General features: G+C 36.8%; 2 protein-coding genes across 2 annotated transcripts; both read left to right on the forward strand.

Moving 5' to 3' along the window:
* Nucleotides 1-14,476: 14,476 nt before the first annotated feature.
* On the forward strand, nucleotides 14,477-30,014 carry LOC121370246. The gene is made up of 4 exons (XM_041495369.1): nucleotides 14,477-14,600; nucleotides 19,893-19,996; nucleotides 21,182-21,383; nucleotides 29,785-30,014. Exons 2-4 carry the CDS (start codon nucleotides 19,926-19,928, stop codon nucleotides 29,899-29,901), a joined length of 390 nt encoding a protein of 129 aa, XP_041351303.1. The 5' UTR covers nucleotides 14,477-14,600; nucleotides 19,893-19,925; the 3' UTR covers nucleotides 29,902-30,014.
* LOC121369767 (putative nuclease HARBI1) lies at nucleotides 16,927-17,457 on the forward strand. Its single transcript, XM_041494826.1, has one exon. The coding sequence runs from the start codon at nucleotides 16,927-16,929 to the stop codon at nucleotides 17,455-17,457; it is 531 nt and encodes a 176-aa protein (XP_041350760.1).
* Nucleotides 30,015-72,089: the final 42,075 nt, after the last annotated feature.

Here is a 72,089-nt window from a genome sequence, read left to right on the forward strand (position 1 = left end):
GGTCCTAGATATTATACCTTTGTCAACATTTTTCAAACTTTATCAGCCCACCGTCCGCGTTCAGCGACAGAGTGCAACGGTAACGTTCGCTAGCCAGTATAGTGAGCATCTGTCTGTCTGTTTGGCCGAACTGTTCTCTGGTATTATCACCGTTTTGACCGTAAGGGACCAGTTTATGTCAAAATAGTCACAGAGCTCTGTCTTGGATAGGGATGGTACATAGTCCAATTTTAAAGCACTCACCTGATGTTCGGTCGGTTTAAGATAGATCCCCACGAATGGGCCCATTGGGCTACTTTTCATTCCAGCCAGTGCTCAATAAGCGGTATAGCAAAGGCCGTGGTATGTACTATTCTGTCTGTGGGATGATGCATATAAAGGATCCACTGCTGCTAGTCGGAAAAAGTATTCCGTTGCGTGACGACTTCGGGTTTCCTTTCTCATTATCTGTGTGTCTTTAACTATATGTCTGAAGCCATATAACCATTGTTAAATGTGTTGAATGCGTCGTTAAATAAACCAATTATTTCTATCTTTTTTCTGTCTCGTAGGCCATGGAAGTTGCTGTTCACCTCAACTTCCTGAGATTTGTTTATGTTCTCGTTATACGATGCCAAGATTGGTTTATAGTTGTACTATAGCAAATAAAATCCCATAGGCGACCATGTTAAAGTTTGTGCTTAAAACACTATACACAATATATCAACCTAACTATGACCCATAAATATCAGTACTACAACCCCTACCTCAAAGTATTAACTGAAGATATGGTACCTTTCATGGCACATTTTCGGTATAACCAGATGTTTTTACACCACCCCTAGTTTCGCACAAAATTTGAGTACTTTTTTTTACAGGTACTCCATACATGTTCCAAGCACAAGGCTACTTGACACAGTAGTACTAGATAAAATAAAATTGCATACATCTTTTTAGCCCAGATGAAACTAATTGTTTTTACAACCAACACACTCACATTTATAACCGACCACAGGACTTGTGGTGTTAACTTTTCTATCAAAAGTTCGGTGCACCTCGAACTTCGACCCAACCAGAAGTTATTTGGTTTAGTGCTACCTTATCAACGCCTAAGGTATTTATGTGATATCCCGTGTGTGCTGCTAACTTTTGAAATGAGCATACGTGGCGGCAGTCATTTTCTTCCAGTGTCGCAAAAAACATCTGTTGGGCACCGTTAATAACAGCCGTGGTTTAAAATAGTGATGTTCCAGTGATTGATTATAATCGAAAATTGATCGGTTTGGATCTACCGATGTGTTTATCGATTATAAAAGTTAAAAATCGATTATGTGGCAAAATGTTAACTGTTGATCTTGTTTAGATGATAGAACGGATGAACATATGCTGGTGTTTGTGCTTATTGTTATATATAAACAAATATTATTAAAGGGACAATACCCTAGTTTTTAAACACTAAGGCATATTTTTGATTATTATAACCGTTTTTGATAACTGAAATCATACTTTACTTAGATTTTATGGTTTAAATTATCAATTTCCGTACATTCGAAGTATTTTTGGTCATTCTGGTGTTTTTAATATCACAAAATGCATTTCTCATATTTTTAAAAACGCACGTGCGTCTAAGAAGTAACAGTTATGGTGTCGAGTTTTAGAGGGTTTTTTACCATTTCAAAGTCACAGACACTTGTTTCACTCAATTATAACTTTATCCAAATGTGTTACAGGTTTGTAGATTAAAGGGACATTCCTGAGTTTGCTGCATTGTAAGATGTTTCCGACTATTAAACTATTTCTACGATTAAACTTACATATTAAATATATTTTCTTGTTTAGAATATCAGTGTCTGTATATTCAATGTGTTTCTGGTTGTCTTGATATTTGTAAGAAGCCCAAACTGGATTTTGTCTTCAAATAATTTCGTACGTACGAAAAAATATTTTTACGGAAATAAAATGAAAATTAACCTAGTACAAATATTAAAACGATCAGAAAGACGTTTAATACACAGTCACTAATATTCTAAACAAGAAAATATATTTAATATGTAAGTTTAATCGTAGAAATATTTTATTAGTCGATAACATTTTAAAACATTGCACCAAACTCAGGAATGTCCCTTTAACTAAACTTAGTGTTAATTTTCACGGGTTGAAACTAGGGTCTGTCCCTTTAATCCCCATAACAGATTATTAAATTTTCTTCTGGCAACAGGCAGTTCTGTAGAGATTGTCAATGTGCCACATCTGGTATAAGGTCGTGGTATGTGATGTCCAGTCTATTTGTCAAATTGCATATGAAATTAAACATTAAACTTTGGAGTAGCCAATGTAGCGAAAACAGACCCCCCACCTTTCCAGGTAAACCGTTAGCACTTGTCTGAGCGATCTTAGCTGATTCACAATCACCGCAACAATCATCATAATCGTCATCACCATCACCACCAACTACACAACATACACCATCGTCATCACTAACATCATGGGGCGGGATTTAGCTCAGTCGGTTGAGTGCTCGCTCGAGGTGTTTGCGTCGCAGGATCGAATCACCTCGGTAGATCCATTCAGCTGATAGGGTTTTTTCTCGTTCCAACCAGTGCACCACAACTGGACAAAGGCCGTGGTATGTGTTTTCCTGTCTGTGGGAAAGTGCATATAAAATATCGCATGCTGCATTAGAAAAAAATGTAGCGGGTTTCCTCTAATGACTACGAGTCAGAATTAACAAATGTTTGACATCCAATAGTCGATGATTAATTAATCGATGTGCTCCAGTGGTGTCGTTAAATAAAAAAAACCCCACCCCTCCCAAAATAAACACCACTAACATCATTAACGGTAATTAAAGGATAATTTAAAATAAATGAACGCAGGCACGGCATAAGACTACTTCATCCTTCTTGCACCGCCTATAGGAGGACAGCCACTCTCAGGACTGCCTTGACAGAATGAAGCTTGTTCGTGACCGCAACGTCCCTACCATCTTACCAAGTCAAAAAGATATATTGGTTAATATGATATTTAAAATCACTAATATGTAAGTCACAAACAATATATTGATAAATGTCAACTTAAACTGCTGTAAATAACGTGATTTTTACGGGCACCAACCGCAATTGCCGTCGGTGCCGTAGTAAAATTCGAGCCCTACACCGGGCAAGAGCACAACCTGCAGCAATGAAGTCCATGGTTGAAAGATGAAAAGGCATGTACATGGTCAAAATAGGGTATTGCACCAGACAGCATTTTAGTCAGTGATGCGCAATATAGAAATGACCTTTGGGAATGAATGAATGAATGAATGTTTAACGACACCCCAGCACGAAAAATACATCGGCTATTGGGTGTCAAACTATGGTAATGCAAATAAATAAAGTGATGATCAACATCAATATAAAAATTCAAGACTTAAAACAAAAACAGTGTAAAGAACTGTGCAAAAACACAAATATCACAGAATTTTACAGATACTGAATTTTACTCAAAACTTCAATTTTGTGCTGTATTGGCCATTCTAAAAGAGAATGTTACACCCCTGCACCACGGTGAGGTTACAGCACACGCAGGGGTGACCTTTGGGTGTCTACCATAAAACATTTTACACTGCCTGGTAAACAGTATACAATAACGATCCGTTGATAAAATAATCATTTTTTATTCATTTCCTTTCGAAATTTAAGTTATTTGTTCATGGACAGGGGCGGGACGTAGCCCAGTTGGTAAAACGCTCGCTTGATGCCCGGTCGGTCCAGGATCGATCCCCGTCGGTGGGCCTATTTTATCGCTCTAGCCAGTGCACCACGACTGGTATATCAAAGGTCGTGGTATGTGATATTCTGTCTGTGGGATGGTGCATATAAAAGATCTCTTGCTTCTAATGGAAAAATGTAGCGGGTTTCATCTCTATGACTGTGTCAAAATGACCACATGTATGACACCCAATTATTAATAAATCATTGTGCTCTAGTTGTGTCGTTAAACAAAACAAACTGTTTGTTCATGGACATAGCAGAACCAAAAGCAGTTCCCGAAAACCGAACTCGACTAAGCTCGCTGATTCCCTGCAGTGATTGATGGATATAATTTTAAAGATTCAGTATTACCCAAATGGACCCCTGCGGGTGCTGTAACCTCACTGTATTGCAGGGTGTAACATTCTCTTTGAGAATGGCCAATACAGCACAAATTGAAATTTTGAGTAAAAGTCAGTATCTATCTGTGATATTTGTATTTTTGCACAGTTCTTTACACTGTTTTTATTTAAATCTTGAATTTTTATATTATTATTTCTTTGCATTACCATAGTTTGACACCCAATAGCCGATGTATTGTTTTGTGCTGGGGTGTCGTTAAACATTCATTCATTCATTCATTCATTACCCAATGGACGTGACGCTATTGTACTGATGAAGCTAGTTAGTAAGTTTATTAATAACGTTCGATAAATATCAAGGATGGGCTATTTATATATAGGAATTTGATTCGATGGCGTACGTTATTTTGAATGGATTTGTAAATGTATTATGTAGTTATATAAAATTGGACTTAGATCACAAACTGTGTGATACGTTGTCATACACAGATCGTAGGGGACATTACATCAAGTTTATTGGTGTGGGTTTTTTTGTATATATTTACACTGACCATGAAGAGATCAGAGGAATTTTCACTGAAAACGGTTCCATTGTACTTTTGTCTTCTCACCTTGGTGTCGAGCTTGACATTCCAAGATATTCCAGGACGTACAGGTGGTCTATCGGGATCGGAGCTGAGTACGGACATAGTGAAGAATTTTCTTCAGTGTAAGAATTTATGTGCTCAGCAATCGCGGTGTAAATCCGTGAACTATAATGTTAAAACTCGGGAATGCACATCCAACTACCAGGATCTCCTTACAGCAAACCCATCCTCCTTTGACACCCAGTCCGGGATAGTATTTGCGGAAAAAACAACCATGAGTCAGGTATTATTATTATTATTACTGTAACTTTAATACATAGATACCAAGGTATATACATATATCCATTCTTCCATCCATCCACCCACCGGTCCATCCATCCATTCATACATACAAAGACAGACAGTCAGGCAGATATACACACACAAGCAGATCGTAATGTCTTGGATATGTTACTATTGTCGTCTTTGGGGTTTGATTTGGTAGTATAGACCCTTAAAGGGACATTCCCGAGTTTGCTGCATTGTAAGATGTTTCCGACAAATAAAATAATTCTACGATTAAACTTATATACTAAATATATTTTCTTGTTTAGAATATCAGTGTCTGTATATTCAATGTGTTTCTGGTCGTCTTAATATTTGTAAGAAGCCCAAACTGGATTTTGTCTTCAAATAATTTCGTACGTACGAAAAAACAATATTTTATGAAATAAGATGAAGTTTAACCTAGTACAAATATTAGAACGATCAGAAACACGTTGACTATACAGCCACTAATATTTTATGCAGAAAAATATACCTGATATGTAATTACAATCGTTAAAAAGTCTCTGTTAGTCGATAACATCTTAAAAAGTGTAGCAAACTCAGGAAGGTCCCTTTAAGCGGAATTAACAACCGGAATTGTGGGTCGCGGGATCGATTGCATTTTTCCTCGTCCAAACTAGTGCCCCACACGAAGGGTACATCAAAGACGGTGGTATGTACTGTCCTGTCTGTGCTGCTTTATCAGTAGGCGCAGCCAATTTGGTGGCAGCGGATTTCATGATCCATCTATTGACCAAAATGTCGAAGTATCCAAATGTTAGGCAGCAAATAGACGTACTTCAATATGTGCTGAGGTGTCATTAAACATTCGTTTCCTTTACATATCTGGTGCGGATGTAAAACAGAAAAAAAACTATAATATGTTATGAGGAAATGCTAAGACTGTATAATTCGTTCATTAAAATAAGTTTGTTTTGTTTAACGACACCGTTAGAGCACATTGATTTAATTAACTCAGCTTCATAGTCTAGTGAGCAAACAAACGTAAGACACTGTTTAGATGCAGACATATATGAACAAACATGAACAAAAATATGGGACCATCTTTAAACTTAAAATGGCTAAGCTAAACCCGAGTTACATAAATAAAAGGTAATTTGCTGAATATCTAACTCTTGAAATTGAGATTTGGCATCAAACATCTACTTTCTATCATTTTCAGAAAATACTGTGATATCAGCAAAAACACGACAGACACATTGAATTTCAAAATGGCCACCCTAAACCTGAATTTAAAATAAAATAATCTTGCAACAACCTATTTCGTGATAAATGTTCTATTTTGAAGGCATTGTTGTCAAGATTTTACAAAAAAAGTTTCATTTCTTTCTTTCGTTCTATTATTGTTATCATTAGTATTAGTATTGGGGTTTTTTTAACATTTGCCAGCATACCAGTTGTTAAAGCATTATTAAATTATTTTCAGGATAATGGTTTTTGTAAGAACAATCAGTGTGATGAAAGTCAAGTTTGCACCAGGGTGGGATCTACAAAAACGTGTCTTACTAAAGGTAATGTGGATAGTATATTGTTGTATCCTGCAATCACTATATATCTTGGCAAGATACGATGACTAAACACATTTCTATATTTTCAGTCACTGACAAAAATGTAGCATTTTAAAACGGAACTAATTTTACCCTTTCATCAGCAAAGTAATATTGATCTTTGTTTCTACAAAGTACGAAAACGATAATAATAACCTCAAAACATTTGACATTTCTGGTCTGGGTCCCGTTCCACAAAGCGATCTTAGCGTTGTTGAGGCCCATTTTGTAATAAACGACCAATTTTGTAATATGTACCCATTTTGTAATAAAAAACGACCCATTTTGTAATAAGTACCCATTTTGTAATAAAAAACGACCCATTCTGTAATAAATGTAGGTACCCATTTTGTAATAAAATCGGACCCATTTTGTAATAAAAATAGGTACCCATTGTAATAAAAAAAATGCCCATTCTGTAATAAAGGCTTAAAACGTCAGAATACGACATAGATGTTAAATATATACAAATTGAAATAATTTTAAACTTTGTGTTTAGATTTTATTCAGTAGTTGGGAGTTCGTCAGGGGTACGAATATGTCTTAAGGTTGATTCTGTAAGTGAACCTATTCAGTTTTTCCGTTCATCCATTACTCCAGACCGCTCGCTTGAGGTGCTTGTGTCGCAGGATCGAACTTCTGTGGACACACAAATTGGGGTTTTTGTCTGTTCCAACCAGTATCCTAAAACTGGTATACTAAAAGCCCTGGTATGTACTATCCTGACTATGGAAAAGTGCATATAAAATATCCTTGCTCTTTTTCGTAACCCATCGTGTGGTATTATCTATCATGATCGGAGCGGGATCTAGCTTAATTGGTTGAACGTTCGCCTGGGGGACTTGTGTAACAGGATAGAACCTCCTCGGTGAAGACATCAATTGGGCTTTTTGCCGTTCCAACCAGTTCCTTCCCCCCCCCCCCCCCCCATTACGCCACGACTGTTACATTATAATCTGAGTGTAGATATGTGTAAGAGAAAGTAACCTACATGAATGTGTTGTAAAAGCCGTAGCAGCTGATTAAAAATAGTGGGTTTAATCAACAACTACTTAAGCTGAAATACACTCAAACTAGTATCCGTCAAAAGTGATTTCCCACTGACACTCCCTCCGCACACCCCCCAGCCGCCCTACCCCATCCCCCACGAGAAAGTGAACAATACACATAAAACACATGTGATCATTCAGCCGATGGTTGTGGAAGTTAATTCATATATGCATATATATATATATATATATATATATATATATATATATATATATATATATAACTACCCACACTTGCCTTTCTTATTCTTATTCTTCTTTTGTTATGGTTACCGGCAATATTAGGTATATATATATATATTTCTTTCTAAACTGCTATATACATTTGCTAATAATCCCATAAATATGAACATTTTAAATATATACACTGTAATAATATTACAGAATTTTCAATAAGATTTGATGTATTTGAATAAATTGCTGCACAACTAATTGAACGATCCCATAGATTAAAAATATACCACGTGAGACACTAGAAGTGTCAGGAAATGTTAAATCGTAGTAACTGAACATGAACTATCCCTTATGCATGACAATAGGAACTATTTAAGTTAATTCATAAATGTGCTAATAATATTTCGATAAGGAACATTGTGTATCAAAACCGGTTTATTTTTTACATAAATTATAAGCATGTACAAGTACTTCCTCCTGAAGTCAATACAAAATATTATTATAAATGTACGAATTCACTGAAAAATAAACGTATGTTTTGAAAGGAACTGGAAAAAACCCTTGTTTTCAAAACTATATATTCACAGAGACACACACAGATAAATACAAAGATGGACACACAGACACACAGAGAGAGAGAGAGAGAGAGAGAGAGAGAGAGAGAGAGAGAGAGAGAGAGAGAGAGAGAGAGAGAGAGAGAGAGAGAGAGAGAGAGACACACAGACAGACAGAAAGACAGAAAGACAGACAGACAGACAGACAAGCAGAGAGAAAAGCAGACAGATAAGCAGAGAGAAACAGAGACAGAGATACAGATATAATGAGACATACAGAGAAACAGTGAGGGAGAGAGAGAAACAGACAGACAGACCTGTATTGCAAAAAGAACTGAAAGTTGTTGGCCAAACTGTCATCGTTTCTAACAAAGGAAAGTTCTCCTTGAATAATGAAAATTTTCATGAAAAAAAAACCGTTATCAAAACTATATATTCACAGAGACACACACAGATAAATACAAAGATGGACACACAGACACACACACACACAGAGACAGACAGAGAGAGAGAGAGAGAGAGAGAGAGAGAGAGAGAGAGAGAGAGAGAGAGAGAGAGAGAGAGAGAGAGAGAGAGAGAGACTGACTGACTGACTGACTGACTGACTGACAGACAGACAGACAGACACAGGCAGGCAGGCAGACATATGCAGAGAAAGCAATATAGACAGAGATACATAAAGAATGAGACATACAGAGAACCAGTGAGGGAGAGAGAGAAACAGACAGACCTGTGTTGCGAAAAGAAAACCAAACTGTCATCGTTTCTAACAAAGAAAAGTTCTCCTTGAATAATGGAGAGAGAGAGACAGAGACAGAGACAGAGAGAGCGTCCGTTTGGTTGCGTAACATTTATAACTTTCTTTTCCCAATACAACTTATTCTAACATTATTATTATGCAGAAGCAGGATGTCGTTAGAGGACTGCCGAAATAGAATAATGATTAGTGATCGTAACCACCATATGATGAATAATATGAATTTAAAAATGTAAGAAATTCGATCATTTCCAAAATATATCGTTTATGATAAATTTCCCAAATATAACGCGGAAACAACCAACCAGGCACTGTACCATCTGCGGTTTTGTGAGAATAACTGTCGTATTCTCAGGCCAAGCCCACTGTTTTTACCCGCAATTCTAATTAATTTCTGAACACTTATAACTTTTTCAAGTGCGCCACATAAACGCAGTCGTTCAGCTAAGAAATCGTCAATATGTATTTCTGGTAAGAAAGATTCTGTCAGTTTTCTAAGTCCTGTTGATACCCTATTAAACGTTCCGAGCATGACAGTCATCATACATACACCATATAATGATTTCCTTAAAAATCTCGTTTGGTAAAGCCTGTCCGTCACCGCACTCCCCTTTGTTAGATGCATTAATTATACCGGTGTTGCTAATTAGACATTCCGTATCACCGTCAGTTACTGGTGTCGAATGTGTTGCAAGAGAAGGATACTCGTGATCATCATCTAATATAGAATCATCGTCAGACTGTAAACGATGCATAGTGTCATGAACTATTTCGGCTGAATTACTTAAACTGACGTAATGTTCCCCGTGACCTTCAGCAATATGACCAAGAACGAGTGTTGGCAATGCTGGATGAGTTGAGGGAGATAGTAAGGTTGTTGCATGAGGTCCGAGACTAGAAAATATTAAAATGTTCACAAAGAACAATTGCGCAGCTCGCTGCAGGGTGATATGATCACCGAAAGTACCACTATTCTCCATATTAGTAAGCTTATCAGCACAGCATATATACACAGTATGTATAAACGCACAAGAGAATTCAATTATTATATTCATCAATTACACGCTTTTGGTTTTCATGTTAGGTAATAATACAATGAAATATATAAAATAAAAAATTCCCTACATGTATAAAAGTATTACATTCACAAAACAGTATAAAAGAAAAGTGACAACTAGTATGCTTTTAGACAAGAGAGTGCCTTAACTTATAATTTGTATGCCAAACTAATACACTTATTAATATTAATTAAATCTTTAATGTATCACAAAGTATTTTAATCAGCTGTTGCTGCTCCGATAATTATAATACAGACTACCCACACAAGCTACTATTTTTGATACACAGCTGTAGAACATACTTGGTTCTTCATACCCCAACCGAATAGCACTGGTTGGAACAAGAAAACAATGTATATTTATAGGGTTAGCGTTAGAAATTTCGTATCCCAGGCGAACCATCGACCATCGAAATAAATCTAAACACAAAGTTTAATATTATTTCACTTTGTATATATTAAACAAAGGCCTACACCTATGTTGTAATCTGACGTTTTAAGCCTTTATTACAGAATGGGCCTTTTTTTAATTATAAAATGGGCACCTATTTATTATTACAAAATGGGTCCGATTTTATTACAAAATGGGTACCTACGTTTATTACAGAATGGGTCGTTTTTTATTACAAAATGGGTACATATTACAAAATGGGTCGTTTTTTATTACAAAATGGGTACATATTACAAAATGGGTCGTTTATTACAAAATGGGCCTCAACAAGCGTCTCGATTACCTTATGTGATTATGGTGATCTTAGCGCTAAGGTCGCTTCGTGGAACGGGGCCCAGACCGTTCAACGAAAACATTGTAGCTAAGGTTAATTGTAGTGACTTAAGGTGAGTTTTACAACTGGCACCATACACGTTACAGCCATTCCACAAAGCAACCGTACGGTAGTCATAAGTGCCCCTTTACTGATTAAAATCTATTTGCGAAGAAGTGCGAATTAGTTATATAATAAATTGGTTACTGACTTTTCGGAACATCTTGTGTGTATTCATTGGTATCATACTATCGGACATCCATAAAGTTACTTTGTCAGTTTGTTTGCTAAGCGATAATAGCCGAATGCATAAGACATAAGACATGAGAGTTATCTCCCGTATTTTCGTGTGAAGGTCGTATGGCCTAGACAGTTTTTCATCGAATGCAGAGTTCCATAAAAGGTATTTGGCATTTATCCTATAACTTACCCATGATATCCATATTAAAAAATACTCGTGACGAATCCTCTATATATTAGATCCATTTTAACACAAACGGTTAGTATCCTTCTTTAAAAATAAGCAAATTATCATCTAATTGCAATTTGACATCTACGTTAGTAGCTGACGATCGTAGAAAAAAAGTTACGGTCGCGATGGTAGGTATTTACGACGATAGTATTGCCAAGATCGCTTCGCTGAACGGGGCCCTGGTCCGTAAAGTTATAACGTTCATAAGTTCTGCAATTTTGTCTCGCTTCTCCAAGTAAAAAGGCCAGATATACCGTAGGTAATACTTTTGCGATGGGCGGCGAAGGCGGAGGGAACGACGTCAACTTTAGCATTTAAGTTTCGCGTCTGGTTCAGTTTCTCCCAAACTATAATTCCTAGCTCAGTAAAACGTGATTTATAGTTACATCTATGGATTTTATTAACAATGCACCGAAAATGTTTATGGTAGGCGAAAAATATAATTGTGCGGTTTTCTTGTTTAATGAAAACATTATCAAAATAGACCTAAAGGTTAAGTCATGGTTTTATAATGTGTAGTGTGATGTATTCTACCCCTCTATGTAACGGGATCCGTGATTTATCAAGAAAGAGTTAAGCTAGATTATTGTCGACTCTTGCTGACGAATAGCTGACTCGCCCAGTCCTGCTTCTGTGCAAACCTAATTATAATTTTCAGTGAATTCAGTGTAGTTTTAACACACAGTTCATATTACATTTTGGTGCGCGTTCTTTCAACGCTTTTTCTTTTACGTTTATCGTAGAAATATTTTATTAGTCGGAAACATCTTACACTGCAGCAAACTCAGGAATGTCCCTTTAATTAAAAAAGAGAAGACATTCAAGTATTTCACTACAGGGTACATTTACGATGACAACGTGATTTAAATCGATGAAACCATTTTTACTTCAGTAAATCGAAGCACAATAACACGGAAGTGACGAGTGTCGAATGCAACCAAAACATTTAAAACACCCTATGCTAACTTTTCTTGTCAGGACTGATAAATTAAAATGTCTTGTTTGTTTCTTTTTTCTTCTTATTTTTCATCTTAATTTTTGTTATTATTGTTGTTCAACTTTTATAATGGAATCCCGATATGCCGAGGAGCATGAGAATAGAAGGCGGCGACGACCCGGCCTTGACTTGTTTAAACCCGTAGCGTCTTTATATTTGCGTTAAATTATTTGTTTAAAAAAAAGGGGGGGGGGGGGGGGGGGGGGGGGGGGGGGGGGGGACGTGAGCAGTAACATTAAAATACAAGGCGTGGGGGAATGCTATCAATGTACCATAATTTTATGCACTAAAGGTTACAAAACTATAGCAAGATACAGTCGCCTGTGCAAAAATTATGCAGGCAGTGGTTTAGTTTGTGGATTGCGAAGTTTATGGGGGCAGAGAGTAGAGCCATTTTACCCTGGAATACATATTGGAAAAAAGTTTTCCATAATGTGTTATAGATTCTGAAGTCATACATACACATTGTACATTATAATCATGTTAATCATTGGAAAATATGTCAGCTTTGAGGGTGTAATTTTAATATGTTGAGATTATATTTTAAAATGTTATATGGTGATTATATGGTGCCACAAATTGGGAGATATATCTTGCTGCCAAAAAATCAATAAAAAAAAATATTAAAAAAATCCCATAATTGTTGACGTTTATAATAACACAAGGAATATGCACACTTTAAAAGCAATTCGCTGCATTAAAAAAAAAACAAGTAAGAAAAACTAGGTATTTTGAAGAAAAAGTAGGAAAAATAGGACAAAGACCAAAAAGTACGAAAAAGTAGGATCGCTGGACAGCCTGTAAAATATTTGCCAATTAAACCAGTACAATACAATGTTTAAATAAATTATAAACTCTGGTGTTGTGGCAACAACTGTGGGGAATCAAACTTGAAGCTTCTGGCCCCCACAACCCAATCTCACCCCCATTAGTTATCCTACTGTCAGCACAAAATGTACTCACAAAGATTTATCTGTTCTAGATGCATAGGCAGATAACAAATAGTGCTATTATAAGACAACCCATGCCTACAGAACAATAATAATTATACATAATAAAAATTTAATAAAAACAAAAAATGTATGTAAAAACAAAAAGGCAAAATTATATATTACACTAGTTTAACATGAAACTAAACCACAGATTGCAGTTCGCATAATTTGTTTAATATTTATTATAAAAATATTTCCTAACATTTTCTTTTTTCTCAAAGAGAGGGTCTTTCATCCCCTGCCCCAGTTTTACTTTCGCATATCAGTTAAAACTGTTCTATTATTTCTATCATTCTGTTCTCAATATCAAGATGCAATGTAATTTGTTTAATAGTTTGTCTTCAGAATCTCATTTTCGACATCTAATCAATGACTCCAAATCCATTGGTTCATTTGCTGAAATATATAAAAACAAACATGTTAAGTATTTCACATCCATTTGAAGACGTATATTCGTCTGTAACTTAATTACATATTGTTTTATTAATTTAAAGTTTAATTTAATTTCAGGAAAACATTTTTTTTTAACAGGAAACAAATTATAAAATTAAAAGTATACCAGTACATTAAGAAAAGTAGTAAACAATGTATTAATTAAATACCAGTATGTCTGTTTCAGTCGACTGCGGAGTTCTTGACGTAAAGAATGGTTCTCTCGTGTCAAACTCGACCACGGTCGGCAACCGAGGAACAGTCGAGTGTGACGAGCTCTTTCAGTTCTTTGGTAACGACGATTCAGCGGTCTGTCAATCATCTGGGATGTGGGCAGGACCCGATGGACAATGTCTACAGGTGGAGTGGAGAAATTGGGTGATCTTATTTTATTATTATTATTAAAAAGTAATTACGTGTATATGGATATGTTCCTACTGAAACTAGTTCTAAAACGTTTTTCACAGACCACTTTACGAAATACGTTTTAGTTAATATCCACTGTTTGTTTGTTGTTCTAGTCTATAATTATATTCGTGTTTATATCCAGTTACGGTTCATGCACGCTATCCTGCGCACCCACTACATATCAGCCTTAATTTCGATGGATAAACGACTACATGAACGACTGTTCTGTTTATATTGCTTTTTAAACCGAACAGTCACGAACATTTGCACATTTATTTTCAGTTGTTTTAGATACAGTGGCGGACGTGACAGCTGTGGTAGTGGAACTCATAAAGTGTGCCACTGGTGGTGCAGGATATACTCACTTTTCGCGAACACCTGATATTATGACTGTTTTGGCAGGGATCCGTAAGTCACAACTGAGTCATAACTTCTGTGCCAAACTGCATACAATGAGCATGCCCTAAGGTATATTAAAAGTTGTGATATGCAGACACTAAACGCTGGAGCGAAGGTATATTGCTTGCCATTAAGGGAAAACTGACTATTGGAAAGTTGAAGTTGTCCCCTTTGGCATGAACACCAGTGTCACTTTGAATCTCTATGTACAGATCGAGGTAGGAAACTGAATACCCTTAGACGTTTCTTTTATTTTTAACTTCTGTGGGTAAATCAATAGACGGTAATCAGTAATCCAACTATTATTCAATGATATAAGGTCATCAATACAGAGGAGTGTACAGTTAAACGTTTTATTTAGATTCCTATATTTTCGTGGTGTTTTTTGCGAATTGGGTATTAAAAACCCAAACCCAAACTAACCCAAGAACTAACCTACAAGTAGTTGCAACTCAGGACGTCGAATTTGGTTTTAGGGGGTAGGTATGGTGATGATTGTTGTGAGGTCAGCATTGACACGAAATATCACATTTAATTACATAACCCTCCTGTGTAATTATGCATTTATCTTTTTTTTCAAAATGGCATCCATTAAGTTTGAATACATATATATATATATATATATATATATATATATATATATATATATATATATATATATATATATATATGTATATTTATATGTGATATAATAGGTAGCTTAACCATCCAATGTAATCAAAGTATGTGATATTTGTCCGATCACATACTTTCATAATTTGACAACTTATATACATATATATATATACATACATACATATATATATATACATACACACACACACACACATACATATATATATATATATTATATATATATATATATATATATATAGATATAGATATATATAATTAAATTTTCCTTGCGTCTATACATTTTACGGCAATCTGATTGACCAGAGGTGCTTACTTTTTTGGTTCTTATCTTGATGAACCGAAAAACATGCCACGCCTACTACCCCCCCCCCCCCCCCCCTCCGTCACTGACTCGCACTACTTTTGTGCAACAAGCCGGATTATTCAGGCAATCATATTTAGATAGTTTGAAGAAAACAAACGTGAAAGCTACAAAAGCAATAAAAAAAGTATAAGATAAATTCATGGAAAATGCTATAGCAGAGTAGACATGTAGATCTATACGCATTGATATATTAAAAAAAAGAAAAAGAAAAAAAACCCCTCTTCGCCAGTCATGACATGAGACTCGGCCAGTGGCCAAAGAAATCATGTACGAAACTTCATGCCTGTAACTTGTTCTCCAGGTGTTGGCGAAAATTAAACGGTTCCACCGACAGCATAAATGTTAGACACGTTCCCTTCATTCACATTCACAAAATATAAAACTAAACACGAATAGGACAATTTCTTCCAATATAACTAAATGTTCCGTAAAAATGCACAGCAGCTAGAGGAAATGGCGTCGCTTATCAAAATTCAAATGACGTCATTTACAAAAAATCATGGGATTCAAATAATAGTGAATGAAAGTTTGCATTCTTACGCGACATAGGTATCAATGAAGTTTACACAAACAATACTACAGGCGTGTTTAAAGCTAAACAAAATAAATTCAGTTATGTATGCATATAAACTTTTGAAAGACGCGCTAAGTGGAGTCATACAGTGTGCACATCGTTTTTTCGGTCCATACTTGCATGAACCAAACAAATAATACATTATTTTTATTCCTAATATATGATATTGACGATACCGAAACACACGAGGGTAATAATCTCTTTATCATATAATCTCAAGCTGAATACAGTGCGTTTGTGTAAACTGTATATGCAACTTCCAGTCAGCCATTACCAGATATTCAAATGACTAAAGATTAGAATATGTGACGCGATGTCTTTTTCAATGGGAATGACGTCAAATTCAAACCCTACAGTCCATGGGCCAGAGACCTAAACCCTCCCCGCTCTAGGGATTTTTGGAGACAAGTATTTTAGATACCTCATTATATATCACTTTAATATCTGCTTATCTGCAGCAAAAATGTTGGTGGAATAAAAAGAAAAAAAGATCGCCATTTGATCACTGTGTTCAAGATTTTTGCGTTTGTCACGGGTCAAATTTTACTGAACCAATGTTTAGAAGTCATGTATATATGACCAAAACTAGCTACAATAATATAACACAAACAAAGAATTATCAGAAAGTTTACTAGCAAAGAAGATCTTGCTGGGTGCGGCCTTGGCTGCATGCCGAAAGACGACTTCTATATGGCCATTATGACCGACTGCTGGCTGAGACGAGGACGGAAGATCAACAGTCATTCTTCAATTTCCTGAGAATGCGTCCTGAGATGTTTGATGAACTGCTGAATAGAGTTGGTCCTAGAATTACCAAAGAAGACACCAACTACAGGAAAGCATTGGAACCAGGCTTGAAACTCGCTGCAACTATACGCCACTTAGCATCTGGTGACACGTATTCAACCCTCCAGTATGACTTCAGAGTTGCCCGCAACCCATGTTCCGTGTTCATACCAGAAGTCTGCCAGGCCATTGTTGATATATTGAAAGGTGAAGTAATCTCCTGTCCAGTAACACCAGATGGATGGCGTCCACTTGCTGATGAATTCCTGAAGAGATGGAATGTCCCACATGCCAGTGCCGCCACTGATGGAAAACATGTTGCTGTCAGAAAGCCACCCGGCTCTGGCTCCTTGTATTTTAATTACAAGGGTTTCTTCTCTGTGGTGCTAATGGCTTTGGTCGATGCAGACTACAAGTTTGTGTGTATTGAAGTTGGTGGACACGGATCGATGTCTGATGCACATATTTACAATGCGTCAGAATTAATGGTAGTGTTTGTAAGATGAAACTATTGGCTTCCCAGATCCAGATCCTATGCCCAATGACGATCGAGACATGCCGTACGTCCTGTTGGACGATGATGCCTTTGGGCTGAGAACCTACCTAATGAAGCCATTCTCCCACAGAGGTCTGACTGAAGAGGAGTTAATAGCCAACTACAGAATATCCAGAGGGAGGCGAGTGGTCGATAATGGATTTGGCATACTTGCTCAGCGGTGGCAGCTACTACTCACCACAATGATGCAAGGTCCAAATACAGTCAGACTCATCTTTGAGACTTGTGTGTGTCTTCACAATCTTATGAGAAGAAGATACGCTGCATCGCAGAATGCCCAACTTGACATGAAAGATGACGAACATAATCTCATCGCAGGCATGTGGAGAGAAACTATCAATATGCAGGACCTTGATATAGTGAGAGGACCAAACAGGGACACCATACCAGCAAAAAAGCAGAGGGAGTACTTGAAGCTGGATCTGTGTCATGGTAAAACAGAATAATCAGACTCCCACAGTAATGGCAACAAACCAGAGTTCTTTTCAGAACTCACCAAAGGTGTCAACCTGCAGGACCATTTATAGTGACGTGGCGGACGTCCGGAGAGATACAGTATAGACGTAGCTACGAGTCTCAATCTGCGCGAACGTAGCGGTAAACCTTCAAACGCCGCACGCACCATGTCCTGCGCGCACGTAGAACTCAGTGGAAACTCTGCCAACGCAACAGGAACTTAGCAAAGGACGTGGCGCGGACGTAGCATGAACGGGACACTTTCACATTTTCCTTCATGTTCTCGAAGACCACGACGTTGTCGCGGAGTCCCAGCACTTTTTTAGAACTTCAAAAAAAATTGTTCCTGTCCAAAACAAGTCCTTGTTGGCGTTAAAATACCTCATGCAGGATGAATTACCGAGACAGTGCCATTTTAGCGTATCTTAAAATTATACATAGGAAATGTTTTGTAGGTTTGTTTTGTGGACCCCCCCCCCCCCCCCCCCCCCCCCCCCACACTGCTTCTGAAGAGTGACATTGTTTCTGTTATATCATCAGTTTACATATCTGCGTCAAGGGACGGTTCATCTGACACTTGAAATGTATGATTATCATCACTGTCATTTACACTCTGAGATGCGAATAACAACGTCTTCCAAAATCGCTTTTCTCCTTTCTTTTGTGATGATCTCTGCTGTGCTGGTGTTGGAAATGCCTTGTTGGATGCAGGATTTACATCCATAGGTTTTGATATGGAAGATGCTTTCTTAAATGGATTGAGGAAACATTTATTTGTGCAATTTGTAAAGTCTGAGGTACGACGATTACACAGCCTTTTGCCAGAACTGGATCTTCTAAGTGTCAAGACGGGAAACAACTTTCCTCTTTCGTAATTGGTAAAGGCCTAATTTAACTGGCCTCTTTTTGTATCTCCCCATTACTGAAAAAACAAAACAAACACACCTTAAGTTGAAAAATATAATCACGATATTTTAGGGGTACAATTTCAAATATAATTTTTTGAAGTAAACGAAATCTTGGCTTAAACCCGGGGGAGCAGACGAAGATGTGCCTAAACTATAAGAAATGTCTTGAATGAGCAATTATAAAATGACTTTCCAAAAAACATATTTGAATAATTTAGCTCCCAGGGTGTACAAGCTTTCATCATGACAGTTTTAAAGTATATAAATATAACTTATTTCATTAAAATAACACCAAATATTTTGATCATGTTTATTTTGACCGTCAAAACAACGAGGTTTTTCTTCAATAGCTTTTTTTTAGTTGAACAAAATCGAGAATTACGTAAACAGATGGATAGAGTATTCATTCTAGAGCCGTACCGCAATATTATTTTAATCAGAAAGGTATTCAGCATGCAGCTGGAAGACAAAATGTACTCACCGTCGTGTATGGAAGCGAGCTTTATCCGCCATTTTGGTAGTGGTATACGAAGTTCAAGCACGTGTCAACGGTTTAGGTTGGACCCCTTCATAACGGAGACCTGGATTGTAATAAACATTAAAACCTGAATTGTGGCTGAAACTTTCATGATTTCTAATAAATCATTATATCTAATTTAATATGTAATCAAAATTGTTCTGTATTATACCTAGTGTCAATTAACATTTTCGAAATTACTGCACTGATCTGAGTTCCGTTTAGAAACAGTGTACTCAATATACCTGTCTTAAATTGTAATAAAGAAATTCTTTCCAGAATTCTCTTAACATAAGATAACGTTATTCGACACACACACACACACACACACAAACACACACACACACACACACACACACACACACACACACACACACACACACACACTTTAATGAACAAACGATTAAATCAGAACAGTCAGTGAATTAATTAATGAACAGACGAATGATAATAAAAATAATAATATTTGAAACAAAGTAAAACAGATGTAATGTTTTCATTCAGACTGTTCCAGGCCTGGCCAAGGATTTGGTGGCAATGCTTCCTGAGCCAATAAATGATGGTTGGGAAATGGTTTTGAATGGCATACCAGAACCAGTCAAGAAACTGTAAGGAATTTTTAACTACTATTATCAGTTTCATTTACTTATAGCACAGAACCCTTTTCATGTTTAGAGTATCAATGGCTGTATCGTCAGTGTTGTCCACATGTTTGTAGTAGCCAAAACTTGATTTCTCCTAATAATTCTGTATGTACTAATATGAATAATTTCGTATGTACTAATGTGTGTGTGTGTGTGTGTGAAATAAAACTGGTTACTGTCGTAAGATATCGGCTTTATCCTGCGAAGGTTAGAATGGCGAATGCAGCGAGGCTCTGCTTGATTTATATAATATATTATACTTCGCCCCACAGCTCCTGACACTGTGGTTTTATCCGACGCCATATAACCGTAAATAAAATGTGTTGAGTGCGTTGTTAAATACAACATTTCCTGTGATTTTACGAAGAAATTGCAAAAAATGTTCAGGATGTAATCGAAATGTTTCCACTCTTAAGTATAAAAGACAGCTGTGAAATGTATTGTTATCATTCATGAGCTATTATGACGACTGTGCTAACAAAGGGAGTATGGTTAAAGTTAGTTTTGTTTAACGACACCACAGGAGCACATTGATTAATTAATCATCGGCTATAGGGTGTCAAACATTTTGTAATTCTGACTCGTAGTCATTCGAGGAAATGCGCTACATTTGTTTCTAATGCAGAAAGGGATATTTTATATGCACTTTCCTGTGGACATGAGATCACATACCACGGCTTTTGTCCAGTTATGATGCACTGGTTAGAACGAGAAAAACAATTCAGCTGAATGGATCCACTGAGGTTGTTGGATACCTGTGATGCAAGCACCTCAAGCTAGCACTCAACGGACTGAGCTAAATTCCTCCGCCAAGGGAGTATGGCGTCATATTAATGCGAGTTGATGATGTGAGGTCATCAGACAAACGTTTCAGACTGATATGTTGTGGTTAAAACGTCCATCATCATTTTCTCTTGTTAATTTGTAGTGTTAAAGTATATTTAACACACGAAACAAACAGGGCAAATATGATGGTGATGGTGCATATTCTTGAAAATATCAAAGTTAAATTGGTTAGTATGAATGCAGTATATGAACAAAACAAATACCACAGAACCCATATCTAAGCAAGGCCAGAAACAAAAAATGTGTCACTATTAAAATGTAATTTATGCGTTTCTTGTAAATGATAAGTTAATTATTTTTCAGAGTTCGTGTTAATATTGGAACGTCAAAGGACCTGTATGTGGTATTTAGTGCGCGGTTAGATGCCAAACATCTGGTTTTCAACAGCCTTGTATCTGGCGTCTGGGAAAGAAAACACGGCATTTACGTCAACACTGACATTTTCCCATTTACAGTTAATAGTCCCTTCGAGCTTAGGATAGCCTACCAAAACAGCACGTTTACGGTAATGCTACTTTGTGATAATTGTCTAAATAATAAGTGATAAATATCTCAGGGTGAATCTAGGATTAAATCAGTGGAGGTGGGTGCTATGAATGTATTCTTATGAAGATTTTGTCCTAAACCTTAAAAACAAAATGTATCCAGGTCTTGGCTCGTGTGTCGTCTAGCGTTAATGTCACATAACAGAATAACGCTAGAGGACACGCCAGCTACGTCCGTGTATGAACCAACCGCATGCTTGTGCACCCACCTGCTTTTCCTGGAAACCGGCCTCGGTGGCGCAGTGGTTAAGCCATCTGACTACAGGCTGGTAGGTACAGGGTTCGCAGCCCGGTACCGGCTCCAACCCAGAGCGAGTTCTTAAGTGCTCAATGGCCACTACACCATTTTCTCTCTCACTAGCCACTAACAACTAACCCACAGTCCTGGACAGATAGCCCAGATAGCTGAGGTGTCAGCCCAGGATAGCGTGCGTGAACCTTAATTGGATACAAGCACACAAAATAAGATGAAATGAAATGTCCTGAAAAGCTTAGCTGTGAGAACCCGTGCACAAAACATGCTACAGTTGTCAAGAGTAGAACATACTGTTTTCCAGTCTTTGAAAAGGCAAGGAATATTTAAAACAAAAATAATAACCTGCAGCACTGCTATGTAGTGGCTAAAATATAGTTACTGCCACACTTGGTTTTGGGTCAGCAAGAAAACTCATACGAGTTCTTGTTACGAATAGTGCCCACAACCTTGACGCAAAAATGTCGTAAATAGTCCTGAAATTATTTTACCTCATATATAAATATATTGTCTACTTTCAAACTGTAAAAGCAATCCACCACTGGTTCTATGAATTTACATATACCTGTTATCTTGGACTAAGAGAGTACGAGCATTATTTATTTCGTTCTTTTTCGCAGTGATTTCTCGAAAATGACTGATGATGTAATTTAAAATGTACAGGGTTTTATATATATATATATATATATATATATATATATATATATATACTAAAACGCAAAAGAAACGCAGGTCCTGAAAATGCGAAAGAATTGCACTTTGTAAAGCAGTATCTTTGGTGGAATTGAACCTCAACTGTGTTAAAGGACATGGCACACACCCACACCGCAGTCCCACCTGCGTGTCAATTTCATTACCTGTGTGACGTCACGAATTCTCAAAACACGTTGTTTGCACGTGCTGGATCATCCGTATCATGAATCCAGTGCAAACACACTCATTGAAATGCTTATAAAGCCTACACACCTGGATTTAATCGCATAAATTCAATTTGAGTAGTGACAGACAACAGAATCACATTTTAAAAATGCCGCGACTGACGCAACTCCAGCGAGGGATGGCCATCGGGATGTTGCAAGCCGGACAGACCCGTACTGCTGTAGCCAGACAATTGGGATGTCATGTTTCGACAATCGCACGCCTTTCTCAACGTCACCAAATCACTGGATCTGTGAACGATCGACCACGCACCGGCCGCCCGAGGGTGACAACCGCAGCCCTAGACCGGTACATCCGGGTGATCCACCTTAGGAATCAGATGCTGCCAGCAGCTAACACCGCTCACCAGGTGCGTGGTCCACGTGGTCCAGTGTCCGCCGATACCGTCCGACGCCGTCTGAGGGCAGCAGGACTCCGTAACCGCCGTCCTTATGTGGGACCAATATTGACCCCTCGGCACCGCCAACAACGTCAACAGTGGGCGCAACAACATCAAAGATGGCGACGTGGCCAGTGGCAACAAGTTCTGTTTACTGATGAGAGCCGTTACAATCTTTCCAACGCTGATGGCCGAATCCGAGTATGGCGACGTCGACATGAACGTTACTCCGACTGCTGCGTTCTGCAGGCCGACCGATGGGGCGGGGGTAGTGTGATGGTGTGGGGTGGGTTCTCATTCAACCACAGAACACAACTTCATGTGTTCAGACAACGCGTTAATGCCGCCGTGTACCAAAATGACGTCATCAACAATCACGTCGTTCCCTTCTTTGCCGCTCACCCACGTGTGCGCTTGCTGCAGCAAGACAATGCCAGGCCGCACACTGCCAGGGCAACACAGGCGTTGCTGGCTCAGCACAACATCCCAACGTTGCCGTGGCCAGCCTTATCACCGGACATGGCGCCTATCGAACACGTCTGGGATGAAATCGGACGTCGCCTTCAGGCTCGCGGACAACCTCAGAATATGCAGGCGCTGGAGGCAGCATTGGTCCATGAATGGAACTCACTCCCTCAGGCATTCTTTCAACGGCTTGTCAACTCAATGAGGAGACGTTGCACTGCCTGTTTGAATGCCCAGGGTGGTCACACGCGATACTGACTTTGACAATGCTACAGGTCGTCTCTTTCACATTTTTAACATGGACCCCCACCCTACTTTATGACATGAAACAATAGCCAAAAAGGAATTCAATCAAACATTTCCAACACCAATGTGTGCCGAATTGGTGTAGCTCCAAAATAAATGTTGAAATCTTCATTTCGTTTTGTTTTTTTAATATTTTATATCCAATTTAATGAGAACCTGCGTTTCTTTTGCGTTTTAGTATATATGCTTTCTCCTCATAACCCCAATCATTCAACTCTGCGCATGCCTCAAAATGAGTTATAAAATCAATCCAAGGAGCTGATCCATCATATGTTGAGGGATGTACTAATATTTTCCTGTTCGAGCCGGTATTCTTGGTATATTGGGTCTTAGAACTGAGCCAAATCCCCGTTGTGGTGCTCGGAACTCATCTCCATAATCAGTATGTGTACTCGCCCCCCAAGGAAAGCGGTAATTATCGCTAGACGCTTGCAAACGATCCATATGTCTTTGAAGTGAAGCCACTTCATCCCTGGCTTCACTTACGTTGTGTGATATATAGTTTCCTTCTTCGCCATTCTGGGGCTCATTTAACACCCTATCAAATGAACGTTCATTGTGTCCCACAGAAAGCATCTAAGTCCCCGCAGACAAGTGTGGTACTGCCCTGGCCGGTATTTCGCGTTTACGTCTTAGCTCGGCCTTCCCATCTGGCCGTTCTATTTCAGTGTCTGTGTCACGGGGATCCTATAATACCCGTAACTGAATAAAACACGATTATCCTAACTGTATATCTATTAGATCTATTCTAATCACTTCACCGTGATACACACACACGTGTGATAATTGAGAAACGCTGCCAGGGGAACTTAATTAATAAAGGAATTACAACTCTATTCCTAACTGGTTAATTTTTAATTAACCTTTAACTACTCATTCAGTAACCTTGTAATACAGAATTAATACTGGTACCTATCACAATAAAGACAATAACCTACAGTTTACCTAGGTCCTCTAGGATTACCGGCTAAATTTATATTACCAAATACTCGTATAAAATATCAGACAGTGAAGCCTACAATTTACTTCGTCAGATTACCGGAAACACTGTCTAAATAATATTGGTATAATACAGTATTAACATATTTAAAGTCACATCAATCACATCAAGGTTATACAACAGAGCAGAAAAATATATTTACCATGTCCGGACTGAACTTATATAGATCGTTCAGTGGACGACGTCCGTTTCCCCTGGATACTTCCAATGTTTCTCCTCGATATATCTAAAATCCTAGCTATTTATTCAAACATCTGAGAGACAGCGAATATCGCCTGGGGGCACAACGCGGTACCTCACCTATCATGTGATATTCCCACAACTCCCAGAGACGGTATTTTTTTCTTAGATGGTCAAACTTACTGTCGCCAGTTCGCTAGAAATACCAGGTCGTAAACCGCACTATCGGAGGTATTACGTAACTACTGGCCACATGGCCTCCACACCTGGTCTAAATGTGTATTAGGGGGTACGGTCGCGCGGAGGTATTACGTAACCAAGTTGCACACGGCCCTCTAAAACAATTAACATCGCCACAGGCGAAAAGATAAGAGCATGTTCCGTCACAGTCTGACGAAGCTCTGGCCTCTCCATCGTTCTCACCGATAGTAATAGATTCCACCGTAGGCCAGTCTGTTCGGTCCTGACTTCTAGTGGTCATTCTAAATCTAGGTGCTTTAACACCTTCGTCGCCTGACATGTCTGAACACGTAAAGTTCAAAAACAAGTTCTGTATTCTTGTGATCCCATTTTTTCTAATTTTCCTGTAGGTTCAATCTTCAGAAATCCAAATTCAAGCAATCCCACCGCTGCCACCAATTTTTGTAGCGGGGTTCACTCCAATTGCACGATGCCAATTAGTGGTAGCGTGAGGCGCCGCACAATTGCCTTTCGCCCCGTCACCAAACAGTAGTAGTAAAACGTGTCCGAGCTGGAAACGTTCCCTCCAGGGTCTTAGAAAGGTTAAGGTTCGCTTATTTTATTCCCCAGAACCTTCTAGCTATTAAAGCTATCCCGTAAAACTGTAACACAAGTACAATACAACAAACCAGTTAAATGTAAAGAAAACAACTCTTTTATGTCAAAAAACTGAATATTGTGTAGTTCACAGTAATCAACGATCGAACGCGAATCGCGATGATGTCTCTTTAACAATCTGACACAACGGTCTTGTTACTCTGCGTTCCAACAATGTGCACGAGAATATGCACCACACACTAAAACTCGAACCGGAAAATTACACTGGTAGCGTCTAAACAACACCGTAACTTGGATCTTGAACACCCACTGGTCGCGTGTGTATTCATCTGTACAATTGGGTCGGGGCTGTCAGTCGGTAGGGCGGATCCAGAGGTACTGTCGGTCCACACGAGGCCTGTGTAGTAGATAATCACTGCAGAGCTGAAGAGAGAGTAGGCAACGCCTAGTAGGCGCCCTGTGGTCAAGCCGTTGTCCCTCGGGTCCGCTAAAGTGGATATCCAATCCGTTGGTCCCTTACGGAAGTACCGCACCTCTAAATTTCATCTGTCTAGGGGCAGTCAGCAATGAACAGAATGGAGACGGCCTTCCAATCCTCAATCCGAATCAAGTGTACGTCAAGGGGTCGTCAGTGGCTTCCCAGATAACCCTGCGACTTACTGGTGCGACGCCGCGCCTTACCCCTGCGCCTATCTTGGGCCACTCCCTAGCACCTCTTAATCCGTGTCGGTCGATACAGTTAACGTATGGAAGGCAGATCCTCGGGGATTAAACCACCTTCAGGAAGTTAGTGTTATAACAGCACAGCATCAATTCTATATATCATGTGCAACCCTGATCCCAAAATAAGATGAGTGGAAGTCAGTGGCGTTTCAAAGAACCCTGCGACTTACTGGTGCGACGCCGCGCTTTACCCCTGCGCCTATCTTTGGCCACTCCCTAGCTCCACTTCGTCTATATACTAGTATTCCAAAACTCAGTATTTATAACTTCCACAATTCTCTCCTAATGCAGTGCGCACTAATTGTACGTAATCTTGTTCTACCGCGTTTCCTAACGCAATGCGTTCTGTCCCGCGTTTCAAATGCAGTGCGTTCTCTGCTAACACAGTGTTCGCTATCTGGACGAAATCTAGGATGGCTGCGTTTTCTAACGCAGTGCGTTCTTTCCTTACTCAATGTAGATCACTGCGTCTCTTAGCCCGAGTACTCTGACTGTAAGAGAGCTAGACGGACATTTGGACATAAACACGCTCTCATTACAGTCAGAGACCAACCTATGTCTTTTTTTGGCAATTCCTGACTACCAAACGGTAGGCAACGAGTCCCGCTCTAATACCACAACAATCCTATGTTTGACGTCAAATACCTTTACATCAATCATTTTCGAGTTAAGTGATACAAAAAAATCCACATATTAATCACTAATACACTTACTACAGAAAGAAACCCGACAGCACCCACATTCAGCTACGCTTCGTGACACTCCGTCGCTACAATTGCAAAGCTCGGCAATCTATTTCGAGACTGGGCGATTCCGCCTTGTACAGCAGTTACAGGGGTCATCTCATAAGAGGAGGCAGTACGTAGCACATACTTTTGCCGTATCCTGTCGATAACACCCCAAATGTATCCTTCAAATTCAAAATGGAATCAATAATGTGTAATTGTTTTGGTTTAATGACGTAATGAAATCCAAATTCATCCAAAACGGCATTAGCCAACTCTTCCATGTTGTAACTTCGCTTGATATGAGACGGCCCCTGTAACTGCTGCACAAGGCGGAATCGCCCAGTGCGCGATCACGTGGTCTACGTCTCGAAATAGATCGCCGAGCTTTGCAATTGTTGCGACAGACTGTCACGAAGCGTAGCTGAATGTGGGTGCTGTCGGGTTTCTTTCTGTAGTAAGTGTATTAGTGATTAATATGTGGATTTTTTTGTATCACTTAACTCGAAAATGATTGATGTAAAGGTATTTGACGTCAAACATAGGATTGTTGTGGTATTAGAGTGGGACTCGTTGCCTACCTTTTGGTAGTCAGGAATTGCCAAAAAAAGACATAGGTTGGTCTCTGACTGTAATGGGAGCGTGTTTATGTCCAAATGTCCGTCTAGCTCTCTTACAGTCAGAGTACTCGGGCTATGCGTCTCTTAACGCAATGCGTTCCCAATAAACGCACGGTACTGCGTTCTCTACATGCTTTGGGCGCAATGTAGGTCACTGCGTTTCCTAGCGCAATGCGTTCCCAATAAACGCACGGTACTGCGTTCTCTACATGCTTTGGGCGCAATGTAGGTCACTGCGTTTCCTAGCGCAATGCGTTCCCAATAAACGCACGGTACTGCGTTCTCTACATGCACTGGGCGCAATGTAGGTCACTGCGTTTCCTAACGCAAAGTGCACTCAGTAAAACGCACGGCACTGCGTTCTCTACATGCACTGGACGCAATGTAGGTTACTGCGTTTCCTAACGCAAAGTGCACTCTTCGACCTATGCTTCCCACGAATAAATCCTGGTTTCCAATCTGTTGTTGCTGTCTTCAGTCTTCGGGGTCTGCTGGAAGCGCAAACCCCCGATTAATTTGGTGTCCCGCCTTTTATACCCTAAGAGCCGGGTGGATTACGTCATATAACATGACGTCAACGAACATTACGTCATTTCTTTCCGAGTTTCTCCGAAGACACGTCGGCAGGCGACGTCAAAATACCAAACACGGTTTAAATTCACAATTAAAATCTAATTAATTCTAGAATAACTTCTGATTAATAATAAATATTTCTTAATTTAAATCCTACATTTTAACGTGGAGATACTGTTCTCTTTGAATTTATACATACAAAAATATTTAATTCTTCGCATCACTAATGTAAACAAAAATGTATAGTCTACGACAAATAAATTAGCCTATTTTGTTTATAATCTTTAAACTGTTTCTAAACATATGAAGAACATCAAAAATGACTTAATAATACTAATAAAATATTAAGATAAATAACAATTATGATTATTTGTGTATAAAACATTATCAATCACTTATTATTATTTTATTAAAGAGAACAGTACTCACTTTTAGAAAATTCCATCGTGCCCCGAATTCAATTCAAACCACCATTATAGTCCATCATCAGAACACAGCAGCTTTTAACCATAATAAACAACTCACACACACTCCATTAAGTATAAAAACCCCCACCAAAAACACTATTTTGAGACCTTGGGCCGCAACAATATATATATATATATATATATATATATATATATACATACATACATAAATACATACACACATATACATATACATATATATATATATATATATATATATATATATATATATATATATATATATATATATATATATATATATATATATATATATAATGGATAACCACGAGGTCACGCATACATTCTCTGTCAAAGTTAAACTGGTTACAGTATGTGAAAGCCTTTATGGGTTTCCCCCCTGCTGTAACCTCACCGTGGTGCAGGGGTGTAATATTCTCTTTGATAATGGCCAATACAGCACAAAATTGAAATGTTGAGTAAAAGTCAGTATCTATCTGTGATATTTGTGTTTTTGCACAGTTCTTTACACACTGTTTTTATTTAAATCTTGAATTTTGGTATTGATGTTGATCATCACTTTATTTGCTTGCATTACCATAGTTTGACACCCAATAGCCGATGTATTTTTCGTGCTGGGGTGTCGTTAAACATTCATTCATTCATTCATTCATTATGGGTTTCCTTGATTTTCACTTAAACATTTTTATTCAGAAACACCAGTCGGTCAAGTGGAATAAGTTATTGCTTAATATAAACCTCGTGTTGGTGCAACATATATAGGCGCCGTCGACCAGTCACATTGTAGCATTAGAAATCATTATGAATTGTAGTAACGAATGCATTTCATAAATGAGTTTTCATATGAATATGCCTCTGATAATTCCTTATTATTATTATCATCATCATCATTATAAACATTATCATTATTATTATTGTTGTTGTTTCAACTGTTATTTTTTCTTCTGATTACAGTTTTCTGTCAATGGAGGATTCATTTACAACTACACAATAACACACCCAGTGGTGATTGTGGACCGAGTGCTTATTTGGAAGAAGCTTTTTGTTGAGATACTGAAATTTATCTATTAAACAGTTCACACTTTCTATTGCTAAAGACTTATATATGCTGATAACTGTGAGTAGCATCTACGAAAAAGAAAGTTCCAATTTCAGTAACAGTAAAAGAGGATACAAACATGTATTTTTACCTAGAAAAATTAAAGCTGGTCAAAATTGTCCCAGTGTTATATTTGATTTGTTGTAAAGGTTTTTGCAACGGAAGTATTGTGTCTTGACAAAACAGACTCAAGATTAATATAACGTGTTTTTGTAATTTGTGTAAGCAAGTATAATTCCATTCAATATTCTATTGACGTATGGGTGGTATATTACGTTATGTCTTTCTGAAGGGGAACTAAATTTGCATGACCTCATAATAAATTCCCTTAAATAAAACAACGCAATCTAATGCAAGTCGTTTTTGTTTTTAGAACGCTGGGCAACTTTCAAAGTAAAGTCGTTTGGAGACCTTTATTGGTTAAAAGGATACTCCATTGTAAGATATGAAGACAAAATCCAGTTTGGGCTTCTTACAAATATTAAGACGACCAGAAACACATTGAATATACAGACACTGATATTCTAAACAAGAAAATATATTTAATATGTAAGTTTAATCGTAGAACTATTTTATTATTTGGAAACATCTTACAATGCAGCAAATTCAGGAATGCCTCTTTAAGGCAGATATGAAATGTATGTGTAGAATGCAGGAACTTGCATTTCAGGAAATCTACTTTTCAAGATTTTACCGGGGAGCATACCCCCAAACACCCTATAAAATTTGCTTTGCATCCTTGATCTCAGTCAGCCCCTCCCTCCCCCAATATCTACTTGCTTCCTGTTAACATCATTTATGTATCGTTATTTCGTTACTTTTGTCGGCATCATAGTAATAAATAAAATATTTTGAATACCCTGCAGATGATATGCTAAATGATAAGAATGGTTGCTTATATTATCCCGAACATCACAATAACAAAATACAGAACAGAAGAAACTAAAGCGCCCGCAGGCTGTCGCACTTAGGTGTGTTGCAATATTACATTTCAACTCCCGACACCACTAGAGAACATTGATCAATCCATCATCGGCTGTTGGATGTCAGGCATTGGATAATTCTGGCACGTAGTCTTCAGAAGATCACTGCATTTTTTCCATTAATGGCAAATGATCTTTTTTATGTACTTTCCCAAAGACAGGACAGGTCATGTATATACCAGTCGTGGCGCACTGGTTGGCGCGGGCAAACATTCAGTATGTCCGCCGACGAAGTTCGATTCTGCGCCCCATGCACTTCAGGCGATCGCTCCATCTATAGAGGTAAATCTTACCAAAAAATATTAGCAACAGCAAAACATCATCTTATATATTGTTACTGGCATTAGAATGGTATGATTCATCATTTAATGTTTACATCTACCATAGTTTCATACCCAATAGTCAATGTAGTTTTCGTGCTGGGGTGTCGTTAAATATCTACTCTATTCAAGAAGGGTATGAATCCTGGGTTTATTGAATCTATGCACTGTTACTGTGTATTTTGAAAAATAACCCCGTCTACTAACTGTAGCTGCCATAATATGACGCCTGTCTTTTGTGGTCAGTTGCCAGTTATGTAGGTACATTTATGCTATGATATATAGCAAATAAGCATTTCTGCCGGTAGGGCGCTTGCATCGTAGGATCTAACGATCTCAGTGGACCCATTCCCTGACTGGATTTTTAACCCGTCCCAACAAGTGCCTACAACTAGCATATCAAAGGCCTTGATATGTGCTGTCCTGGCAAAGTGGATATAAAAGATCCCTTGCTGTTAACGGAAAAATGTAGCGGGTTTTTTTCCTAAGACTATGTCAAAATTATCAAATGTTTGACATGCCGTATCCGATGATTCAGATATCAATGTGCTTTAGTGGTGTCGTTAAATAAAACAAACAATAAATTTTCTTACGATTTTATGTTATTTATTTAAAAAAAAATTGTTACTTTGTTTTGGGGTGAAGTTTTTCAACTGTCTGTGTAAATAAAATGTAAGTCCCCATTTGTAACTCTAAGCAGCCCACCAACTATATTATTTATATCAGATGCAGAATGGGTTTTGTTTAGTTTTTTCAAGGTAAAAACACTTCTTCGCCGTTTATGGTTAAATATTGACGGAATTGTCTCCCATGCACCGAAGGGCTGAATTTAGTTCTGTGTAGTGCATGAAACGTTTTTGGACATAGGCAGGGTAATAAAGTTAAAAGAAAATTCTGTGTCATCAGAGTGCTCGTCTGATGTGCGATGGCTCGTAGGATCGGTCGCTCTCGATGGACTCGTTTCGCCTCTTCCCCGACCCCACTCCATCCCAGCCAGTGTCCAACGACTATCTTTACATTGTATGATAGTTCACAATAGTATTGCATAGACCTGGACATTGGTTTTCCTCGTATACTGGGGCGGGACGTAGCCCAGTTGTAAAGCGCTCACCTCATGTCTAGGATCGACGCTGTTCATTGAACCATTGCGATATTTCTTGTTCCAGCAAAGATTAACACGACTGGGATAGCAAAGGCCGTGGCATGTGCTGTCCTGTCTCTGGGAAAATGCAATAAAATATCCCGTATTACTAAAGACAAAATGTAGCGAGATTCCTCGGAAGACCACGAGTCAAATTACTAAATGTTTGACATGCAATAATCGATGATTAATAAATCAATGTGCTCCAGCGGTGTTAAACAAAACAAACAAACAGACCTCTTATGCTAAAATTTGTATCATTAGATCTTACTTAGTTGGTGATGCTGTCTTCGGTTGTCAACATAATTTCTGTATCGTTATATTAATAGTGTCCTTTGACACGTTTCTCGGATACATGTACACGAAAAACATTCAGCGTATGTTTGTTTGAAAGTCAATATGAACATTGACAGAATGTGCGAAACATGAACCGATATTTATAACTGCTTACAGAGATACTGATATTCGGTTTCAATACTTGTAAACATTCATTCATTCATTCTATTCATTCTATACTTGTAAACATGTTAATAACTGTGAAGAACCCTCATCTAAATGCTTAAATATAAAAAGAAAACACGTTAGTTTTAACTAGAAGAAATTTCCGTATACATGTATATCTACAAATCGATGCTAGTGTCTGTATGAAACAAAAATATAACATACCGGTAATAAAAATTACAATGAACGCAAGGACTCAGTCGATGAGTTTTTATCACAATGGATGCTGCTACAACTGTATGGTCGTACAGTGCAATGCGTACACACCTTTGCAAATCAGTTGATATTTTACCCACTCTTGAAACATTAAAGACGAGCACACGAATACTGGAAATGGTTATGAACCAATAAACCAGGAAGAACATTAAAAACAATTGTCTTCTCTTTCCACATCAGCATAAACTGTAATGTAAAGAATTGTTTTTGTTTGGGGGTGGGGGTGTTTGTTTGTTGTTTTTGTTTGGGGGGGGGGGGGGGTTCTTTTTTGTGTGTGTGTGTGTGTGTTGGGGGGGGGGGTTGTTGTTTTTTGTTTAAACCGTTCTGATCTTTTCACACTAGCATCAGATGGACATTTGTGAAATAATACGATAACTATTTTAACATAGATGTATATGGATAAAACACGTACTGAATGAAAGGTACCATGAGTACCACACAAAACACGTAATTCCTGCTACCACTATAAAAGCACAGTCTGTTAAATGTGCAAAAATTGTACATACTCTAACGTAATGCTACTAATGCTAGATTCACCCTGGTATAATTCGTACATACTTACATATATACATACATACATACATACATACATACATACACACAATATATAGATATTCATACATCAATACATACTAGCCAGTGCCAGGTATGTTTCGTGCACGTAAGCGGGATCGACCGCGTAGATTGTTGGCCCCATGCATGTGGTTGAGTTAAAGAACATCCTTTTTATGGATGATTCGATAGCTCAGAGCGCATCGTGGTTAGTCCACCAATCTGCGGGCGATTCGGTGCCACAGGTTCGAGTCCCAGCAACGGCACGGGACAATTTGTGAGGCCAGAAAGGATTTAATTATCCCCTGCGCCAGTGCGTTAATATCTATGTATGTAACAGTCAACCTCGACATACATACAATATATAGATATTCATACATACATACATACGTACATACGTACATACATACATACGTATATACATACATACATGCACGTAAGCGGGATCGACCGCGTAGATTGTAGGCCCCATGCATATGGTTGAGTTAAAGAAACTTCCTTTTTATGGATGATTCGATAGCTCAGAGCGCATCGTGGTTAGTCCACCAATCTGCGGGCGATTCGGTGCCACAGGTTCGAGTCCCAGCAACGGCACGGGTCAATTTGTGAGGCCATAAAGGATTTAATTATGTCCTGCGCCAGTGCGTTAATATCTATGTATGTAACAGTCAACCTCGACATACATACAATATATAGATATTCATACATACATACATACGTACATACGTATATACATACATACATGCACGTAAGCGGGATCGACCGCGTAGATTGTAGGCCCCATGCATATGGTTGAGTTAAAGAAACTTCCTTTTATAGAAGCTTCGATAGCTCAGAGCGTATCGTGGTTAGTCTTGCAATTTACGGGCGAATCTGTGCCACAGGTTCGAGTCCCAGCAACGTCATGGGACAATTTTTGAGGCCAGAAAGGATTTAATTATCCCCTGCGCCAGTGCGTTAATATCTATGTATGTAATAGTCAACCTCGACATACATACAATATATAGATATTCATACATCAATACATACTAGCCAGTGCCAGGTCTGCCCACTGTTTCATGCACGTAAGCGGGATCGACCGCGTAGATTGTAGGCCCCATGCATATGGTTGAGTTAAAGAAACTTCCTTTTATGGAAGCTTCGATGGCTCAGAGCGTATCGTGGTTAGTCTTGCAATTTGCGGGCGAATCGGTGCCACAGGTTCGAGTCCCAGCAACGGCATGGGACAATTTTTGAGGCCGGAAAGGATTTAATTATCCCCTGCGCCAGTGCGTTAATATCTATGTATGTAATAGTCAACCTCGACATACATACAATATATAGATATTCATACATCAATACATACATACATACGTATATACATGTATGTACCCGACTACACGCCGCCTAAGCCTGCGTCTAAGCCTCTAAGCCGGTCCATTTTTCAGTGGTTGGTTTGTTGTTATCCCTTTCCTAACAAATTAAAAAAAAAACCCAAATACATCGTATCCGGCTGTAAACAAAACATAGTACTAGCCAAATAAATTTAAAACAAGACTGACCGAAAAACAGTTATATTTGGTATATCACAACGGTCAATTTAAAATCAATTTCGAATCCCTGGGGCAAAATTAGAAAATAACAATTTTTTAGTTTTTAAAAAAATTCCTGAGCCAGTGCGTTCATTCATTCTTAAATACATACATACATAGATACATAGGTATATACATACGTACGTACATACATCCTCTATCTCATTCGTTCATTTTCTCGGACGTTGTTGAATTTGTATTCCCAAAATAACACATTGTTTTTATAGATTTAGCTAATCGAAGTAAAATAGTCCTAAACTATTTAAATATTTTATTTTTAAAATTTATTCGAAATTGTGATAAGCAATTTAATAACTCATAATTATAAAAATGGCGGAATTAAAATATTAAACGTAAATAATTATACATCTCTAAAAATACAAATTCATTGAATATTTATGAATAAGCCAATCCTCCAGTGTGTTTTAATCGATTTAATTATACATGGCGACTATTTGATTACTTCAAAACCTGGACAAGTATTTAAATGTGTTTAGAGATACGTTATACAGCTGGCTCCAAGTATAACAAAATCGAACAGCCACAAAAAATAGATGGAATTCCATGCATTAATATCGGGTACAATAGTAAAATATGTATAGGTATTGGTGATCTTTCGAATAAACAAAGAAACTTTCGAAGATATGAACAATTGATATCTATTTTTTGCATTATGCTTCATTAATAAATACTACTAAGTAATTTATACATGACCTAATCAACTTAATGGATTTACGTTATTAAAAAAACCCACACAAATATAATATGCAGATTATGGATTTTTGTTATAATATTAACATTGATGGGAAACATTTTAGCTTTCTATAACTTAAAGAATTTCGCATAAAATCGTGGTGACTAACTATTTAGTTTTTTGTAAATAGTCCATTATGTTGCTTCTAATGTTTGTACCTTTTACAATAATTTATCAGAAACTCTACATTTGTTTAAGTGTTACCAAGTTTGTAATCAAGAGAAATAAGTAGCATTGTGGATATTATGTGTAAAACATGAACTGAAATGAACGTCAGCCAAGATACACAGAGGGAACTGTTTAAAACTGAGGTTGGCACGCCGGACAGCCCGGAACCACCTCAACCCACGGTTCAACCCCTCGACAACCGGCCCTTTTAAGGGTCAATATGATGTCTGAGGGGACCGAACCGGAGACCGCCACCAGAGCTGCAACAACCCGAATAGCCGCAACTTGAGACAAGGCGACAGAATCAGTGCAGCTCGGGATCAGCCAGATAGAACCAAGCAAAATGAAGCTCGTTGTTATATACAGCCCAACGCTACAACAGCTCCCAACAAAACCATACAGGGTAGGTTACGACATCCAGCGGGCCAGCTTCCACAACAATACCGTCGATCGGATGTTTACAAGTATAGAAACCGAATACGATGATTTTCCCTCTCTGTGTGTGTCTCTCTGTCTCTGTGCGTGGTCACCTGTTCAGTATCTCTGTAAGCAGTTATAAATATCGGTTCATGTTTCGCACATTCTGTCAATGTTCATATTGACTTTCAAACAAACATTCGCTGAATGTTTTTCGTGTACATGTATCCGAGAAACGTGTCAAAGGACACTATTAATATAACGATACAGAAATTATGTTGACAACCGAAGACAGCATCACCAACTAAGTAAGATCTAATGATACAAATTTTAGCATAAGAGGTCTGTTTGTTTGTTTTGTTTAACACCGCTGGAGCACATTGATTTATTAATCATCGATTATTGCATGTCAAACATTTGGTAATTTGACTCGTGGTCTTCCGAGGAATCTCGCTACATTTTGTCTTTAGTAATACGGGATATTTTATTGCATTTTCCCAGAGACAGGACAGCACATGCCACGGCCTTTGCTATCCCAGTCGTGTTAATCTTTGCTGGAACAAGAAATATCGCAATGGTTCAATGAACAGCGTCGATCCTAGACATGAAGTGAGCGCTTTACAACTGGGCTACGTCCCGCCCCAGTATAAGAGGAAAACCAATGTCCAGGTCTATGCAATACTATTGTGAACTATCATACAATGTAAAGATAGTCGTTGGACACTGGCTGGGATGGAGTGGGGTCGGGGAAGAGGCGAAACGAGTCCATCGAGAGCGACCGATCCTACGAGCCATCGCACATCAGACGAGCACTCTGATGACACAGAATTTTCTTTTAACTTTATTACCCTGCCTATGTCCAAAAACGTTTCATGCACTACACAGAACTAAATTCAGCCCTTCGGTGCATGGGAGACAATTCCGTCAATATTTAACCATAAACGGCGAAGAAGAGTTTTTACCTTGAAAAAAACAAAACAAAACCCATTCTGCATCTGATATAAATATTATAGTTGGTGGGCTGCTTAGAGTTACAAATGGGGACTTACATTTTATTTACACAGACAGTTGAAAAAACTCACCTCAAAACTAAGTAACAATTTTTTTTAAAATAAATAAAATAAAATCATAAGAAAATTAATTGTTTGTTTTATTTAACGACACCACTATAGATAGTACTATACCAAATAACTTCCGGCTGGGTCAAAGTTCGAGGTGCACAGAACTTTTGATAGAGAAGTGAACACCACAAGTCCTGTGATTGGTTATAAATGTGAGTGTGTTGGTTGTAAAAAATAATAGTTTCATCTGGGTAAAATAAATGTGCAATTTTATTTCATCTAGTACCAATGTGTCAAGTAGCCTTGTGCTTGAAACATGTATGGGGTACCTGTGAAAAAAAGTACTCGAATTTTGTGCGAAACTAGGGTAGTCATAGACGCTACCCGTTATCTCAGAAACGAGCAGCTTGACCCCCATTTTTTTCTGATTCACTTTAAGTGTAAGGGGTGGTAGTATTTATATCCGTGGCGTTTATGTCGGTTGATACGTTGCAGGTAGGAGTTTTAGCCGCATATGTTACTATTGTCGTCTATGGGATTTGATTTGGTAGTATACACCCTATAGCACATATTCAGTGCATAATAAAAAATATTATGATTTTGTCATTTTATTTAATTAAACTATACTGGTTGATTAATTAGCCATCACTCGATCATGCAAGTTCACAATGACCTTGACCTTGACAATAATCTCTGTACATGGCTCTTAATGGAGTTTGAATCAAAGTTAGCACTGAAGAAAAGTTGGTTTTGGCCTATAATTCATACTGTAAAGATTTCAATAATTTCTTTTTACATGGTATTTGACTTGCCATATACAACTGCTCTTAAATATGGTATTATATATAGGCAACCTGAACTAAGATTTTAATAGCAATTTATTTTTATATTAAAAATAGCATGTGCCAATAGTGGGTTAATGTCTTTAGTTTCCATTAACATTGTTAATTCTTTATGTATGAAATTTTGAAAACTCAAATTTGTAAAGAGGTTGATTTTTATTGTCATTTTGACATATTTATAGGGTGCTAAGTTATATTTTAGACAAATTTGTAGTTTTATGCAAAATTTAAAGTAAATTTGAAGAAAAACTTGACCAAAAACATAATTAAATTTGTTGTCACTATTGTGCCTTCTGTTCTTATTTGTACATAACAATAAGGTTGTTTAACATATACTTAGATCTCCAGATAATTTTTGTTTCTTAATAATCACTTAGTTAGCTCTCATGAAAAGCATTTTGAGTTGATACTAGATTCAGAACCAATTTTTTTCAGATTTGATTATCTGCCTTGGATTAAGTTGATAAATTTATTTTATTGTTAAAGCTGTATTACCTAATGTTACTAGCTAAATAAAATGCTTGATTACAGATTGTAGGAATACATCTAAGGTACATATTGTATTCATTCGGATTAGAAAATAATGCAAGAAAATAGATGTTCGGGTAATTTTGTCATTTAAAAATAGTTATTTTCAGTAATTAATCAAAAATAAATGTGTTAAAGCTGCATGATTATTCCAGATATCACACCTATTAAAACCTCCAACTACAGTAGGCTATAAATAAAATATAGTCAGGAATAGTGGTGGCTGCCAATAGTTTTGATGGTTCATTATGAAAATCAGCATGGCCGATGGATTTGAAATTCCCACACCTGGTAACTTGAAGACACCCACACCCAGCATACAGGATTTCCTCCCAACTATAATGTTCAGGACATTAAGTCATTACTTCATACAGGTACAGTCATGTTTGTGTTTCCTTCCTCAGACAGTGTATGTTTTTAATACTGATATTTCTTTGATGTGCCTGTTAAGGTCTTCATAATCTAGGGGTCAATCAAGTGCATGTGTTTTAATGGAATTCTTTAAAGGGGTAGAGGTACTCTGACTATCTTTGTTGTCTTTACATATATACCCGAGTACACACACCCAACTGAAAGTAAATATCTTCAGGAGTTTTATTTTAAAACATTTTGTTGTTTAATATGACATATTGCATTTGTACAAAACTATATGCAATATATATGCTTTTTGAGGTGTACATTTTATTAGGTTGCACTGTAGAAACAACAGTTTCAGTGAGGTTGTCAGTTTATGTCAGAATACACCAGATCCTGGTTGTCATAAAGACACATAGCTGGACACTTTTTGAAAAATGTATGTTATCAGTATAGGTAGTACTATACCAAATAACTTCCGGCTGGGTCAAAGTTCGAGGTGCACCGAACTTTTGATAGAGAAGTGAACACCACAAGTCCTGTGATTGGTTATAAATGTGAGTGTGTTGGTTGTAAAAAATAATAGTTTCATCTGGGTAAAATAAATGTGCAATTTTATTTCATCTAGTACCAATGTGTCAAGTAGCCTTGTGCTTGAAACATGTATGGGGTACCTGTGAAAAAAAGTACTCGAATTTTGTGCGAAACTAGGGTAGTCATAGACGCTACCCGTTATCTCAGAAACGAGCAGCTTGACCCCCATTTTTTTCTGATTCACTTTAAGTGTAAGGGGTGGTAGTATTTATATCCGTGGCGTTTATGTCGGTTGATACGTTGCAGGTAGGAGTTTTAGCCGCATATGTTACTATTGTCGTCTATGGGATTTGATTTGGTAGTATACACCCTAAAGCGCATTGATATCTGAATCATCGGATACGGCATGTCAAACATTTGATAATTTTGACATAGTCTTAGAAAAAAAACCCCGCTACATTTGTCCATTAACAGCAAGGGATATTTTATATCCACTTTGCCAGGACAGCACATATCAAGGCCTTTGATATGCTAGTTGTAGGCACTTGTTGGGACGGGTTAAAAATCCAGTCAGGGAATGGGTCCACTGAGATCGTTAGATCCTACGATGCAAGCGCCCTACCGGCAGAAATGCTTATTTGCTATATATCATAGCATAAATGTACCTACATAACTGGCAACTGACCACAAAAGACAGGCGTCATATTATGGCAGCTACAGTTAGTAGACGGTGTTATTTTTCAAAATACACAGTAACAGTGCATAGATTCAATAAACCCAGGATTCATACCCTTCTTGAATTGAATAGATATTTGACGACACCCCAGCACGAAAAATACATGGACTATTGGGTGTGAAACTATGGTAGATGTAAACATTAAATGATGAATCATACCCTTCTAATGCCAGTAACAATATATAATATGATGCATCATACCCTTCTAATGCCAGTAACAATATATAATATGATGAATCATACCCTTCTAATGCCAGTAACAATATATAAGATGATGTTTTGCTGTTGCTAATATTTGTTTGGTAAGATTTACCTCTATAGATGGAGCGGTCGCCTGATGTGCATGGGGCGCAGAATCGAATCTCGTCGGCGGACATACTGAATGTTTGCCCGCGCCAACCAGTGGTATATACATTACCTGTCCTGTCTTTGGGAAAGTACATAAAAAAAGTTCATTTTCCATTAATGGAAAACTGCAGTGATCTTCTGAAGACTACGTGCCAGAATTATCCAATGTCTGACATCCAACAGCCGATGATGGATTGATCAATGTTCTCTAGTGGTGTCGGGAGTTGAAATGTAATATTGCAAGACACCTAAGTGCGACAGCGTGCGGACGCTTTAGTTTCTTCTGTACCTTTGTGAGATATAGTTTATATTGCTTCTTTGTTTGTAATTTGTATGTGCGTATTGTGATGCAGTCTTGAACCCCGTCAAACTTGACAACATGTATTTTGTTATTGTGATGTTCGGGATAATATAAGCAACCATTCTTATCATTTAGAATATCATCTGCAGGGTATTATAAATTATTTTATTTATTACTATGATGCCGACTAAAGTAACGAAATAACGATACATAAATGATGTATCATAGCGGAAGCAAGTAGATATTGGTGGGGGGGGGGGGGGGCAGGGGCTGACTGAGATCAAGGATGCAAAGCAAAGTTTTTAGGGTGTTTGGGGGTATGCTCCCCGGTAAAATCTTGAAAAGTAGATTTCCTGAATGCAAGTTCCTGCATTCTACACATACATTTCATATCTGCCTTAAAGAGACATTCCTGAATTTGCTGCATTGTAAGATGTTTCCTACTAATAAAATATTTCTTCGATTAAAGGGACATTCCTGAGTTTGCTGCATTGTAAGATGTTTCCGACTATTAAACTATTTCTACGATTAAACTTAGATATTAAATATATTTTCTTGTTTAGAATATCAGTGTCTGTATATTCAATGTGTTTCTGGTTGTCTTAATATTTGTAAGAAGCCCAAACTGGATTTTGTCTTGGAAAGGTTTTCATGCTACCTATTTTTACGACTGATGATGAAGTTATTTTACAATTTGGATGAACGTACGCTATTTTCCAAAGAATGTGGACACCGATATCGGGGTGAATGTCACAGAAGCGGGAAAGTTCAGGCGTTCTATGAAGTTTAGTTTGGTGACTCATGTTCTCAAATTCCATTAGTTTTCTGTTTATTATTGCACGCAATTGAGTTTATCTATGAATTCACCGTATTTCACATATCTGTATATCACATCAGTAAGATTATATTTCTTAATCACATTAAATATATCACTTTTAACGTCGGCATGTGTTCTTATGCCAATAAGATACTGTCCAAGTTTCCAAAGAAAGAGTTTCTTCGATATATGTTTAGTTTCCTGTCGGCACAAACGTCCAAGTAGCAGTAACTTGCACTTGTCAATATAGGTCTGCATTGACCATAGCCCCAGAGTGGCCGTGGTTGTAATACTAGGCGATCGCTGATCTAGACCTTGGGCTCTTCTAGCAAACTGTCTTTGAACCCGTTCCATCTTATTAATATTAGTATCAGAGATATCAAAATATAGTCCACAGGCATAAAATGATGATGGCAATATAACTCGTTTCCAGATTTTAGTGCTTGCAATAGGATTCAAACGGTTTATTTGTAATCCAGTCATGTACAGTGAGTTAACTGTTTTAGTAGCTTTTTCACATGCACGTTCGATTCTTTTCTGACAGGAATTATTACTGGTAAATAAAACACCTGCATATTTCGTTTCTTCAACATGGTTAATTTTACTTTGCCCCAGAAGAAATGTATTTCCAGTTTTACAATTGCGTTTGTTATTAAATAATATGGAACAACTTTTGTTGGGATTATATTTTAAACGCCATTTGGTAGATTACGAGTAAACCGTGTTAATCAGTGTTTGCATACCTTTAGTTGTTGCACTTAAAATAATGGTATCATCCGCAAGCAATAGTCCTGGTATTTTTATATGTGCCATACTTATACCATAGCCAGTCATTCTCAGTTCGGTCATCAAGTCATTGATAAAAACCAAAAATAACCAAGCAGACATAACTCTGCCTTGTCCAACACCACGGGTAATACAGAATTGTTCGGAAGCACATCCCTGAAAAGCAACAAAGGCACAAGCTGTCGTATAAGAGTGTCTAATAAGACGCCAGCTCTTAGATTTTATTCCTAATTTATAAAGTTTGTGAAGCAGGCCATCTTGCCACACGCGGTCAAAGGCCTTTTCATTATCAAGAAATGTAGCATGGAGACCAGTTTGGGATTGGGAATAATGACTTATACATTCTTGTAATGTCGAGGCAGAAAATTGGGCACCACTGTTTTTACAAAATCCAAATTGCAGTGGATCAGGAAAGTTTACATTTGATTAGATGGTTAGTTAATAGGCTGCTTTTCAGCTTTATTTTCAGCAGATGTAAAAGCATATGTACTGGAAGTAGAAAAAGAGTTTACCATTTGCACACCTTTTGCTTTCTGTTTAGGCTGCGAACACTGTAATGAGGAACACGTTTTTCAACGATATAGACGAGGTACTTCTTGGCAGACAATGGCCACTACAGAATCCACTCCTGGTTGGTCATCGCACATCCTATTGAAAATAAAGTATTAATATATGTGGAATTTGTTACTTTGTCTTTAATACCAACTAATTAATGAAAATGTATATGTATATTTTATTTATGTGCAAATTAGTACATTTTAAACCATGTCTATTTTGTGTTGAACAATGTAATTCAACACTGGAGATGAAGAAGTAGATGAAATTCGTTTATCGTTTTATTAAGTATCAAACATAATTCAACGCCAAATTGCAAAATAACATTACTGACAAATGTGGGTAAGCAAGACTATATCAGACACACGGTCAAGTGGGGTGTTGACATTGGCAGGCGAAACCGAACAAAGGGAGTAGTCCGAACCTTTGTGATTAAAGGGACATTCCTGAGTTTGCTGCAATGTTTAAGATGTTATCGACTGACAAAGACTTTTTAACGATTGTAATTACATATCAAATATATTTTTTCTACATAAAATATTAGTGGCTGTATATTAAACGTGTTTCTGATAGTTCTAATATTGTACTAAGTTAAATTTCATTTTATTTCCTAAAATATATTGTTTTCGTACGTATGAAATTATTTGAAGACAGAATCCAGTTTGGGCTTCTTCCAAATATTAAGACGACCAGAAACACATTGAATATACAGCCACTGATATTTTAAACAAGAAAATATATTTAATATGTAAGTTTAATCGTAGAAATATTTTATTAGTCGGAAACATCTTACAATGGAGCAAACTCAGGAATGTCCCTTTAAATAAAGTTTCACGGTGCTCAACACATCCACATCACTGCACAATGAAGTATCAACTGTTCCTTCTGATGCATTGTGTAATGCAGTATATACTCGATCTGACCAACTTTCATATACGTGTAATGATTTTTCAGTGGAACAAATGACTGTATTATTGCCAAAGCAATGCAAATTTCGGAACTAATGTAAACCCTTTCAATATTATGTTCAGCATTAAACAATGATAATAAGCAAGGTATGCATTGTAATTGCAATCATTGAATTGATATTAAAAAATAAAGACATTCAGTATACTACTGTTTCGTTTAATTTTTTAATATGGATTTCTGAAGAAAAACAATCAGTCCAGTCAGAGCATCGTGTCCCCCACATTTCATTGATGTTTTAGGAAAGTGTTAATGTTTTAGGTTTTTTTTCATCCTCTTTTGTCGACCCAGATTAATGTGACAGTGCCAATGATGGGTAGGTTTGAATCGATGACTTACACAGTATTTGTAAATCTGAACGAGAAAAGCGTATTCCAGTATCTCAATCGTATCTTTGCCGAATGCAGAGTCAAAAGGGAGCTAGGCATTGCCGTGATGGCTTCCATGATCCAATCCACGACCAGAAGCTCGTCCTTAGGAGGACCGTAACAGAATGTTTCATACATATACATACATTCATATACACATATTTTAACAGATATACACATATATGTTTAGTGCTTTAAATGTACCAAATTATTTTGTTACTCGTGCCTGAGTAAATTTCTATTTGAGGAGAAAAGAAAAATGAAAAAAGGACGAGAAGGAAGAAAGATAATGATGAAGGAAAATTAATGACTAGAATTTGGTGGGAGTGTTTTTGATAAGAGTAGAAACATTAGCAGACATAGAATTTGTGTACCTTTTTGCATTTTGTTTCAAATATAAAAGTCACATCACTAGCCTTAGGAGTAATTAAATTTGACATACTCGCAATTTTTTAAATAAGTTTTTCTCTCTTTGAAGTTTCCTTTTTTAAAGTAAACTGTTAATGTTGAATTTCATAGTAAGATATGAATTGGTTTCAGCAGCGATTCATACTCGAGCGTTAACACTTTTTCATAATTAGTAAAACTGAAAATTCACATTCCTGATAATTACTAATTCTTTATTTATATTGACATTGGTGCAATTTACCCTGTCCCAAATTATATATCAAAGGCCGTGGTATGTACTGTCCTGTTTGTGTGGGAAAATGTATATAAACGATACCTTGGTACTAATGGAAAAATGTATCGGGTTTACTCTAAGACTATATATGTCAGAACTACCAAATGTTTAACATTCAACATCCGATGGTTAATAAACACAACACACTTTAAAAAAAAAAAAAAAAAACAGTTTGGTACACTTTACATACATATAATTCTTACATAGACTTATTCACTTACAATAAAAATAATATACATTTTATCATGCTTTCACATATGTAATCGTTTAAGACATTCCCGAGTTTGCTGTATTGTAAGATGTTTCCGACTAATAAAATAGTTCTACGATTAAAGTTACATATTAAATCTATTTTCTTGTTTAGAATATCAGTGTCTGTATATTCAATGTGTTTCTGGTCGTCTTAATATTTGTACGAAGCCCAAACTGGATTTTGGATTCAAATAATTTCGTAGGTACGAAAAAATCTTGTTTTGGAAATAAAATGAAATTTAATCTAGTACAGATATTTGAACGATCCGAAACACGTTTAATATACAACCACTAATATTTTATGCAGAAAAAAATATTTTTGATATGTAATTGCAGTCGTTAAATGGTCTCTGTTAGTCGATAACATCTTAAACATTGCTGAAAACTCAGAAATGTCCCTTTGAGTGCTGTAGTAAACTAAGTCTTCTTTGCAAGATAGATGAAATCAACAGTAAAGGATTTACTCGAAGGTTGCCCACCCCCTATAGACGAGGTCCTAAATATATAACATATTCTGTCGTTGTTGGCGTCAATTCAGTTTTAATGTTTCTTTTTTCAACGGGTACCATACCATAAAACGATGGCGCCAAACTGACTTTATTGTAAACTTCATTCTTAGTCGCTCTTAAATGGACATTCTTGAGTTTGCTGCAATTGTTAAGATGTTATTCCCCTGCGCGTGCTGTAACCTCACCGTGGTTCATGGGTGTAACATTCTCTTTGAGAATGGCCAATACAGCACAAATTGAAGTTTAGAGTAAAAGTCAGTATCTATCTGTGATATTTGTATTTGTATTTTTGCACAGTTCTTTACACTGTTTTTATTTATATCTTGAATTTTTTCTGTTGATGTTGATCATCACCTTGTTTGTTTCCATTACCATAGTTTGACACCCAATGGCCGATGTATTTTTCGTGCTGGGGTGTCGTTAAACATTCATTCATTCATTCATTCATTTTGACCAGCAGACTTTTTATCGATTGTAATTGCATATCAAATACATTTTCCTGCATAAAATATTAGTGTCTTTATATTAAACGTGTTTCTGATCATTCTAATATTTGTACTAGGTTAAATTTCATTTTATTTCCTAAAATAGTGTTTTTGTCGTACGTACGAAATTATTTGAAGACAAAATCCAGTTTGGGCTTGTTAGAAATATTAAAGCGATCAGAAATACACTGAAATACAGACACTGATATTCTAAAGAAGAAAATATATTTAATATATAAGTTTAATCGTAGAAATATCTTACAATGGAGCAAACTCTGGAATGTCCCTTTAACCAATAAAGGTCTCAAAACGACTTTACTTTGAAAGTTGCCCAACGTTCTAAAAACAAAAACGACTTGCATTAGATTGCGTTGTTTTATTTAAGGGTATTTATTATGAGGTCATGCAAATTTAGTTCCCATTCAGAAAGACATAACGTCATATATCATCCATACGTCAATATAATATTGAATGGAATTATACTTGCTTAAACAAATTACAAAAACACGTTATATTAATCTTGAGTCTGTTTTGTCAAGACACAATATTTCCGTTGCAAAAACCTTTATAACAAATCAAATATAACACTGGGACAATTTTGACCAGCTTGTTTGTATCCTCTTTTACTGTTACTGAAATTGGAACTTTCTTTTTCGTGGATGCTACTCACAGTTATCAGCATATATAAGTCTTTAGCAATAGAAAGTGTGAACTGTTTAATAGATAAATTTCAGTATCTCAACAAAAAGCTTCTTCCTAATAAGCACTCGGTCCACAATCACCACTGGGTGTGTTATTGTGTAGTTGTAAATGAATCCTCCATTGACAGAAAACTGTAATCAGAAGAAAAAATAACAGTTGAACCAACAATAATAATAATTATGATAATGTTTATAATGATGATGATGATGATGATGATGATGATGATGGCAATAATAATAAGGAATTATCAGAGGCATATTCATATGAAAACTCATTTATGAAATGCATTCGTTACTACAATTCATAATGATTTCTAATGCTACAATTTGACTGGTCGACGGCGCCTATATATGTTGCACCAACACGAATATGTGTCCTCTAGCGTTATTCTGTTATGTGACATTAGAATAACGCTAGACGACACACGGGCCAAGACGTGGATATATTTTTGTTTTTAAGGTTTAGGACAAAATCTTCATAAGAATACATTCATAGCACCCACCTCCATTGATTTAATCCTAGATTCACCCTGAGATATTTATCACTTATTATTTAGACAATTATCACAAAGTAGCATTACCGTAAACGTGCTGTTTTGGTAGGCTATCCTAAGCTCGAAGGGACCATTAACTGTAAATGGGAAAATGTCAGTGTTGACGTAAGTTCCGTGTTTTCTTTCCCATACGCCAGATACAAGGCTGTTGAAAACCAGATGTCTGGCATCTAACCGCGCACTAAATACCACATACAGGTCCTTTGACGTTCCAATATCAACACGAACTCTGAAAAATAATTAACTTATCATTTACAAGAAACGCATAAATTACATTTTAATAGGGACACATTTTTTTGTTTCTGGCCTTGCTTAGATATGGGTTCTGTGGTATTTGTTTTGTTCATATACTGCATTCATACTAACAAATTTAACTTGACATTTTCAAGGATATGAACAATGTGATTACCAGAGAATAACATATATATCGCAATGGACATTCAGTAAATAAACTACAATTTTAAACGTACAAAAAAAAGAAAGAAAAAAAGTTGGCTGAAACAAGTAACTTTTTATTTGACCATATTTTACATAAACCACACCATCATATTTGCCCTGTTTGTTTCGTGTGTTAAATATACTTCAACACTACAAATTAACAAGAAAAAATGATGATGGACGTTTTAACCACAACATATCAGTCTGAAACGTTTGTCTGATGACCTCACATCATCAACTCGCATTAATATGACGCCATACTCCCTTGGCGGAGTAATTTAGCTCAGTCCGTTGAGTGCTAGCTCGAGGTGCTTGCATCACAAGTATCCAACAACCTCAGTGGATCCATTCAGCTGAATGTTTTTTCTCGTTCCAACCAGTGCATCATAACAGGACAAAAACCGTGGTATGTGCGCTCATGTCCACAGGAAAGTGCATATAAAATATCCCTTTCTGCATTAGAAACAAATGTAGCGCGTTTCCTCTTATGACTACGAGTTAGAATTATCAAACGTTTGACACCCAGTAGCCGATGATTAATTAATCAATGTGCTCCTGTGGTGTCGTTAAACAAAACTAACTTTAACCATACTCCCTTTGTTAGCACAGTCGTCGTGATAGCTCATGAATGATAGCAATATATTTTGCAGCTGTCTTTTATACTTAAGAGTGGAAACATTTCGATTCCATCCTGAACTTTTGTTGCAATTTCTTCGTAAAACCACAGGAAATGTTGTATTTAACAACGCACTTAACACATTTTATTTACGGTTATATGGCGTCGGATAAAACCACAACGTCAAGAGCTGTGGGGCGAAGTATAATATATTATATAAATCAAGCTAAAGTATATTTTAAAATTTTGTATAGAAATCAAAGTGTTTTAAAAACTTGCAGAATGTAGCTAGCGTCTTACAAAAAATGACGTCATGTAGCCTATTTTGTATGAAGTCATACGGCAAAAGCCTTGCTAGGTTGACGATACTCGATTTGCGTACACAAAATTGGAAAAAATTATGATTTTCCGACTATTACTGTAGGATTGCAGGATAAAAGAAATAATTGGTTACTGTCTTGAGATATAGGCTTTATCCTGCTCAGGTCGAATGGCGAATGGAGATCGGCAGAGTCTCGCTGCATTCGCCATTCTAACCTTCGCCGATATCTTACGACAGTAACCAGTTTTATTTCACACACACACACACACACATTAGTACACACGGAATTATTCATATTAGTACATACAGAATTATTATTAGGAAAAATCAAGTTTTGGCTACTACAAACATTTGCAACACTGACAATACAGCCACTGATACTCTAAACATGAAAATGAAACTGATAATAGTAGTTAAAAATTCCTTACAGTTTCTTGACTGGTTCTGGTTTGCCATTCAAAACCATTTCCCAGCCATCATGTATTGGCTCAGGAAGCATTGCCACCAAATCCTTGGCCAGGTCTGGAACAGTCTGAATGAAAACATTACATCAGTTTTATTTTGTTTCAAATATTATTATTTTTAATATCATTCGTCTGTTCATTAATTAATTCGCTGACTGTTCTGATTTAATCGTTTGTTCATTAAAGTGTGTGTGTGTTTTCTAAACGGAACTCAGATCAGTGCAGTAATTTCGAAAATGTTAATTCACACTAGGTATAATACAGAACAATTTTGATTACATATTAAATTTAGAAATGACAGTTTCAGCCACAATTCAGGTTTTAATGTTTATTACAATCCAGGTCTTCGTTATGCACTTAAGAATGAGTGAATGAATGTTTAACGACACCCCAGCACGAAAAATACATCAGCTATTGGGTGACAAACTATGGTAAATGCTAAACATTAAGTGATGATCAACATCAATATAAAAATTCAACAGTTAAAAAAAAACACAGTGTAAAGGACTGTGCAAAAATACAAATATCACAGATAGATACAATTAAAAAATAAAGTAAAACTCAGTATCGCGTAAAAATTGTAATACAAACTCTGGATGGAATCGAAATGATTCTATCACATTTGTGTGTCCAAATATATCTTTTCGAGTTTCTTGCATATGCTTACACTCCACCAAAATGTGGCGCACCGTCAGAGTACACTGACAGTGCTCACATTGAGGTGGAGTATCTTTTTTCAAGATAAACAAATGGGTCAAATATGTATGACCGATGAATGCACTTAAGAGATCGTGGCGTTAAATTCGCTTCGTGGAACGGAACCCAAGACAGTTTTATTACAATTAAAGTAGGTTTTAAAAACAAGTGGACATTTGTAATTACAGTTCACGTTAGGCTAAACTGGTAACATAACATGCTATTACATGTATTGACTTGTCGACAATTGACATTGGTCCTGATTTTTATATTAAGGAATATTCTATTGCATGTATTTTGTTCTCTCTATATTACATACGATGTTTCATTATTTAATTGTCCTTTATTTCATGTAGAATAATTTAACCCCACTGGGTATTTACACCGAGGTAAAACTCTTATACCTCACGTAGGCTCTTATACCCGCATGCAATGTTCAACCATATATATATATATATATATATATATATATATATATATATATAGAGAGAGAGAGAGAGAGAGAGAGAGAGAGAGAGAGAGAGAGAGAGAGAGAGAGAGAGAGAGAGAGAGGATTCGTCACGAGTGTTTTTTTAATATGCAAAATATCAAATGAGGTTGATATTTTACATATTAAAAACACATGTAGCGAATTCTATTTATCCAATAACACTTAATTCAATTGTTAATAAATCACAGTACTAAAGTCACCGCAATCGGTAATATGACGTCATCACGATTAGCACAAATTAGTTTGACATCACGCATTTTAACTAAATCTTTGAAAACATTGCGCTCAGGTACACAGATCTTGTCGGGTTGTAAGCAAATGACCCATCCGCAGCAACACATTGCCTAGAGACCTTGCAAATTTGCATACCATTATTAACCGGGTTAATACACTATAATTATCACATGGTTTATGGCATGGATATCATGGTTAAGTTATAGGATATATATATATATATATATATATATATATATATATATATATATATATATATATATATACTCTTAATACAAAGTAAAGGAATGTAGGAAATAACAGCAAATTAGAGAAGTGTCAAGAGGTCTTGGAATACATACATGATCATAATGAAGGAATGACAACCAACAGTTCATAATGTCAGAAGATTGTATGGCTGCACACGACCTTGAAAGGATATAGGGATGACATGTGAAAATGGAAGTTCACGTCTTTTAATCAATAATGGTTAATACCCCCACGATTTATGAAACACTCGTTTATTCGACGTGGCGTGCTAATCTCATCAATCTCCCAGTGACGATTTGAGAAGTCTATCCCCCTCGTCTTGCATCGCCTGGCCAAGTTCAGTAAAAGTAGCTGGCATCCGTTGTCGTCGCCGTAGACGTCCCCCGATCATTTCCAGAACGTGCTCTATGGGGGTAAGGCCAGGGACCATCGACGATTCCTATAGTTTAGACGCTGTATACACCATTGGCGCCTATTTATCATGTGGCGATTCGTTAAGCGTGGAACAACACGTGGTTGCCGAGCATGCATCTAACCCGTCACTCGAATGTCAGTAGCCTGGTGTAACTGCAGCAATTTGAGTCGCTGCTTTGAGCTCGATTTCGTATAACATGGGTTCTTATCAATCGATCCTGGCTTCGTGTGGTTGACCTGGGACGCCCAGTCTGCAGATCACAAATGGCGAAATAGTGAACATATCGGCTACATCACGCTGAATTCTACCAGTTTAAAGTGTGCCACTAGTCCTAACACGTTCTTCACGTCGTAGACGCCGCATCACTAATTCAAAGGCAAACAATTCATAACGTCCAAAGAATGAAGGTTAATTGATCATGATATTCAGCACAATTAACAGTATTAATTATTCAAACAGATTTATCGACCGCTCTGTGAAGTGGCAAAATTGGGAATCACTCCCTACCCATGGATACGGGCTACTGCGTGTTGCGCTTACACATTTTTGTCTGTTTGGGTGTTACGCTGTGCAGCCATGGACGTTCTTTCCTTGGCAGTCATTTGTTAAACCTGATCTCTGTTCCAATCACTTTTAATGACATTTGCATTTTGAATTCGCCTACTTTTTTAATGAGTACAAACCTGTCCAGGGGCGGGACGTAGTCCAGTGGTAAAGCGTTCGCTTGATGCGCGGTCGGTCTAGGATTGATCCCCGTCGGGGGACCCATTGGGCTATTTCTTGTTCCAGCCAGTGCTCCACAACTGGTGTAACAAAGGCCATGGTATGTACTATCCTGTCTGTGGGATGATGCATATAAAAGATCCCTTGCTGCTAATCGAAAAGAGTAGCCCACGAAGTGGCGACAGTGGGTTTCCTCTCTCAGTATCTGTGTAATCCTTAACCATATGTCTGGTGCCATATAACCGTAAATAAAATGTGTTGAGTGCGTCGTTAAATAAAACATTTCCTTCCTTCCAAACATGTCCTAGCGGCCACCTGTACCTAGCGGTCACCTGCCTTAAGCGTCCTCATGTTTCCCTCCCAAACGATTTATGATATAAATGTTCCTGTAATAAGCGGTCACCTAAATCGGATCCCAAATCGCTAAAATACCTGTATTAAGCGGCCACAGTAAAGTTTTACTATTACATAAAATGGATATTTTAGCAACAGAAATATGGTACAGCAAATAACCGATCTTCACACCTTCAGGAATTCCCTCTTTTAGTAATTGACTGTGCTTTAGAGTTATCTCCCCTGTGGGTAGGTAACGTTTATGTTCGACTGCCAAGACGCCAGTATGGATTTGTCGAATATCTTATCATCTGGAGAAACTACGTTTGAAGATATATTGAATTTTAAAAAGACTCATCTAATAACATTTTTACGCAGTAAGAAACAAAAAAATCAGCGGAAATACGTATGCATTAGCTAAAAGGTGTTTTAATTTCATTCAAACAGAGGTGAGAGTAAGTAGACCAGCAGATGTAAGGATAACGGAACGTTGAACTTTAAGGAAAACAATGATAACCGTTATTCTGATCAGAAAAATTTAACAGAAATTAGTGAAATTACGTCTGGTTAAACCAGTGACATAGCATCATTACAAAAAAAAACCTGCGCGTGCTGTAACCTCACCGTGGTGCAAGGGTGTAACATTCTCTTTGAGAATGGCCAATACAGCACAAATTGAAGCTTAGAGTAAAAGTCAGTATCTTATCTGTGATATTTGTATTTGTATTTTTGCACAGTTCTTTACACTGTTTTTGTTTACATCTTGAATTTTTCTGTTGTTGTTCATCATTGCCTTGTTTGTTTTCATTACCATGGTTTGACACCCGATAGCCGATGTATTTTCGTGCTGGGGTGTCGATAAACATTCATTCATTCATTCATTCATTACAAAAAAAAATTCAATTTCTGATATGGAAAACTATTTAAATAACAGTGGCCATAGAACGAATGATTCTTTGAAAATGGAATGCTACCGGCAATATGTTCGAGGGATAAATTTTTACAAAGAAAAATACATTCATAAAATTATGACCAATCATATATCGGAGAAAAGTGATCTCTGCTGTATTCGATCAAAATGTCATGCATCGATGAAACAAGAAACCTATCAACAATGGATTTTGATGACCAAGCGACTGCACATGTTCAGCTGGGTATGCATCTTTACTTTTTAATATTTATATCTGAACTGTTGTAGGGCACAGATTGATAATACACAGACATTTTACGAAACGAGTGTCGGGAATTTTGTATTGCCCGAGCGAGAGCAATACATGAATCCCGACAAGAGTTTTGTAAAATCAGTACAACTCACACGCGAGTGTAATAATTTCTTTATTATCCATAATGATATTGTTATGAATAACAAGACCCAAATCAAAATGTTTCAGCCACAACTAGAAGGAGACGACGAAATGACGTAATATTTCAAATGCAGTCTGCGCTGGGACTGGAGAAGCAACGTTGCTTCCCAAACTTATGTCATGATTATTATTAACTCGGTTATGTTGAACCATATGGATACTAAAATGCATTAATGTTAAAAATGAATTCAATTCAATGTAATTATTTATTGCATGGAAGGCCATAACCTTGTATACAGATATAAATAAGGTGACATTTTGGGACCAGTTATTTAAATATTTAGCATAATATTATTAATTTAATATATTCCTTTTTAATCTATTACTATTTTAATTAGATTTAGTATTTCCAAAATTATCCAGATTAATTAAGATTAATTATAGCAACTCACAATCAGCTTTCTATGCTTTGAATAATTGGACCCTGGTACAGGTGACGGTATCCAAGTACTGTAGCATAAGCATACACGTATTACATGTATTATACATATCAGTCATGTCCATATCAACATTCACGTATAATGGGTCAGTTAAAGGGACATTCCTGAGTTTACTGCAATTTTTAACATGTTATCGACTAACAAATACTTTTTTAACGATTGTAATTACATTTTTCTGCATAAAACATTAGTGGCTGTATATTAAACGTGTTTCTGATCGTTCTAATATTTGTACTAGGTGAAATTTCATTTTATTTCCTAAAATCTTTGTTTTCGTACGTATGAAATTATTTGAAGACAAAATCCAGTTTGGGATTCTTACAAATATTAAGACGACCAGAATCACATTGAATATACAGACACTGATATTCTAAACCAGAAAATATGTAACTTTAATCGTAGAAATATGTTATTAGTCGGAAACATCTTACAATGCAGCAAATTCAGGAATGCCCCTTTAATGTTCATAAATTGCTTCCTCACTCAACTATAAAGATTTTGCAATATAAATTCCCAAATTCTTAATACAAGTTTCATAAATGACATCAATATAGCAAACATGTTGAACGATCTAGAAAAAGAAGGGAATGTTTCATTTAACGACGCACTCATCACATTTTATTTACTGTTATATGGTGTCAGACATATGGTTAAAGATGCAGTCGTATATCATAATTGCTGTTTGCTATAGAAGGTAATAGTAATAGCACCTCTGAGGACCCTGCTGCAGAATGCACATCGAAACCATGTGAGTGGGATAAGCCGGGTAAAATAAAAAGACAGTCGGTGCCAATAAAAAGTATTACCTTCAAACGAATAAGATTGGAGCAAAATAAAACTGATTAACACAGTGGAACGAACTTGAGACCATCAAGTGTGCCACTAATATTTTATGCAGAAAAATATATTTGATATGTAATTACAATCGTTAAAAAGTCTCTGTTAGTCGATAACATCTTAACAATTGCAGCAAACTCAGGAATGTCCCTTTAATATGAAATTGACTTGTCTGCGACGCATATGTTAACGATAAGCACTAGGAAAACGAATAATACATTCGTGTTCTTTATTTAGTATTTATTTTATAATTCATAGGTACCAAAATACTAAACAAACTAAAATCACCTCATTTCTCCATTCCACCTGTAGACAGCGCCCATCAGGTCCCGCCCACATCCCAGATGATTGACAAACCGCTGAGGCGTTGTTACCAAAGAACTGGAAGAGCTCATCACACTCGATTGTTCCTCGGTTGCCAACAATGGTGTTGGTGCTTATAAGGGAACCATTCTTTACGCCAAGAATTCCACAGTCGACTGGAACAGACATACTGGTACTTAATTAAAATATCAACACGCTAGAAAACTCTGCCTGTGTCTCTCTCTCTCTCTCTCTCTCTCTCTCTCTCTCTCTCTCTCTCTCTCTCTCTCTCTCTCTCTCTCTCTCTCGCGCGCGCGCGCACACACACACAAACATATATGCATGTGAGATATGAAAAACTCGCAAAAAATGGGCATTTCGAACTACATCATTTCATTTTTTTTTTTCATTTTTTTAAATTTATTGTCCCCAGACACAAGTATGATAGTGTCAGGGTTGGGGGGGGGGGGGGGGGGGGGGGGCCCTGATATCACTACCTTACATCCATGTTATAAGTACATATGAACATTATTTATATATATAATATAGTGTAATTCGAATCAATATAATAATATTAATAAGCATGAATACATGAAAACATGGAGTTCACTAATATGTGGGGTTAACAGTGAAGATAGAGGTAGAGGAAAGATTTGAAGGAACTGGTAAAGGGAGAAAAGAGAAGGTAAGGAAGGAAGAAGGAAAGAAAGAGTGAATTAAATACTTTAATTTCGAAAGAGAAAACATATTTGTATTGAAATACCTCTAGAACATTGTATTGCCATGTCTTGTCTCTAGGTATCTGGACCAAGGTGCCCAATATTCCTCAAATTCTTGAAATTGACAATTTTTGAGAAGTATATATTTTTCAATTTCTATTTTATCTTTTAAAATATTTAAAAAAGCATATATGTTAGGTCCATGTTTCTGCATTTTAGATCTATATATATAGTATTTAACATTGATAATGAGCCAATTAATAAATACCATCTTGCTTTTTTCCCTCTTTATGATTCCAAACAAGACTGTCTGTTTATCGAGTTGTGTATGTTCACCTTTGTCCTGAATCCACTGTTCAATTTCCTTCCATAAAAGAAAGACTTTAGAGCAGTCATAGAACAAATGCTCCAATGTTTCTGGTTGTCTATGACAAAAATCGCAAACATTTGATTCTATGTATTTTATTTTATATAAGAACGTGTTTGTCGTGATTATTCGATGTAGAATTCTATATTGAAACCACTGTAATTAAAATTGCGGGACACCGTTTCTATAATAACATGACAGTATTAAACGTCATTGTCCGTATCAGAGTCATAGGCACCATCTTTTAGAAACACAACTGGATCGACTCGAATAACTTTGTCATTGGTTTTCAATTTAACAAAAAACTTCGTATCCCTTGTCCAAGCGGTAGATACCTTTTTCATGAACCTGAAGGCGTTTTAAGTAGGCCATATTTTTTGCGGTAAGGTCTTCACTGATCCCAATACCGGTTCCCTTGAGTTTCCGTCGCTTGTGTATTACTTTGCTCTTGTGGATGTTGGAGGTGAACTTCACTATGATGGGACGCGATTTACCTTGTTCAAATCTCCCCACACGGTGCGCAATAACAATGTCAGATTGATTTACCTCTGCACCAATTTTAGTGAAAATGCCCATCGCCGCCTTAATAGATTGTTCTGCCGTTTCTTGTTTGTTTCATCCGCTACGCCAAAAACTCGAATACTGCTCTTGCGTGTGTACTGTTCTAAATCATTGACCTTACCAAGAGCCACATTACTTGAAAACACAGCCGAGTTTACATCACAATCCATTTTTTTGCATTTCTCTTTCAATGTTTTGTTTTCTTTTTCGAGCTGATCGTTCCGAACTTCTAAAGTAAAAATTCTTAATTCCAATTTCTCCAACCTTTCATTCATACTCGTCAATATATCACATTTTGTGCGTTCCAGTAGTCGTCTTTCGTGATCATATAATCAGTAATAACTGAGAGTTTAGTCATAACAGACTGAAAATCTGAGTGTGAAGCGCTTATATTGGTTGATTGTGTAAATTGTTTTATGGAGGTCTGATCATCATTTTCCTTACCCGTTTCTTGACAACTTTTTTTGGAGTCGGGTCTTGAACATGATTTTTTTTCTTTTGAAAGTTCCCTATTACTACCGGTTGTCTCGAAACTTGAATCACTCGTGGACATATTTCTTTTTCCGCCATCTCTGTTACCTCGGGCAGCCATGTTTGTTTATGTTTTGATATTTGGAATTTGATCAGCCACGGGATGTAACTCACTAACTTCTAATATGTAAAACTCAGCGTCATATACGGACTGCGAATATTGCAAATACATGTAACACAAGTTTCAAACAAAACTGACCATTGTTTATGTACAGATCAACCACCACAGGCAATAAAACATGTTAGCTTAGGTCTAGGGCTTGGGGTGTTCAGTAAACATGCTAGTAGAAATCCATTGTCTATTTTCAAATATCTTTTTTTATGAAGTCTCAAATTAATTTTGCACATTAAAACACTCGTAGCACAACCGGAACAATTAAATGTGTAGATAGTACAGTTTTAAAGAATTATCTTACTTTTGGTCCCGAGAAAAAGTAAATGTCTTGCGGAGCTTCTTCAACTGCTGCCTTCCCACCCAAGCAACCTTGACCTTCCATCATTTCATTTTTAATAATGGTTAGTTGAGAATAATAAAGCAACTCAATAAATTTTAATGTAAAACGTCCAAGCCAGTAATATAGTTTTAAATGTAGTTTTCTTATATTACAAGATGCAGAGATACTACATAATAAACATTCCCATTATTACATACTATTCAAATTATCTCAGATCTATCAGCATTTCTGTATCGACCTATTCTTAATTTAGTCATTATTAGCACTTAATACACATTTGTGATTTGTTTTATCAAGTAATTCTGTATATTTAACTTCTCAATATAACATTTGTACAAAATGTAGCATTTCACAGATCTATTATGTCAATGGAAAAGATACTGCTTTGCATGATCAAATATCCTTTGTCTAATTATTCACAGATAATACTTAGTATTTCTACTGACATGTCTCTAGTTATGCTGTATGTGTCCAATGCCTATTTAGTATAATAATTTGCTAATAGATGTATAAATGTATACTTCATTAGCCATAAAAATACCATTAATTGACGTTACAAATATTTGCATAATACTACACATGTACAATAAATATTTTAATGAAAAGGGAAACGAAAGTTTGTATTGTATGGAAAATGGTGAAAATATTAAATATAAAATATAAAAATAATCAGTATAATACACATTATGTATAATACTACACTTACGTATTATCACGTCTTTGCGTAATTGCTCCAAGTAAATAATGTCACGGTGTTAATAACTTATTCAATTTATTAATGTACAATACAGCTATTTAGCTGTGTTAGTTTATGTACCTGCATGTGATAGTATTGTAGATGTATAACATCAACATATCTAACATTTTCAACAGCATCCATAATGTGCCTCATCTGTTAACATTGGTATTATCATGCACAATCTCTAATGGAAAATACACACACACGCACACACATGCCTATATACATACACACACAACCATGACGTATACAAGAATTTACATTTTTATGAATTCATTTTCAGAATAGAAAAATAATGTATTCAAATCCATATTTTAAACGCCTTTCAACTTGAGGTTAAAAAACAAAGCCTACTCTGGCCCATGCAGCTTTAGAGATGGGCACAAGAGCACTCTGTCCCTCTACTCGCATACCTACGTTTATAAGATATTTTATATACATGTGATCTCTTCTGGGATGTCGATAAACATTCATTCATTCGTGTAAGTAAACTGTTCTTTTATACAGGGCTTCTCTTATGTGTGAAAATATGTCGTAACATATCATTAATGTTCTCTGATAGGAATGTTGACTGATGTTATATGATATATAATATATTTAAATATTTCATTGCTCCATACATGTGCATTTAAGTTTCGGTCAGGTATCGATTGTTTATTATGTTTCTTTAAGTTTTCATCTCATTCTTTGTCTTTGAATTCCGTGGTTACGTTTCTACCAACATTCGTGTACTTTGAGTTTTCGTTCCCTATTTTTTTAAATGCGTCATGTTGCTTGTAATGCGTTTCCGTCACGACCCCAGTTTTGATGATATCATTACGTCCCATATCTTCCTGTTTCCAACTCATTCCTTGTCAATAGATTTTTAACAACTATTACGCTCAGATCCTGTGGTTGTTGTCAACTATAGCCGAGGTACAAAAATTACTAAATGCACGTGTAACAAAAAACTATTAGTGGGGTTGGACTATTACTGGGGTTGGACAAACTTAAACTTTGTTCTTAAAAGTCGAGTTAGCAAAGTTGTTTCTATGACCATTTTGCCCGTGCTTTGACATAGCAGGACGTTTGATATTGGTTAATGACACAAATTCAAACTGTCTGACACAAATGAACATTGTCTCAATGTTAGGTTTATTTTTAATATATTATGGGTTGTAATATATGATTTGTTATGTTTCGCGGAGTGCTGATCTCAAATATGATATGCAAAATGTGATTTGGTATACAGATAATGAGATGTATCCAATCGTCCAGGTGCCAGATCCCATCGAATATCCCAGTGCTGTTTTATTAATTACTGAGTAAATGAATATAGAAACGTAAACTAAGAGCGTTAAAAAATTCAGGATGGATCATTGTATAAAAGGGTGTGGGAATTCAAAGCCTAACAATTTAATGGAAGTATTATCATGTGACGAATGATATATTTATGTAAGAAACCAACCAAATGACATAATTTATAACTGTAGAGAATGATAATAATCTAGTAGCTGAACATTTTGTATTGAGTATATAAATAAATGTAGACCAGCTAAATCTCTAAAATATACTAGAATCTAAACAACATTCAATATTGTTCTAACTTGTCCTGATAGTAACAACTGAATATAATATTACGATTGCATTCAACTCTTCATCATATCAATGAGATTCGTACAAATGGATTTGTTTCGTGTGCCTATTGGGAAAGCAACATGACTGTTGACTGGAGTTGTGGCCATACAACTTAAGTGTGGATCTAAGTCACTAGGTTCGTCTATTTATAATTTGGTGCTTACAAGTCCTATCTGTATGATCTTTTTTCCGAAAAAAATTGTTTAGTTTCTTCTCACATTTCTTTCTTTTCACCCAAAGTCTTGATGCCGATGTCCTAAGTTATGTATTGCAGTACAGCTTTCATGTGTCATTTTAAACCGAAATCATGCTCCTGCTCCCTGACACTCTTCGGTTTCATTCTTTCATCATACTCTCATTAAATGTCCTTACCGACTTGTACCGTTTTTCTGTTTAATTGTATTTCTCTTCATAACCTGTTTTCACCTTTTGAAGATCAATAAAAGGTATATACTGTTGTATTTATTCATTTACTATAACATTTCTTATCTACTAGATTATTTGAAGTATTAAAATTATACTTTCTTTTCTTTCTTTGTTTTCTTGCATAAGTATATCATTCTTCCCTTTCCTTCGAGAATAGCCTCATTTTATAGTTTAGTAGTAACTTTGAATGTACATGCTTATGTCATTCCAGACAAAACATTCTCATGGTTTCCTTTTTTGTGTTTCTTTATCAATTTACTGTATAACAAATACATGTACGTATTGAACAGAAACAAGGAGAACATCAAACGATATGTACATCTACGATCTTGCTTCATAATATTGGTCAATATTAGAAGATTCTATAAATAAATTAATTATATGTCACTTTAACAGCAAATTTTGATATCCATACTTCATGTCAAACGTTTGAAATCAGCATTCTGAAAAACATATGAAGTCATATATTACAAGCCATAATGTATTAAAAATACGCATAATGTTGTGGTAAATGATACGTTTGGCCGCCATTTTGAATTTATGCTACTTGCCGATACTAAACTTCAAGATAAGTAAAAATTTCCACCAGATTTGGATTTTACAGACAAAATGACCATACAAACAACTCTGCTACCCCCCACCCCCCAAAAAAAAAAAAAAAAAAACAAACAACAAAAACAAAAACAAAAAAAACCAAAACAAACACCCCCCCTCCCCTCCCCCCCAAAAAAACCCCCCACACAAACAAACACAAAAACAACAACAACAACCACAAAACATTCGCCCAACTCTAATATTACCTTTAGTAAGGCACGTTTTGGCAGAGCCCACCCGCGTGCAAATTTGTCTTTCGTCACATTGGTTGTTGTTGTTACAAAGATTGCCATCCTGTAAGTAAGTTAATAATCCTTTAGCGACAAGTAGTATGCATGTACTAACAAATATCAAGTAACTAAAGCAGAAAGAAAGACATTATCACAAAAAAGCGAGGTAGACAGAAACAAAGGCAATAGAAAGAAGAACATTTGTGTAAAGATGTTGAAAAGAATGCTTAAAGAGACATTCCTGAGTTTGCTGCAATTTTTGAGATGTTATCGACTAACAGAGTTTTTAACGATTGTAACTAGATAACAAATATATTTTTCTGGATAAAATATTAATGGCTGTATATTAAACGTGTTTCTAATCGTTCTAATGTTTGTACTAGGTTTAATTTCCTAAAATATATTTTGTTCATACGTACGAAAGGATTTGAAGACAATAGGCAGTTTGGGCATCTTACAAATATTAAGACGACCAGAAACACATTGAATATACAGACACTGATATTCTAAACAAAAAAAATATATTTAATATGTAAGTTTAATCGTACAAATATTTTATTAGTCGGAAACATCTTACAATGTAGTAAACTCAGGAATGTCCCTTTAAAACCTTCAAAATATAACATTTGTGAAGAAATCATTTTGATTTAGTGTAGCTATTTTTAATTTTAAAATGTCTGTCACGCTTTATATTCGCTTATATATCGGTATCCGGTAAAATCCGCGTGGCTGACGATTTAAATATATATTCAATACACAGAGTTTTTGCCAATGAAGAACAAAATGTTAAAGGGATTCTCAAACCTTCCTCATTGCATAATTACATAGTTGCTTCCATCTGTTTACCATCTACACAGAGATGCAAAACAGATGCCAGACGGAGAACAGACCTAAAGCATTGTTTGTGCCTGTCTGCCTGTATGTATGTATATATCCGTACATGTATAAAAAGTTAAACAATAATAATCATAGTATTACCTGACCCATGGATCGTTTTTCCGCAAACACTATCCCGGACTGGGTGCCAAAGGAGGATGGGTTTGCTGTATGGAGATCCTGGTAGTTGGATGTGCATTCCCGAGTTTTAGGATTATAGTTCACGGATTTACACCGCGATTGCTGAGCACATAAATTCTTACACTGATAAAAATTCTTCACCATGTCCGTGCTGAGCTCCGACCCCGTTAGACGACCAGTACGTGCTGGAATATATTGAAATGTAAAACCCACCACTAAAGTAAGTAGACCAAAACACCATGGAACCGTTTGCACCGAAAATTCCTCTGATCTCTTCATGGCCAAAGTAAATATACAAACACACAAAGAAATTACTTCCTATGATATCCCTATGACCTGAGCATGGCTCGTGTTATTGCACAACGTGTGACCGAATATATATTTTGTTCTATCACTTCCTTAACATATTCATACTAAGTGAAGAACATGTAGATAACTTAAAAACCAATCCATTCAAAACATCCTACGCCCGCTGTCACCGAATCCGACTGTGAATCATAGTCCTATGTAAACAACCCATCCGTAATATTTTATCGAACGTTTAAAAGCTAAAAAACGTACGAACAAAACCTGACAATTGCGTCAACCAGATAAGGTAATTAAATCTTTGTCATGGCCGTTCGCAATCCAATGGATGTCGTTAAAGGGACATTCCTGAGTTTGCTGCATTGTAAGATGTTTCCGACTAATAAAATATTAAACTAACATATTAAGTATATTTTCTTGTTTAGAATATCAGTGTCTGTATATTCAATGTGTTTCTGGTCGTCTTAATATTTGTAAGAAGCCCAAACTGGATTTTGTCTTCAAATAATTTCATACGTACGAAAACAATATATTTAGGAGATAAAATTAAATTTAGCCTAGTACAAATATTAGAACGATCAGAAACACGTTTAAATTACAATCGTTAAAACATCTTTGTTAGTCGATAACATATTAGAAATTGCATGAAACTCAGGAAGTCCCTTTAAGTGGTTAGGATCCGATTGTAATTTAAAAAAAAAAAAAAAATCAAAATCTTATTATTTAAACAAGTGTTTACAGTCAGCAAGGGATGGAAGGAAATGTTTTTATTTAACGACGCACTTAACGCATTTCATTTACGGTTATATGGCGTCGGACATATGGTTAAGGACCACACAGATACTGAGGGAGGAAACCCGCAGTAGCCACTTCATGGGCTACTCTTTTCGATTAGTAGCAAGGGATCTTTTATATGCACCATCCCATAGACAGGGTAGTACATACCACGGCCTTTGGTGTACCAGTCGTGGTGCACTGGCTGGAGCGAGAATGGGCCCACTGAGAGGGACCGATTCCAAACCGACCGCGCATCAAGCGAGCGCTTTACCACTGAGTTACGTCTCGGCCCACAGTCAGTAAGGGAGATATTTAAAGGGACATTCCTGAGTTTGCTGCATTGTATGATGTTTCCGACTAATAACATATTTCTACGATTAAAGTTACATATTAAATATATTTTCTGGTTTAGAATATCAGTGTCTGTATATTCAATGTGATTCTGGTCATCTTAATATTTGTAAGAATCCCAAACTGGATTTTGTCTTCAAATAATTTCGTACGTACGAAAACAAAGATTTTAGGAAATAAAATGACATTTCACTTAGTACAAATATTAGAACGATCAGAAACACGTTTAATATACAGCCACTAATATTTTATGCAGAAAAATGTAATTACAATCGTTAAAAAAGTCTTTGTTAGTCGATAACATGTTAAAAATTGCAGCAAACTCAGGAATGTCCCTTTAATATTTGGTCATTTTACAGAAAGTGTCACTTTTATGTCCCTGCACAATTTCTTTTTTATTTATATATAGCACTTGCGTAAAAGCAAAAGTGTCAACATTTTACTCGTTATTGGGAATACAAGTATACAGTAAAACAGATTTTGAGCCTTAAAGGGACATTCCCGAGTTTGCTGCATTGTAAGAGGTTTCCGACCAATAAAATATTTCTACGATAAAATTTACATAGTAAATACATTTCCTGGTTTAGAATATCAGTGTCTGTAAATTGAATGTGTTTCTGGTCGTCTTAATATTTGTAAGAAGCCTAAACTTGATTTTATCTTCAAATAATTTCGTACGTACGAAAAAATTATATTTTTGGAAATGAAATGAAATTTAACCTAGTACAAATATTTGAACGATCAGAAACACGTTTAGTATACAGCCACTAATATTTTGTGCAGAAAAATATATTTGATATGTAAATACAATCGTTAAAAAGACTTTGTTAGTCGATAACATCTTAAAAAGTGCAGCAGACTCAGGAATGTCCCTTTAATATAAGCACGAAAATAATTACATGAATGAATGAATACATCTTTAATTTAATATTTAAACAAAATTAAATTCTGTATCTTAATTCAGTATATTTTTTAAACTATCTGACCGGCCGTATCTTATCAATACAGGAACACACAATTATTCTAATAGGGCTTTAATAGTTGTAGGCTGAAGAAAAAAATGCCAGAAAAAAACAAAACATTTAAGAAAATATTAATTACACACTTTTGCTGACAAAAAGTGGTAGTGTCAAGAATAATAGTGTTTCGAGGATATAGTCTTGAATTCATTGGTGTTACACATTGTCACTGGTGTTACTTTTTTTTGTCATTCGTGTTACGCACGAATATTTTAGCTGTCATTTCTCAAGGAACTTTATTTTTGAAATTTAAATTGTTTATTTAGGAAAGCATACGTTCTACCTTTATGACTTTGATGAAATTGATTTTGACGGACTCCATAGTTTTAAATAATTAAAACTTCCACTGTGTATAATTTAAGTCACATACAGAATATCCGTATGGAAATGTACAATTACACTCTTGGATACTTTTTAATTCTAAAGTTATTCCGTATATGTTATTACGGACACCCAAATAACACATCCATGTGCTCTTGATCATTATAAACCAATTGGATCACACTGCTGAACTACCCCACTTGTCCGGTAACACCAATGACATAATGAGCTTGTTCACAGAGTAATATATGTGTGCACGTGCAGGACGATTACAGTTCTGCGTGACAAGATATAATTTTATGTTTCTTTGTTCATCTAGTTTCCAAAAGTTAAGTTATATATTTTAATTATTTTATCTTGAATTTGTATTTCGAAAAGTGACGCTGTCTGTAGAATGACCCATTTATAGTCCGGCAGACGCTTTGTCGCATATGTTATTTATACAATGTACATATACAGCATACTGTAAATGTATCATCTTAATGTGAATAGCCAAGATATCCAAGGTTATAGACTCTATACGATCTGGGCACAGGGCCGTACTCTTGGGGGGGGGGGGGGGGGTTGTTGCCTCCCTGAGAATCTCCAGAAAATAGCATACACATCTCAGGGTTTAATTTGTATAGTGTTTCATTTGTTTATAAAAAAAGTCCCCCAGCCTAGGATTTTGATCAGGGTACGTCCCTGGGGTAATAGTGTATGCCATGTTGTGCCTGTATTTCTGGGGATGTGACAGTACCTTGTACAACTACCAAATCTCTTTTACGATTAACACTGATACCTCCCCACCCAATAACAGAGCCACCACCAAAACGATCATGTTGGATAACCTGACTCCTATATATTGGTCTACGGCCGTCGTTGAAGTGGAGATCTTGATTGGTCAGAGAATAGGGCACGTGCCCATCTACGGTTTTCCCGCGTGACGTGCTCTCTAGCTCATCGGAGTCTGTTCACTCTGTGTTGGTGTGTTGGGGGGGGGGGGGTGCGAACTGCTGGACGACGTGCCTATAAATAACCCAAAGGAAATAATGTTTATTAGTTATTCCTAAGGTTCCGAACTAAGTGACGAGGCTCCGTGTTAAGCGACCCAGACGAAAAGGGTTGGCGTTTGTACAGGGTAATGTCAATCTGGTTAGGTTTGGAGAATTATGGATCAACCAATATATGGATCACAAACAGTTACCTGCTATTAAACAAAGACTGGTAGACCAAAGAAAGAAAGAGATGTTTCATTTAACGACGCACTCATCACATTTTATTTACGGTTATATGGCGTCAGACATAATGGTTAAGGACCACACAGATTTTGAGAGGAAACCCGCTGTCGCCACTACATGGGCTACTCTTTCCGATTAGCAGCAAGGGATCTTTTATTTGCACTTCCCACAGGCAGGATAGCACAAACCATGGCCTTTGTTGAACCACTTATGGATAACTGGTCGGTGCAAGTGGTTTACACCTACCCATAGAGCCTTGCGGAACACTCACTCACGGTTTGGAGTCGGTATCTGGATTAAAAATCCCATGCCTCGACTGGGATCCGAACCCAGTACCTACCAGTCTGTAGACCGATGACCTAACCACTACGCCACCGAGGCCGGTACTGGTAGACCAAGTACAGCAGCTTATTAGAGATCTATGATTTTCCAAACTCTTTCTATTATAAATATTTTATTGATGGTAATGTATATGGTTTGTAAATATTTTCTTATATGTTTTAGATGTTTTTAATCTAAATACCGATTGTCAGCCCACTGCCTAGCCCTCGAACTGGCAGATATCAAAATGTTGATAAAACCAAATGATGTGTTTTGTATATGCCAATGACATCGACGGTGGATATTTATCTGTCCATTATATAGTAATTTAAGAAGTTGATTAATTTGGTCATATTTTTGGAAAACGTCTTGTTTTTAAATGTATTCAATTGTTTACCACACACAACATTAAACAGTTAAACAATTTGGGTAAATTTCTATATCTTCCTACAAATGTTAGAACCAGTTCTATTTAATATTTACACTGTATACATTCTCCACATATACTACACTATATAGAGGATACATAGTTCTGATAAATTATGATATCACAAGACACGAGAGGGGTATTCTTTTTATCATCCATTATCATTCTTTTCATTTGCGACAGTTGTAAACAATGTCAGTAATGTGGGTTGAATGTCAGCGGTAGACTCGTTAACTAGCAGAACGGCAGTGGCGTGACATCACAAATGCTAGGTTTAGCACTGAAACAAACACAGTGACGTAACAAAACACTGTCTTGTGATTAAAATTTGACCAATCAAGATTATAAGAAGCGATATTTCCTGCGGAGATATCGCAAATTATACTGCTACAAAAGCCTTTAATGGATAATAATATAATGATATCCTCTTATGTCACATCACCATTGTTTCCCTGAACGTACACATACGTTTGTACTGATGAGCTTTGTAGCTCAAAGTCAACAAAAAATAATTGATCTGAATGCTAAACTGTATTGCCTATTGTGAATCCGTAATATATTTAAAGTTGGCAATGAGGAAGTGCGCGATATGTCATTATTATGTTATAATTATTGACTGTCGCGGTGGTAGCAATCGACCTGACGGAAAAGCTGAGCACGAGTTGAATAAAGAGGGTGATATTTCAACAAACAGTCCGCTTGGTGACATTTATGTTTATATTGATTAAATGATTGCATGTTAATTTGTGTTGGTTTTGTTGTTTAGACAAAGCCAGAATTGATTTATGGTGACTCGTACGAACCATATTTATAATATCTATTGTTACCTTATCTTTCACAAGTAATCCAGAACAGTAGGATAAACATGGTCCTACTAGTTTCCATATTACAAAAAAAGAAGAAAAAGAGTCAAGCTTGTCAATAAAACACTTTTGTTAGCTCTCGCATTCTCAGTTACTAATATGCTATTGTATTAGAGGAAATGTTCTTTTCAGTACCCATTAGCATTGTCCGGACGGCATAACTCCCAAGTCGTGGCTGGAATGAACCGTGCACAAGTATATTTTGCTTGTAATACTTAGACACACCACTAGCAACTACCATCAGGAAGATCCACTGCTAAGACAAACAAATTCTGCATATTCCACATCTGACTTCTACTGCTACAAATTTATCTTCAATTAAACAATAAATAACTAAATAAACAAAATATGAAATACATAATAGATTAGATAGCGATTTATCTATCTCACATTTTAGGAATTTAGCTGCAGAATGAATGAATGAATGAATGAATGAATGAATGTTTAACGACACCCCAGCACGAAAAATACATCGGCTATTGGGTGTCAAACTATGGTAATGCAAACACATAAGGTGATGATCACCATCAATATAAAAATTCAAGATTTAAATAAAAACAGTGTAAAGAACTGTGCAAAAATTCAAATATCACAGATAGATACTGACTTTTACTCAAAATTTCAATTTGTGCTGTATTGGCCATTCTCAAAGAGAATGTTACACCTCTGTACCACGGGGAGGTTACTGCATGCGTAGGGGTTAGCTGCAGACGCAGAACCGGAGTGGAGTAATGTGGGGAGTGGTGCTTTACGGCGTCCCCAATATATATTGTATGAGCGGGAGTGCTATACGAAATTTATGAAACGTTTGGGAATTATTTTATTCCCCGACCGAGAGCGAACAAGAAAGAAAGAAATGTTTTATTTAACGACGCATTCAACACATTGTATTTACGGTTATATGGCGTCAGACATATGGTTAAGGACCACACGGATACTGAGAGAGGAAACCCGCTGTCGCAACTTCATGGGCTACTCTTTTGGATTAGCAGCAAGGGATCTTTTAAATGCACCATCCCACAGACAGGGTAGTACATACCATGGCCTTTGATATACCAGTCGTGGTGCACTGGCTGGAACGAGAAATAGCCCAATGGGCCCTCCGACGGGGATCGATCCTAGTGTAAAATAATTCTCAAACGAGTTTCAAAAAGTTTGTATGGTATTCCAGCGAATTTTATAATTTATTTATTATGCACAAACTATGATTATGAACACACGTTGAATATTATTGTAATCGCTTCTCGATCGGCGTTAATTACGTTAAGACATATCAGTGACGTTGGATGATGTCAGTTTCAGAAACTGCGACTGTCGCAAGCTTGCTATAACAATATCCAATGTATTGTTATGACCCAGGCAATAAAGATAGCGTGGGAAAAATACATTTATGTAGCGTTTATAGCATATTATATGGGTAATTTATATCTCAAAGGGTTTGTGTCATATTGCAGGTGAAAAAGTGAATGTAAAATACATTTTGCTTCCAACTTAGATTAGACTATGTGGCAGCAGTGGGTTTCTCCTCACATTGTAACATTTTAAACTTATGCTGCATGTGAGCAGTTATATTTATTCCAATGCAATCTGTAACGTGCTAGTTTTGATGTAGTAAATTAGTCTGGGAGATGAAGGACATTAAACTGTTCGGGGCAAGACGTTGCACGTAAATCAGCTAATAACAAGTCGACCTAATGCGTTCAAATCCAAAATTAGCTGCACATACGAACTATGTTGTTATCACTAAATCGCCTGAGTTTGGAAGCCCCAATATTGACCTGTTAGGCCCCACAAACAGAATGCTTCAGTCACAATACCATCCAGGTCCGCCATTGTCTCCTGAACAACAACAATAACAAATGTATACAACGCTCTCGCAAAACAGTGTACACATGCAGTCAAGTAGTTCCGTCAGTCCACCAGATTTCACGCTAAACCTGACTGTCGATGATACTCACAAACGAACTGGAATATTAGAAAACATCGACATCATTGATGATCAAAGTGTGCACAGTCGAGAACACACTGGATCAGTTGACTACTAGTGTCAAAACGGCTCATGAGCGAATAACTAAAGTAAAAGACAGCTGCCAATTTATAAGTAACACCTACGATAACATGAACTCTGAAATTAATCACCTCAAGAAAACAGTAGATGATCTTTCTAAAAATATGAGTACTACACTCCAAGAGTTTGAGTGAAACGACATAATGAAATACTTTACCTGCAGCACAAGACCATGAGATTCAACCTCTTGGTATATGGGGTGCCAGACGGTGGGCAAAATGAGAACACTGAAGCAGCACTGGGCACATTTCTTGAGAAAGCGATAGACATAACTGTAACTCGTAACTTACGTCCTTTCCGTGAAGCACAGAATAAACCTAGGACAATAGTGGACTACTCCGAGACAAAGACAGAATCTTAAATGCTGGACAAAAAAGAAGCAGGAAAACCATTTGGCCTAAGTGAACAGTACCCCAGGAAATCTCCGAGCGAAGGAAACAGTTGTATCCTATTTATAAACAAGCCAGGACAAACAAGATGAGAGCATTTTTAAAAGTCGAAATGTTGGAATCGCGGGCAAATCGTAGAAAAAGCGAGCGACTGGTCGCAGAGGTCGTGGGTGATCGCCAGAGTAAAATCAGTCGCAGCATGGTCGATGGCCATGCTCAAATCTTCTGACCTGCGATTCCAAATCGTAAGAGGTCGCAGACAGGTCTTAAATGGTCGTATCACCAGTCGCGCATGGACGCACCACCAGTCGTGCAAGATCGAGGGTCAAGTAGTCGCACCATTGGTCGTTCTACTGGTCATGTCACCTGACGATTGGTGGTGCCACCTGTCGTACGACCTCACGACATGACCTGTCCCGACTGGTTGCACGACATTACGATTGGTGGTACCACCAGTCGTTAGCTCGCAGACCAGTATATTTGGAGTGGCTTCTGGGGTTCAGGTGACTCTCCACTACAACATCCGAAGAGAGCATATCACTATGACGAGTGTACCAGTGCCGCCGAGAAGACTCGAACTTATGTTGTCTTGACTGCAGAGTCTTTATATCTGATTGAGCGACCCATCTCACGACTTACTGCGATTGACTGTGCGAGCGGTCGCAGGTCGCCACGATTGATCGTACGATCGGTCGCTAATCGCCACCACTAGTCGCACGATTACCTACGATTGATCTTCTCCAATCGTTTGTGATCGCACGACCACGCGTACCACCAATCGAACGATGACGATAAGCAGTTTACTCACTACTGCCATTGGTTGGTGTGGTTATATGTTGTTTGTATAATTTTAGAGAGACAGAGTGGGAAAATGTCGAATACGTTTATTCAAAACTACGTATTTGTTTGAGAGAAA

This window comes from Gigantopelta aegis, chromosome 4, assembly GCF_016097555.1.
Source record: "Gigantopelta aegis isolate Gae_Host chromosome 4, Gae_host_genome, whole genome shotgun sequence".
Classification (NCBI taxonomy): domain Eukaryota; kingdom Metazoa; phylum Mollusca; class Gastropoda; order Neomphalida; family Peltospiridae; genus Gigantopelta; species Gigantopelta aegis.

Bases quoted from the DNA above. Each gene is read 5' to 3' on its own strand.
- LOC121369767 (XM_041494826.1), top strand. From the start codon at position 16,927: ATGCGTCCTGAGATGTTTGATGAACTGCTGAATAGAGTTGGTCCTAGA.
- LOC121370246 (XM_041495369.1), top strand. From the start codon at position 19,926: ATGCTTCCTGAGCCAATAAATGATGGTTGGGAAATGGTTTTGAATGGC. The intron at 19,997-21,181 runs GTAAGGAATTTT...ATTATTTTTCAG, and splicing joins CCAGAACCAGTCAAGAAACT to AGTTCGTGTTAATATTGGAA. The intron at 21,384-29,784 runs GTAATGCTACTT...TTCTGATTACAG, and splicing joins ACCAAAACAGCACGTTTACG to TTTTCTGTCAATGGAGGATT.